Source organism: Dendronephthya gigantea, unplaced genomic scaffold (assembly GCF_004324835.1).
Source record: "Dendronephthya gigantea isolate DGI-Jeju-01 unplaced genomic scaffold, DenGig_1.0 000012F, whole genome shotgun sequence".
Taxonomy (NCBI): domain Eukaryota; kingdom Metazoa; phylum Cnidaria; class Anthozoa; order Malacalcyonacea; family Nephtheidae; genus Dendronephthya; species Dendronephthya gigantea.
In genome coordinates, this window is record NW_021163022.1 from 933,274 (window position 1) to 1,000,393 (window position 67,120).

General features: G+C 36.3%; 4 protein-coding genes across 4 annotated transcripts; 2 read left to right on the forward strand and 2 right to left on the reverse strand.

The window, feature by feature from the left end:
* Positions 1-780: 780 nt before the first annotated feature.
* Positions 781-21,014, forward strand: LOC114518878 (complement C3-like). The gene is made up of 42 exons (XM_028538910.1): positions 781-961; positions 2,399-2,574; positions 2,944-2,969; positions 4,254-4,431; positions 4,583-4,635; positions 4,780-4,797; positions 4,920-4,971; positions 5,158-5,237; positions 5,353-5,395; positions 6,038-6,122; positions 6,747-6,846; positions 6,940-7,176; positions 7,628-7,828; positions 8,154-8,273; positions 8,990-9,058; positions 9,229-9,417; positions 9,550-9,702; positions 9,781-9,855; positions 9,937-9,994; positions 10,256-10,303; positions 10,933-11,100; positions 11,515-11,671; positions 12,556-12,784; positions 13,168-13,326; positions 13,713-13,772; positions 13,883-13,934; positions 14,359-14,433; positions 14,936-15,025; positions 15,170-15,364; positions 15,646-15,721; positions 15,889-16,051; positions 16,797-16,871; positions 17,035-17,203; positions 17,343-17,515; positions 17,991-18,143; positions 18,270-18,335; positions 18,439-18,800; positions 18,895-18,985; positions 19,551-19,731; positions 19,906-19,995; positions 20,159-20,233; positions 20,520-21,014. Exons 1-42 carry the CDS (start codon positions 903-905, stop codon positions 20,840-20,842), a joined length of 5,202 nt encoding a protein of 1,733 aa, XP_028394711.1. The 5' UTR covers positions 781-902; the 3' UTR covers positions 20,843-21,014.
* Positions 2,985-4,246, reverse strand: LOC114518879. Its single transcript, XM_028538911.1, has one exon. The coding sequence runs from the start codon at positions 4,146-4,148 to the stop codon at positions 2,994-2,996; it is 1,155 nt and encodes a 384-aa protein (XP_028394712.1). The 5' UTR covers positions 4,149-4,246; the 3' UTR covers positions 2,985-2,993.
* A 524-nt stretch (positions 21,015-21,538) lies between the features above and the next one.
* On the forward strand, positions 21,539-32,142 carry LOC114518901 (phosphatidylinositol 4-kinase beta-like). The gene is made up of 20 exons (XM_028538933.1): positions 21,539-21,738; positions 22,302-22,792; positions 23,186-23,229; positions 23,429-23,519; positions 23,724-23,833; positions 24,071-24,191; positions 24,867-25,019; positions 25,520-25,610; positions 25,714-25,856; positions 27,049-27,149; positions 27,272-27,329; positions 27,823-27,903; positions 28,692-28,794; positions 28,911-28,991; positions 29,254-29,333; positions 30,294-30,452; positions 30,563-30,669; positions 30,941-31,076; positions 31,178-31,298; positions 31,600-32,142. The coding sequence occupies exons 2-20, from the start codon at positions 22,406-22,408 to the stop codon at positions 31,782-31,784; spliced, it is 2,352 nt and encodes a 783-aa protein (XP_028394734.1). The 5' UTR covers positions 21,539-21,738; positions 22,302-22,405; the 3' UTR covers positions 31,785-32,142.
* A 20,736-nt stretch (positions 32,143-52,878) lies between these two features.
* Positions 52,879-55,474, reverse strand: LOC114519132. Its single transcript, XM_028539207.1, has one exon. The coding sequence runs from the start codon at positions 55,402-55,404 to the stop codon at positions 53,770-53,772; it is 1,635 nt and encodes a 544-aa protein (XP_028395008.1). The 5' UTR covers positions 55,405-55,474; the 3' UTR covers positions 52,879-53,769.
* Between the last annotated feature and the right edge of the window lie 11,646 nt (positions 55,475-67,120).

A 67,120-nucleotide genomic window follows, 5' to 3' on the forward strand; every position in this document is an offset into this window, starting at 1 on the left:
AATTGGGTTTAGTGTTGTTTAATAACCCGATTGATCGAGAATTTAGTAGATTTTTGTCCTTTGATTGAGTTGCGCCTGTCGCATGCTTTCAGCCCAGATTAGGTCATCAGGATAACTTTTATTACGTGATTGAATTGGCTTTTGAGTGGTTGGCTTCAAACAGGACTAAACGGGACATCTATTTTTTCAGTAACAATGTGGTAAGCCAACGGCTAACTACAAAAACGAGAGTTTATGCTATAGCAAAGAATTAGATAGTTGTTTGCGGATCCACCAAGTCGTTAGGAAGAAATCTATCTTCTTTCTAGAATAAAACCAATTATTTTGTGGTCTCTTGACAATTCAGGAAATTGAATAAAACGAGGTCGAATACTCGCGACGTGATTGTTGACATGCCCATGCAAGAAGGCAAGAAGCAACAAGAAAACCTTTTTATAAGTGAATTCGTATGAATGAACTCAATCGGCGATTAATATAGCAATCCTAGACCAACCAGATCAAATTGCAATCATACGAGTCATACGAACTATTCGTTATACTGTATATTATAAGACATAAATATTGGACGTGATGTACAACAAAATCAAGTTTCAGTTTTCCCTTGGATCTGAAAATATATCATCACTATTCCTTGCAACAATCAGTAAATTGCCAATTTTTTTGGATTTTCAGACCTTGCTTTTTGAAAATAGATCGGATATGTATTGCTATTCAAATTCACTCATCACCATACTTAATTGGAAGTTCCTTGACCTTGAATTACGTCAACGTTTCAGCAATACACTCTTCCTGTATGACCAGAGCTATCAATTCTTCAAGGTCCGAACTTTATGCAATCAAGGTTACCAATTGTGTTGCTAAAGACCTCTTACATATAGAAGCTCGTAAAGAAAGGCATAAAGATGATAAAAGCCTTAGTTGGCTTCACGCTGCTGTTCTGTTGGAAGCAATGTATATATGCGTAAGTGTTTTGATGTACACTTCTGTCTGATCAATGTCAGCATGCTCATATTAAAATAATGTGCGCACAAGGACTTGCCTCTGGCACGGACTCGCCTCTGTGCAATAGCTTTTATTTCGCTATGTTTTTTGGAGTTAATATGTCCATATTCTCATTCTTAAAGCCTGCAATTATTAAGTTTAAGATTTCTCTGTTCCAAAAGTATTTTAACAGGTAATGCGCAGCTAAACGAATACAAATAATCATAAGTTGCTTGGAATTATAAACATTGTTTGCGCAAAACATACACTCAACGCGCGCAGGTGTCCTAGCAAAATCAATTGACCGCTAATATATCACTATAATAGTCGAGACAATGAACGACTTGGACATGTTTAGAATAGTTGGTTTTATTAATAAACAAGTCGTGACAGAGCTTTTCAACTTGTATTACATATACCAAAACATGAGGTCATATTCATGTAATGTCGATATCGGTTTGAAATCGTGACTAGACTCTAGAAAGATCAGCTCTTTAATATGCATCTCGTGATCTCGAACAGGCAGTTACCAACTTACCACTGGTGTGTTAGTGGGGAAGAGGTCTATAGAAATGACATAAACTAGCTGCTTGAAAAACATCACTTAACTTAGTGATTAGCAGTAACTTAGCTGCTTGAAAAATATCACGTTTCTACAATTAGCTTTCAGACGAAGGACCTGCTGTGCTCGGAAAGTTGATGTTTTGTATTTTTTGATAGTCAATATCTAATCACATTATCACAATTCGCTAATGAATCCTCTTGTCAGCCAAGAAAGTCTATTAACCCAAAGCCATTGGTATTAGCTGTATTCGTACGCTAAATTTGGTTTGATGTCCTGCATGTCCACATCTTTACCCTCGTCTTCACCTATTGTAATACATATTATATATGCGTTCAGATTTCACCATTTTACTAATAATGCACTTCTTTGGCTTTGCGCATGCAATCAGTTAAAAAAGAAACAATTGCCAATTAAATGGAGAAAATCTCACCAACCAATCGACCACTTCAAATGTGTCAACATGAACGTGGGGCATGCACAGTGCATTTTCGAGTAACATAATGGATTTGAAAGAGTTAGAACTTGAAATTGCAAAAACGTGAACGGATTTTATGTAAAATTTTATCTGCCTACTTGTTTGTATTAAAACTGGTGTGTGTAGTATATTGATCAACATTAATCTTGCGTGCCTTCACAACGTTTGATTTAGAAAGTTAACGATTTTTTGACGATGGATTTCCTTTTTCGACATCAATCTATTTCTTCCCATCACCATAGCATTAAGTTGCAGCCTCATCTTAACTTTCAACATGTCTATAATATTTCTGTATTGAATTTCGATATCCCTTCCTCATCAAAGCCGGAGACGGAGACCGTGCAACCACAGACCCTTTTCTGATTTTTTTTTCATAGGCAAGTCAGCCCGAAGTATTTCATAGCAGCACCGAATCTTCTTCGAGTTGGAATCGAAGAAACAGTGTCTGTGTCTGTGTTTGATGTGAACGGTGATGTCGACATACAATTATCCCTTCAAGATTTCCCGAACAGGAGAAAAACATTCTCCCGTGTCTCAGGAAGATTCAGAGCACGTATGTTGACTAAAGTGGAATTAGTATAATTGTAGTTCAGTAATTCAACCAAGTATAATAAGCATGTAGTAATCAATTATTTGACTTTTATTTGACTTATTCGCGCGACGCTGATTGGTTTGCGAAAAAGTGGGATCGCTTCCTACTTTTATAAGTTCGCGGGAATGAATTCGCCTAGGGGAGAACGGGCAGATTAGACAAAATCAGCCGGAAAAGTTTCTTTTGTCTGTAAAAATAAAACAAAGTCTTTCCCTTTACAAGGAGATAAATCATTTTATAATTTTATTAGATAAATACAGACTTAGTTATCCCTGTGTTCGCTAACTGTTACTGTCTGACTTATAACTGTCTGTTACTATTTTTTAACAGAGCAACCTGGTCTACTGAAAATAAAAGTGAGTCGAAAAAGAATTTGCCACTTAGTCAAAAATCTTTCCCAGGTGTTTGGTATAAAGGGAGGGACAATGGGAAGAATGATGTTGTTGGTATAGAGAGAGGGGGGATGAGGTGGTTGGTATAGAGAGATAAAGAATGAGGTGGTTGGTATAGAAAGATGAAGAATGAGGTGGTTGGTATAGAGAGATGAAGAATGAGGTGGTTGGTATAGAGAGATGAAGAATGACGTGGTTGGTATAGAGAGATGAAGAATGAGGTGGTTGGTATAGAGAGATGAAGAATGAGGTGGTTAGTATAGAGGGATGAAGAATGAGGTGGTTGGTATAGAGTGATAAAGAATGAGGTGATTGGTATAGAGAGATGAAGAATGAGGTGGTTGATATAGAGAGATGAAGAATGAGGTGGTTGATATAGAGAGATGAAGAATGACGTGGTTGGTATAGAGAGATGAAGAATGACGTGGTTGGTATAGAGAGATGAAGAATGAGGTGGTTGGTATAGAGAGATGAAGATGAGGTGGTTGGTATAAAGAGATGAAGAATGAGGTGGTTGGTATAGAGAGATGAAGAATGAGGTGGTTGGTATAGAGAGATGAAGAACGAGGTGGTTGGTATAGAGAGATGAAGAATGAGGTGGTTGGTATAGAGAGATGAAGAATGAGGTGGTTGGTATAGAGAGATGTAGAATGAGCTGGTTGGTATAGAGAGATGAAGAATGAGGTGGTTGGCATAGAGAGGTGAAGAATGAGGTGGTTGGTATAGAAAGATGAAGAATGAGGTGGTTGGTATAGAGAGATGAAGAATGAGGTGGTTGGTATAGAAAGATGAAAAATGAGGTGGTTGGTATAGAAAGATGAAGAATGAGGTGGTTGGTATTGAAAGATAAAGAATGAGGTGGTTGGTATAGAGAGATGAAGAATGAGGTGGTTGGTATAGAGAGATGAAGAATGAGATGGTTGGTAGAGAGAGATGAAGAATGAGGTGGTTGGTATAGAGAGATGAAGAATGAGGTGGTTGGTATAGAGAGATGAAGAATGAGGTGGTTGGTATAGAGAGATGAAGAATGAGGTGGTTGGTATAGAGAGATGAAGAATGAGGTGGTTGGTATAGAGAGATGAAGAATGAGATGGTTGGTAGAGAGAGATGAAGAATGAGGTGGTTTAGAGACATCAAATACATTTCATTAACTAACTACAGACTGAGTTATTCGATAAAAATAGAACTTTAGATTGGCCTCACTTTAGTATTGGTTCGATTAAGCTGGTTTTGATTCGACTTTTGTAGGTAAACGCGAATGACTTACATGACCTGAGATCACTAGACAAACAATATGTCTACCTTAAAGCGAGTTCTAACACTCCTGGTATTGTATTCAATGATGAGATTAAAATTCTTGTCAGTTACCGAAATACCATGGTCTTTATTCGAACTGACAAACCCATATATAACCCCGGACAGACAGGTAAGCTAACATTTCTGTACGGAGTTTATATTTTAGTTATCGTTTAATAGTTGATCACTCCTGCATGCATAAATGGCCTAAAATAGTGTACAACACATGGTTGTTTCAAGTTTCAACGAAGGTTTTTAAGGAACAAAATCCTCTCATTTAGTCAACCTTCGAGTTATACCTCTCGGTCTGGATTTAACAGCATCAAAAAACAACGTGGGTACTTTATAGCTTTATCTTTCATCTGTTACGTTTATTAAAACTAGCGTCATTACTCCTAGTCTGCTCTATTCTCGCTTTAACATGTTCAGTATGTAGTTTCCCGCCAACATTGAATATTTTATTTGTTTCTTGATGTAGGTCACAATTGAGATTCTGGTAAGGAAGAAATATTAAATGTTCAAGTCGATGTTTATGTCGATGTCAGTTACTTGCTTTAATTCAAACAATCCAAGCTCTAAAACTAAGCTGGAAATCAAGTGACGATTTCTTTCTTTCAGAATCCTCAAGGTATTCGTGTGGCGAGATGGAAAGATCTTAACACCAACGAAGGTCTGTCATTTTCTTCTTCGATTTTTTTTTATCAATCTTACCGTATTATGCTGTTGAAGGAAAAACCGCTAATAATGAAGAAACTCGTACTATAAAATTCACAATAATTACGTTATCCTGCATGCAGCCCGACGTATTATCACGCGTCATATTTAGTGAAAATATTATTTATCAATTCGTCCCCAGGTTTCTTCTCGCGTCGTTATGAATTATCCGAGAATGTGCTTCTTGGAGTGTGGAAGATTAATGCCTTATATGGACACGGGGTGAGCACATTCATTCTTTTCACAGTCATCCAAAATACTTTTGAAGATGATTACGACTATGTTGAAGACCCTTCATATCTTTCATTTAATTTTTTCGCTTGTACATTTCTTTTAGCGTGTGCAGAATGCCTCAATCAAATTCGAAGTCAAAGAGTACAGTAAGTCAAGCATGCGCAGCTTTATACTCATGCGTATTTTTCCAGGCGGTCATTATGTCAGCGGATATTATAGGGAACCACAAAATCAACATCATTGGACCTACTCGAAAAAGAGAAAGAGGCCTGTTTCGAGTTATGCGAAAACAAGGCTAGGCAGATATTCTTTACTGAATTTAAAGTCATTTGTTTATTATCTTTCTTTATCGCTGAACCTGTTTCAAGCTACACACAAACAAAGTTTTTCCAGTCAAAATCTAGTCATTTTCCAGTCAAATTCCAGCAGAAAACCTGACTAGCCTCGTTCTCGCGTAACTCGTAACAGGCCTCTTGCTCTTTTTGGAATAGGTCTATTGGACCTCTAGAATAATCTGACAATATATAATTGGCCCATATCAGCGGATTTAGGACCGGTTTTATGCTTTAAAGATTTTCTGCATGCTGTGTAACAGGAATTTTCATGGATAATTTCTACATTTGAAAGAAATATATAATAGTTAATAACCCTGAGCTATCGAACCTTACTCACACTCTCCTTGTCTGCGACAAATATATTGCATTTCTGCTTATCGATAAGGGTTTTGTGTGGCAAGATTTTGAATGAAAGAAACCTTAACAACTGCATGTTTTTTTATTTCTTTTCAGTTCTGCCCAAGTTTTCTGTGAATATTGAGGGTCCGTCATACATATTGGAGAACGATTCATCAATTTCAATAAAAATCAAATCGGAGTATGATCTATTTTTAATCGATGATATTTTATTGCTAAACTTGCACGAATAGTGGAAAAGTGCGAATCAACTGCACTTGTGACGTCAACTATGAAAAGTTTTGAATATCATTTTCATGATAACACACTCTTGCATTCGAGAGCTGAATTATTTGAGGCTTTGAGAGGCCTGCCGCTTGAGAGTTCTAGACGGCTAGCTTTAAATTCTGCAGCCGGACTTTCAGTGAAAAGCTTCAGAGTTAATAAAATAAAGCAACTATGATATAAATAATCCTGTTTTAGCTCAACATATACATGCTCAGTTAGAAGTTTCTTCACTCACCGTACAGTCCAGGGACGTCGAGAGGGAAAGGGAAATATTTCGGTCCAAATATTACTGTACCATAGTTGGCGGCGCCAAGAGAGGCCTTTTTTACAATTAAAGCCTTTAGATCGTTAGGAATCGATCGTCTGTTGAAAGGTTTTATATCTACCTATCTCATTGAGTTGATCATGAAAACGTTGTTGTAACAACAATGACACAATATCATTTTAAACTTTAATTGAAACGTGTTCGAAGCATTGTTAGTTTGATATTACTTGTCCACGCATCTAATCCAAGGTTATTTCGTTTCCTTTACTCTAGATATACTTATGGCGAAGGGGTTCAAGGAGCAGTTCGGGTGAATCTTGCTGTTCTTGACGATAGTGGAAAAGCTGAACGATTTAGCACCTCTTTACACTTGGTAAACGTGAAATTCTCGCTTTATTTCATGCCATATCTATACTATGCTATATTCTATCATACTAATATGCCATTGGTTGCCTTTCCTTTATAGCTACAGGGCGGAAAAGCAACCGTTAACGTTCAAACCAACCTAATCAAGGACCATCCGAAAATACTCTGGTTTCCTGATGGCAAACGACTATTGATCGAAGCTAAAGTAACTGAACAAGCAACAGGAACTGAAGAAAAAGCAATGGATAATAAAATATACTTCACCAATTCTCCCTTAAAGATTAGCTTTAAAAGATCTCCAAAATTCTTCAAACCAGGAGTACCTTTCCTTATTAAGGTGTTGTGAAATTATAGTTATTGGTAAAATTTTCTACATCATTTACTTTTATTTCGCTATTGGTACACTTTTTTATTATGAATGACATCAAGTTCAGATCTAATAATTCATCATGCATTAATACGTTTTTTTTTCTGTTTTCTCGTCCACGGTCAGACTAGTTGGTAGTTTGAATCGGGGACGCCGGAAGGATCACGTTGTTAGTGGGGGGAAAGACTCGAGGGCCACTTAAAGAGTGAAAATTATTCAGAAAAAGTAAAATCAGGGGGAGAAGAGAGCGAATGTCCCCCCTTTTCTCTGGCGTCCCTGGTTCAAATTGATACCCAATAAACGTTAAATAGCCACAAAATGATAACATTTTCCATACGATTTACCCGATTACAATTCTTTTCTGGTGCATCGGTTGCATCAAAAGTGATGTATTTATGCGCTAAACAAGCTTATTGTATAGGTTGACGTAACCTACGTGAATGGTAAGCCAGCAGAGAATATTGACATTGAAATTGATGCGAAGACTGACGGCGGAGTGGCAGTCTTAGAGCGTGCTGTTGATGGCGTTCAAGCCAGTGGAGACAAAACAAACCAACTCGGTCATGGCGCTTTTGTTATTGATATTCCTAGGTTATTTACCATCAATCGTCTGGATATTAAGGTACGTTGCAACTCTTTTGAGCATACTACATTTTCGTTCATTCCTAGAATGATTCTTAGAATAAAGAGTTTTGAATCTGAATCATAAAATAAGGCAAGGAAATGCTAGAGGTTTAAATAAGGCATTAAACAGTTTATTTCTTGAAATGTACTTTAATCATGCAATACTTGTAATTTACTAAAAGGTACCTAAAGAACGTACGCTCCTGAAAAATGGCCACCACATACGGCCTTGTGGTTACCATATTTCTTGTTCACGAAAGATGTACCGACATCGACTTTATTAAATATATTTATCACTATTTACCAGCTTTTTTCTATCTTAGGTCAGTGCTAAAACCAATCAAGGGGGAGTGGATATCATTTCAGAAGCGATGTTTCAACCAACTATGTACAGTTCCAGCGGAAATAACTACTTGTTCGTTCGATTCCTTACGAAGGCTAAAGTAAGCAAAACTCTTCCTTTCCATAATTTCATATATATGGGTGTATATTCATATATTATTCGTCTTATGCCCAACTGATTTCTTTTGTTAGCTATTCTACGGTCGTACGAACATTATTATATGAACAGATCTAGACCTATCCCCTTTTAGCTTTCAAGCGCGCAACGCGTGACGGTAGTTGATTATATCGCTTTGTTTAGAAGTGATTTTGCTTGCTTCTTTGTTAAACTAAATCGCTCCTGTACATGGCGAAATCACAACTCAAATTGACCTTGATAATCAATTACTGTCACGCATTGCGCGCTTGAAAGCTAAAGGGGAAAGGACTATGTACAACCCCCAATTAAGCTTCTACAATCCTGGCCAAAACCATCGACTACACTCTGAATGATTTGTACTTTTTTACGCAAAACATTAATATTTCTGTTTCGTTTCCCCCCCTCGCCCCCCCTAATCAATGTTGAATCTATGCTAAATGCTTGAATGAGTTATGACACATCACTCAACGTTGATTTGTGGGGGAAAGGGGGAGAATTTTGAAATAAACCCCGCGACTGCTGACTGTAGTGTCAATTAACACAGAGTGTCGTCATTACTAGAATACTTTTGTTGTTACTACTGCTGGGAAACACGGACCTAGCAAGAGTTTTCTTGTTTCACATTGCATATTTGGCTGAAAGTAGAGTTAAGTGTTGTGTTTTAATCACCCAATATAGGTTGGTGAATCAGTTGTGAGCGAAGCATTTGTTTTATCCAATCAAAACCCAAGTTCTTTAACTTATTTGGTGAGATTATAGTTCACGCTCTTTTAGATATTTACCTGAAAGCTAATTGAAGTCTAACGTGTTGAGAACATAGACGTTGGCGTTTGCCCATTCAGACGTATTGTCAGATGTTACCAGTTGTCAATCACTAATCTGTAACAAATATCTTTTTCACTTTTCTATAATTTTAGGTAATTGCTAATGGTCGGGTTGTTACCCAAGGATCAATCGACAGAAACCTGGGTGTGGTAACGTCAATTAGACTTCTAGTAACTCCAGAGATGTCACCACAAGCACGATTTATAGCTTATTATCATGCAAACAATGAGCTGGTTGTTGACAGCGCTATCATGGAGGTCGAGGAAGAGTTGCCTAATAAGGTTAACATTTAACGAATTGTGTATGTTTCATCGCATATCTGTACCGTCTATGACGTGCAAATGACTAATTCCCCCATGGTCATAAAGTATATTAACTAGATCTAACTTATCTTATCTTCTTCATATTCTCAGGTTACCTTCCTTGGTAATCAACATCCCCAGAAATTACCAGGCCAACCTCACAAGATCGAAATTCAAAGTAGCCCGCATTCCCATGTTGGCGTTCTGGCTGTTGATCAGAGTGTTTATCTCTTAAGAGATGATAAGCATCTTACTAGTGACGAGGTAATAACGATCAGTTCACACTGTTTCAATAAGTAAAGGCACGATCTTTTACCTTTAATCTTTTCACCAAAATTTTAGGTATTTAAAAGAATGAAATCACATGATCTTGGATGCGGAGCAGGAGCAGGGATGGACAACAAAGACGTACTAAGAGTAAGTCTTGACAATCTAAACACTTTATAATTATTATGAGTTATGTTGTAGTTTTTAAGTTACTGACATTTTCCGATTTAGCGGGGAGGTCTTGCTGTGATGACAAGCATCAACAATCTTAAAACCGATACCAGGGAAGGTTAGTTCCAGTGTGTGTAAAAAATGTGACAGTGCAATGTGATTACTTGTAACGGCCTCTGTCAGGAGAGTTAGTATGAGATAAGAGGAAAGTTAGTCTGAGAATTAGTACGAGAGTTGTACTGATGAGAGGAGAGGCGAGTTATTATGTTGTTAGTTATGCCACATTTAATGCGAGGTTGTTTGAAAACGCTGCAACGGTTCTCCCTGTTTATTTTAAGTTTCCACAATTGCCGTATGTTGTTTTGTGTTTGCTTTCTAGATTTTAATCCTTGTGCTCCTGATGCGCGAAGAAGACGCAGAAGTGCAGGTATTGGGGAATAACATAAACGCAAGGTTATACGGCCTTTCGCCTGGACTTTTTTAGAGCGTTGTTTCTATTTTCAAGGCTAACATCTTCGTCCACCTTACTTACCCGATTGGATGGTTAGGTGTTAGCTCTGTCGATCGCGGGAGGGGTGGCTTGGGACGAGTTATGTTTCTTGGAGGCAGGTTGAGATCCCTCCAGGTTGAGAATTTCGTTTTAGACTATTCAGCAAGTTTGTTTACATTTTCGGTTACACAATCAGAATGCATAAGTTTTGGCTACTTCCGGTAAAAAGGTACATTATTTACCATTTTACATGAAGTATTTAAAATTTAGGCATTCTGATTGGCTTTGCCAAAAAAAGTTAAACTAATATGTCGATTAGTTTAAAACGAAATGCCCTCTGCACCGCGATTTGCCACTAGCCTATCCTCTTCAGTCACGTGGTTTGCCGGACGTCACGACCCGACGTCACTAAACCGGTTTCCTCGCTGTTAACCTTGTATATTGCATAACCCCATGAAAACATCAACGCGTAACGTGTTAAAATCATTTATTGGTAACACAAGGACATATGTCTCCTGATTATTAGGTATGTTGACTTTATAGTAAAATTTAATCTGTGTATTTAGATGATGTTGTGGACCAAGCATGTTGTCTACTTGGTCAGCTATCGGACCCAGCCACTTGTAAAGCTCGGGCGATGAGCTTCTCCAATTCAAATCTGTCCTCGTCATTTCATCCACGTGATGCCTGCGTGATACAGTTCTATACATGTTGCTACAAAGCATTTGAGATGGGTAAGAACGAAAGCCGGTTTTCTACCAAGCAGAATTTTTCGACCGAATGAAATTTTTTGATATTCTTTTCAATTGTGAGAATTCGACCGTAGCTTCACCAGTCATAATTGAAAAGAAAATCGAGCGAAAAATTTCTTTCGATCGAAAAATTTTGCCTAGTAGAAAGCCGCCTTGAGACGACTGTATCCACCAGTTCCCAGACGACTGTATCCCAGTTCACTGCTGTATCCACCTAAAAAGCTAGCTATATTTGACAAGAACGCACTGCGGTGACACAAATAAATGACTGAAGAAAACTGAAAAATTCAGGGCACTAGAATATTTAACAAAGCAAAAAAGTGTAGTCTTTTTATTGTTTTTCTTTTACTGTATACTTTTCACATCATTGGCTCGAATTATTTCATTTCAATTTAGATCACCGAGGAAGATCTGGCGACGTCGACATACCAAATGACCTGTTAAATAACCTTCCATTCGATGGTGATAAATTATTCATGGAGTTAGCTTTAGAGCAAGCTCAAATGAGAACAAATTTTCCAGAAAAGTGGTTGTTCGAGGATGCAAAAGCCGGGTGAGTTCACTGATAACTTCAAGATTTCAAGCAATAACCTTCGTCATCTATTCAAGATGAAACAATTTCACTGCACATATCTGCTCTGTTTTAACTGCATTCATTACAGATTTTAAGACGACACAACGAACACCTGATACTGACGGAGGACGGTCTACGGTTACTTCTCGTTTAGGGCTTTGTTAAATTTTTGAAATTCGACATTTTTACTTTACGTGTATACTGATGAAAACGTTACAATGTCAAAAACTAAACAGTAATGAATGTTCCTGCGAGGGTTAAAAATCGTTCGTTTGCCGACAACTAGTTTTCAGGGGGTGTCGTACCTAGCACCCCCCCCCCCCAAAGCGACGGCCCTTGATATACTTAACAGTAAACACTAGCAACCTTTGACTACGACATGATTTGTTATGTATTACACGTTATTCTGTCGTATCAGCAGAATAAAGAACGTAGTAACGAAACTGACTACGCGACGACGTTACTTGTGGAGAATGGTTTTGTTAATGAACGAAAATGTAGTATATGCTCATAAGAGTTAGATGAATGCAATTCAACATACCTTAATATCCAGACGATTGATGGTAAATAACTTAGGAATATCTATAACAAAAGTGCCATGACGGGACTGCAAAGGTTTGAAAGTTACACGAGGCTTCCGCGTGTAAAATCATTTGAGATTAAATTTGATATGACAAATATTTAGTATTTGTAATTAGTGGAAAAATAAATTCAACCGTAGTCGGCAGTTCGTTGTCAACATCTTAAAAATTTTATTCGCCCTTTGCATTGTCCTGCCTGAACACTAATAAAACTGGGCACGGGTACCAATAAATTGGGTGTAGTGTAAATCAACAGTCTCATATTGTGTATCTTGTTTTCAGTAAGAATGGTCGTGTCATGTTCCCTGTTACAGTACCAGACACGATAACATCGTGGGTACTGCAAGCGATTGCCGTTTCAAACACCACTGGCTTTGGTGTAACTCCATCATTCAGCTTGAAAGTTTTCAAACCTCTCTTCCTGTCTCTGAAGCTGCCGTATTCAGCACAACGTGGCGAACAAATATCTGTTATAACTACTGTGTTCAATTACAAGGCCACGGATGAAAAGGTATGAACGATAAATCAATTTTGATTTTTGGCACTTCACTCGACATTGGTAAACTCCAGAGGTTGAAAGAGTCTTAATTTCGAGTGGAAATTATACACACTTCAAATTCAAGCGAGGACTGAACAGTTAATTGAAAAATGAGTCAACTACCGATCCTCCGGCATCGCAAAAGCGTATAGGTTCGATTCCTGCCGAAAGACCGATAGTTGACTCATTTTTCAATCAACTGTTCCTGGCTTGAAATTGAGTGTATAATTCCACCCGAAATCAAGACCCTTTTAACCTCCGGTAAGTACGATATATTTACTACAGCTAGCCTCCTCATGTAATAAAACCACCAAGATCAGAAGATGAATTATTAAAATGCTTTTCGTACATTCAAGGTTTATATATTTCTCGAGAAACAACGTGGCGATCATTATTGTACGTATTCAGAATCCGGAAGAGGAGGTGCAACGTATACAGTCCAAGTTAAAGGTCATGGAGCAACGTCTGTATCGTTCCCTATTGTCCCCACTGAAATTGGAGAAATGTCTATTGGGGTAAAAATATACACTCGATCTACCTTAACAATGCGTGCTAACACAGTTCACTGTGCTAACATGACTGGAAACAAGCCCAGTCCGCTGAAAACAAATCAAGCCCACCCGGCCGACACAAACGCATCGCCAGTTAATTATACTTACTTGCAAGAGATTCCGGGACCCCTCGGAATATCAAGCCCGGGTATTTTACTTCCCCATACTCTCCACTTCCCCTTCTCTCAGCCATGCGGCCCTAAGACTAGCTGTTGACTACAAATAATGATTTTCATGTGACCACATATAGCTTCTTCACGTTTTAAAAGTAAGAAAGTGAGGACATAAGATAGAATTGATAGAAAGGATAGCGATTTTTGCTAATGTACATAAACGTCTTGTAAATTTAGGTCAAAATTATCTCGGGAAACGGCGAGGGCGATGGTGTACGACGAACATTTAAAGTATTGGTAAGTATAACAGTTAACTTGTGAATTCTCCTAAACCTAATTTAGTCCCATGATCAATACCGTTGTTCATTTACTTTCGAAAGTTTTGTTCAATTACTTTTTGCTTTTAGCCCGAGGGGATGGAAAGACGACAGACATATTCAGTAGTTCTCGATCCATTAGGTAACACAATGTTCGTTGTGTACCTCTGTAAATTAAACTAAAAAAACTTCTTCACCATATGAAAGAAAATATTGCATGAGAGTGTTTTGGGGAGTGTAATATTAGAAGCTGACTGGCCAAGTGAAAGTAGCTCTTCTCTAAAAACTAAATAAGGCTATAGGTCAGTTCACACGATCCAATTCACTTCTGATGGATGGTTATAGTCTGCTGACTTGCAATGTATATGGGTAGCAATTCCACCAAAACTGCCGCACTGAACGGGATTTAATATAGAGCAACTCCATTGCGTCTTGAGAATTTTCTTCCCCTGACTCTAGATCTACCACAGTACTGTTCAGTTTTAAATTTCTCCTCGTAGAGGATATTAAGGGAATTATCTCAATAAAGCACCCTTGCCTAAAAAATCTTCTTTTTTTTTCACCAGATGTCTTGCGTGATCCAGCAGAAGCCCAGCCTACTACTGCACCAACCACGCCATCCAAAATACAGACTTCAAAACGTAAGTTTCAGTTTGAGAATAATGATTGAGAATATCAGCAAAAACCAACACAATAATTGGCTAGGTCACAATAATGAACCTAGAGTGTGACACAGTGGTTTACAATATTTTCTATTATTTCAGAAGTATGGTAAAGGTTCCAGGGTTGGTTAGCAATCGATATAGAAATCTTTTAACTCTAAACAGGCGACCTCCATTAGTTACGCTATATTTCAAGACGTTATAGGCCAACTAGACTGATACTTGAAGACGAGACTATCAACACTTCTCAATCGTTTCCCCCCTCTTCCCTAAGCCTAGAACTGGGGCCTAATTCTCGTTTTTGTCCTCACCCTAGGCCTCTCAAAAAGGTCCGAGTCTAATCGTCCCTAACAAATAAAATACTATAATATTAGAAAATAAAAAAATATAATAAAATAAAATACTCCTTTATATCAGTTAAACTGCTATGTTTTCATTGCATGTGATTCCTTCATTTTTAGTCCAATCATTTTGTTTTTAGAGGGAAATGGTGAACAGAAGAACCGACTAAGTATTACGTTGCCAAATTCAACTATTCCTGAATCAGAGTATGCCTTACTTACAGTTATTGGTATGTATAACAATAATCGGTTCTTTTTCGAAATGCACGCTTAAGAGGGCTTAAAATGTCCTGCACATCCCCTCAAAATTAAAATCGACGGTATTGCGAGAAACGATCTAAAGATATTCTATGAATGTTCAATATGAATTCTAGGCAACCTGATTGGGCCAGCTGTATCGAATATCATCGAAGGTCGCGGATTGGATTCTATCATTAAACTTCCCACAGGCTGTGGTGAACAAACTATGTTAAAACTTGCGCCTAATGTGTTTGTTCTAAACTATCTGCGAAGTACCAAACAGGTCACCAGACATATTGAAGAAACTGCGTTCAACTATATTCGATCAGGTAAACTATAAATCACGGCAATCATATAGCAATATATATCTATAATAAAGATCCATGCAAGTTTGCAAAAATAGCAACATCAACTAAAATGAAATATTTTATGGGCTGTCCTTAAATTCTTTGTGAGCCTTGTTCTTCTTTAAAAACTATTAACGACGACACGTCGACGGCCGACATACAAATTAAAACCAGGCCTAGGAATGTTATCTCTTTACCTCCTTTTTATTGGGTGAGGCAAAATCATTTAGGTTATATACGCTAACTAATGTGTTTTATTTCAGGCTATCAGCATGAATTGAATTACCGTAAAACTGATCACTCATTCAGTGCGTTTCAAAATCGGCCTGGTAGTACATGGTATGTTTCTGCAGCATGCAACAATATATCGCTCTTTCAAAACTTCCCTAGCAAGAGTGTCTGTGATATTCATCCATAAATCAGATAAGACCGTATATAACATATTTTGACTTCCAACATTTCATAGGTATAATCTATATTATAAACTTCTTTCATGCATTCTATAGGCTGACGGCTTTTGTAATGAAGACATTCTGTGCAATTCAGAAACTTGATGGAATTGATATTGATCAAAATGTTATCGACACGGGAATACATTGGTTGACGTCAAGACAGCGGGCTGATGGTGCCATACCAGAGAATCACCCTGTTATTCATCAAGAAATGGATGTAAGTTTGGGGGATGGGGGTTTGTCGTCCGTATATATCCGGTGCAAATGCGGTATATGATGTGGTGCGGTGATATATGGCATGCTTGAGACGAACGACGATTAATATCTGCGCTGTGCAGGCCGCACAAGAGCTGCAGAGTCGAAACCAGATGTGAGAGCGCGCAGGGGTGCCTGGGGAGGACGTTCTCCCGTCGCTTCCTCCCCAAGCACACCTGCGCGCTCGCACATCTTAGCCACAGATCTCTATATTACGCTGAATGCAGCCGTTATGTTTTCCAATAAAGCGCCCGGGTACGAGGCTGGGTCGAAAAAAGAACGATATTTGGGTGGGGTGTTTATTCATATATTCAGTTCTGCCTGATGGATTTCTTTTGCAAGGGTGATAGCTCACAACCTCGCAACCCCCCCCCCCAATTATTGTTCTAGCTTCGACCCTGCTGAGCGGTGTGAGCCAGCCAGGGGGAAAAGATTTTGAGATTTATATAGACTCCCAGAAATGTGATTTGCTGCATGCGGCTAAGATTTTATCCAGGAAGTTGGTTTGTTCAACGACTCTCGAACACTGACTATCCGATTTCTCGGCTGATTTTGCCAAATCTGGGGGAGCGCAGCCCTCTCCCCACCACTGCCCAGCCCTCTCCCCACCCCTGCCCAGCCCTCTCCCCACCCTGCCTCATACGCTATAAATACTATTTTTGCAATCCGTTAAACTATTGATGAAATATGGATTTTTTCGTTTCTAGGGTGACATTAACAGCGACATAACAATGACTGCATATGTTGTAACAGCTTTCATTGAGTGTAACAGTTTTACACCGGTAAACAAAGCTAAGATTTTTATATTAGATAGCTCCACATGCTCGGTTAAGCATTTCTAAACACAGTTAGATAAAGATCACACACCTATATATTATATGATGTTCATTAACCACCATCTTTTACGCACCAATCTTGTCAAAAATATATTTGGTCTCAATTTAGAACTCGGTTCAAACAGTGAGAAACGCTGTTGCATATTTGGAGAACGCACGACCCAATGTAGGACGCGTGTATGTGAAAGCTGTGATTGCGTACGCCTTGGCATTAGCAGACAGCCCTCAGAAACTCAACGCGAACCAAGATTTGATAAACAGTGCTATTTACGATGGAGGTACGAAAAACTAATTTAAAGAAAGAAATTGAGCATAATGATGCTCCTAATTCCACCTAGACTAGACTAGACGCTCTGGTCCTGTATGTCAAATAGCCTATAGCCTAGTGTTATTTTATGAACATACTGATGTTTATAGGGAAGAACACGCGTTATTGGCATGATGGTCAAGGAGGTAATGCTATTGATGTTGAAACAACATCTTACGCATTGCTTACTCAAATGGTCCTCAAAAGGCGAGGTTATGCAGGACCCATCGTGGTCTGGTTGACAGAACAAAGAAAAGGCGGTGGCGGCTTCATCTCCACCCAGGTAGGTTATGTCAAGTTGTTATAGGTACGAGGGTAGCCTATATTATATAATTCGAGTGTTCGTGGGCCAAGGGCAAGATATAGAAAGAGAGGTGTGCGTAAGTGTGGTATGTTTTTGGGGTAAAGTTGCGTTAAAATGAGGACAAGCAAATAGCACATCTCGTATGTAAAAGATCACAACGCACAATGTGTGTTAATTTGAGGACAAAAAGTTTGTGTCACTACATGGGTGAATTATATTCACTTCGATTGCTGCGATTTTTCATGCAATTTTTTTTACATGTGAATGAGTACATAAGTTATATACGAATGTTCAAATAGAAGCACTTATATATAGGTCAGATTATTCATAACCATTCGCTCGTTTTCATCTACCATCTACGAAAATCGCAAGTATAAACTTTACGCATGCAGAATTTCGGATGTGGCAATAAACTAGCTCACTTAGTATCATTCTTTCACTCTTCGCCTTTCAGGACACATGCGTAGCTCTACAAGCTCTGGCTGCTTACAGTGAGGAAACTGGTGGAGATCAAATGAATCTTCGTATTGAAATCACTACAGACAGAGAATACAAAAAAACATTAACGATTAATCAGAACAATGCTCTGGTACAACAACAATTAGATGTAAGTTTTTAGAAATAAATTGCAATCAATATCAATCCTGTTAAATACGTGGTTAAGGAAGCAACAATTCGATCACTTAACTCGTCCACCAATAGTATTTTGTAATTGGAATCTCTGTGCATTTAGATTACCAATCTCATTGGAGATGAATTGTTTATTGAGACAAAAGGTTCAGGTGTAGCTCAGCTACAGGTAAATATAAGCAAAATAATTACGCGGTTCCATCAAGAGTCTGAACTTTTTGTTCATCAGTTGAACAATCCCCTTTTCAATTTTCACTTCTTTTAATGACCAGATTGAATCCAGATACAATACACCGCTGTCTGAAATCGAGGTGTGTCAATTTGACCTGGTGGTGACGACCGTAGAACGAGAAGGACGGTTTTATGATCCACCTATTCTTGTAAAACCAAAACCGACAAAATCGCCAAATAGAAGCAATCGCAAAGGTAACAATAAAAAATGCAGAAAAAACAAGGGGAAGAAATGTACTAGAAGGAGAAGATGCAAAGGAAAACGACGACGAAGATGTAAAAATAAGGGAAGTGGTAGACGCAGAGCTCCTAAACCTACAACCCCTGCTCGGCCCATTACCACGCGGCCTCCACAGAATGATGCGCCTGCGCCGAACACAGTCTCAATCAAGATTTGTACTAAGTAGGTTTTGTACAAATATCCTTCGGTACCTTTTTTAAATGGTGATCCTGGCGCATTTACATTTCTGAATACGCCTAATTTCTATCATCCCCAGGTTCAAAAAAGCTGGGGAAAATGCGGGAATGTCCATCATCGACGTTGGTATCTTGACTGGATTCAGCGTTAAACAAGAAACCTTAGTTGAGGTGAATATTTCGAAAACGTTGGAATTAATATTTAATAGCACCACCTGGCAACTTTACAGCCATAATCTTAGTGTTAACCTTAGTTCTATAACCATATCTTGCGACTTGCGTACAATGAGCTCAGTTAAGATTATTAAATAGATGTTGAATTCCAGCCATAAACATGCAAACATGTGATAGAATTTTGGAATCATAGTTTATCCTGCTGTACAAGAACTCATCTCATTTGATAATATTATTCATGGCTTCTTTACGACTTGATAGGATACTTTACCCATTTTGCTAGCAGGATTTTTCAAAATCCATCCATATTTTCTGGTTCAAACTGGAAATCCTTTTCTTTTGAAAAAGTATTTCCAAACTGTCAAACAAATCAATATAGCTCATGCAGTCGGTGTAGGCGAAAAGATGAAATAGCATTTATTGATAATCTTGTAGACACAATCATATTTGATGGGGAAAGCCCGCAATATTTTTATGTCATGCAGACACATGTGATCTCTAGATTTTGATTTCCTTCATTTCTCCATTTATTTCAGTCATAAGACATTCGATATTTTTTTAGCTACGTGACAAAGTGAAACCTGGTATAGCGAAATTTGAGATCTCAGACCGTCATGCTGTTCTTTACGTTGATAAAATCCCAAGTTCGCATCACTTGTGTTTCAACTTGGAACTACAGAGAGAATTTGAAGTTGGCATAGTCCAGCCAGTACCCGTCACCGTATATGATTATTATGATCCAGGTCAGTTTAATACGCAAGTTAGTTTTAAAAGGAAAACTCAGAACGGTAAAATTTTTCAGACAAATTTTTCAGCGTGAAGTAGAGTGTTTGTTTATGCATATGTTTATGTTTGTAGCATATAAATAGAACCTGTTAGTTTTGTTTAAAAGTTCGTGGTATTTTAATGTTTTATAGACAACAGGTGTACCAAGTACTATGGTCCTGAAACAGGCAGTAGGTTAAACCTCGCCACGTGTGAACACGACAGCTGCAAATGTGCAATAGGTAGCTACTAATAAATTACTGTATATTGATGAAATTCTACGCTCGGTCGCGAAAGCGAGCGTGTGGGTTTAAAGAGTCGACTTGTAGCAAGTCTAGTATAAACACTGAAGTTAAATTTCCCAATTGCATACTGGACATTGTAAAATATTTACTTTATTTACAGATAAATGTGCCTCATGCAAACCATCCAATGACGCTAATAATGTTGTCGACGAGTTATGTAAAAAATACGACTATGGTAAGACATCAATATAATACCACACCTTGTCCTTACCCTGTCACCTTAAATCTGACTTCAATGATACTAGTCAAATATTGAGTGCATTCCCCCCCCCTGGCCTTGGACCGTGTGGACAAGGCGACAAGGCGTCAAAGAGATAAACTAGATAAAAACAATTTTGAAAACGCTCGAAAACGACGTACGTGTGCACATAACCTTACCTCCTTTTATGTAGTCTTGCCTCGCCGACCGCGACGTACTCTTTATTAATCTTCCCTTGTCTCCCATCTTTGTATTTTCTTAGGTTTCAAAGGAAAACTAAGAAATATTGACGAAAAAGGCAAATGGCTTCGTTTGACATTCGACATAGAAGATGTCTATAGAGAAAGCGCAACGAAAAAGATTACAAAAAGGACGCGGCGCATCGTGTATTCTAAAAGCACCGAATGCGACTGCCCCAGATTTGCAAGAAAAATCGACAGTGATTTCCTCATAATGGGTACAGACCATGGCCTCCTGGGTTCAAACCAGGTAAAAATGGGTGCAAGTGTGTTTGTCAAAGAATTGCCACGGAACAGCGCCGACTTTTTCAGGGAGTTTTTGAGAACTCTTAAAAAGGGTTGTTGAAGAACGGTTTAAAGTGACTGATAAAATATAAGATTACAGTATAATAACTAAGCAAAGTTTAAGAACAGTGATTTTCTGACATAATTTAGATTCCTAAACAGTAAAATAACTAAAATTGTCAAGAAGAAAAGTAAAAGTAAAATATGCTTCACGTTTCCATTGTGATATGAATTCATGACGCCACGACTTCTAGAGTTCTCAATTTAATGGATAGTATCGTCTCATTGTTTTACCTTTAACTTCAAACTACCCTCTCCTCCCTCCGATCTTTTTTACCACACATTAGCGAGGTTGAAGACAGGTCCCACCAGTTCCATATGCTCTCCGGTGTTACATTAGAGGGCTTTAGAGGCCAAAGCCCGAGCACGCACTTTTTCGTTGAATGAGTTTGTAGTGCATTATGATCATACCTATTGCTGATATCAGTATGAATTTCGTGAGGCCTTCATACTTAAGAACGTTTTGAAAATAGGTTTCTGGAACTTTTATTTTATTGGCGTAAAGCAAGTAATTTATTCTGGAGACTTGCTTCAAGAATAAACAGAGCATTGCTCTACTTCACTTTGCATATATTGCAAATAGGTAATAAAAGAATATATGATTTGATGATACATTAGACGATTAGATTCGTGTTATACTTACTTCGTTCCAGGCTACTTCCTCCAGCACGCGGTCAAATTCAAAAAGAGGGACTTTGGCACATAACTAGCACAACATCGTTGCATGCATAACAAAGAAATTTTGTGGCTAAAACCGCAAAATGCTTGTTGCTGAACCTTTTCTAGTGGAAAGGTTACTTTCATAACGCTTTCACATGATCGCCCTGCGAGAGAAAGTCTTCAAAAAATCTCCCTGCGTTTGAATTTGGAGGTTAGCAGTTCACGTTTGCTTTTGGAGTGAGTATTTATTACTTCTGTATAGTGTATACTGCTGTAGTTTTCAATATTTTCTCGTTTAAGTAGACTTTATTAACAGTAATAAAGTATATCAAGATGAGTAAGCATTAAATATAGCTTTTTCTTTTCAATTTTTATGAGCATATCAAAATCGGTTATTAAAAGATAAGAAATTTAGGCCATGACACGACAACATCTGTTTTAACTTGTAATACTCCTCAACTGAACACAAATTATGATTTGTCCATTCATGTTTTAGCTGAAATCTTTTGTAAACATTTATCGGTTCAATAAATCACGTCGGTAACAGTATTATGCGACTGAACTCTTTTAAGAGATGTTTTGAGTGTGCGCTAATTTTTTTCCCTCGCTTGTGTATTATGTCGTGGGCTTGCCATAAAAAAGAAACTGTCATATTGTCCTAAATATGAAGGTCAGATATTGGTAATAAACTATCTTAATGTTGGGAAATAAACGTTGCATAACCTAAATTCATACAGGGATGTTATTTGATATTTGTACGTTGAACTGTGACCCATATAAGTTTATTGTCTTTACTGAAGGAAATGAGTTTACGACGCTCGCTTTGGTGTGTGTAAACTTGGGATTTGCAAGTGGCTAAAAAGCTACGTATAATATATCGCTGAAGAATGATAACTGACTGAATATGGAGGATGCAGTTGAATCACTGATTGTGGAGGAAGAAAGCAAGAAATTGATCAAAAGCAAGTCTATATTTCAACGTTTTCGAAATAAGAGCGTAACTGAGAATAATAACCCTACAGACAGCAAGCTTTCAACACTCAAGAGTGACAGCATGAACCCTAATGAAGATCATGTAGACAGCGAGAATTCATCACCTCACACTAATGGAGTAAAGGAAAGTATACTGAATGGAATAAAAGAGAAGGATGGTTCTCCACCACAGAAAAATAGCTCATGCCTCTTGCTACGACTTTTTGAATCTAAGTTGTTTGAAATGTCAATAGCAATGTCATATCTCTTCAAGTCAAAAGAGTCAGGTGTACAAGCCTACTTGGGGAATAAGCTCTTTGTAAGTGTTTATTATTTAAAAAGTTTAGGGAAATAAGTTGACCTGTCAAAAATGGCAATGTATGTATGTATATATGTATGTATTTAACTAGAGTAGGCTGAATTACATTATGTGGTTTGCAGCACTTTTGAACATGAAACAAGAGCTTGACTTATTTTCATTTTAAAACTGTTAATTTTACTATTATCATATGATGCAGATTTGTGAGTAATTATTATTTCACTAGCAAAAGCTTTTTCGATCTTTTATATCTGTTATTCTATGATAATAATATTTTTGTTGTAGATTAAGTAATGAAGACATTCAAAACAGTTCATTTCTTCAGGATGTACAGTTGACAATTAAAACAATTATAGCAGTCTCATTAACAGAAAATTTTCTTCATATTCCTAGAGTCTTGATCGCTCTGATGTGGATAAATACTTGCCTCAACTTGTGTAAGTAGCTTTTGATTCTTCTATTCCCAATTATTATTAAAAATTATTTAGAATATAAGTCATATGTACTTTACAATTTACCCCAATGTTCCTGAACATTGAATATATTAGTTATTTTGTATTGTTATATTGAATACAATAAATACAAAAATATCCCCAAATGTGCATTATTTATCATATTTTTAAAATAAAAATGTAGAAATATGTACATACACATGGAGGATGTTGCCTTTGCAATCTATCATTATTTCACGGAGCGTGCAAAGACTGATGTGGAATTCGCTGTCCAGGTATGTATTGACATGTAAGATGTAACACTTGCCAATTTACTTATTACATGATTATATTCATAGGCCACATGATCTGTTCATTTTTGGCTCTGACAGGTTTTAACATGTAATAAGCAAATTGGTAATACAGTCTAAATTGTAGTAAATATTAGTACAAATAGAAGAGACAAACTAGAGACAACACATTTTTTAAAATTGTTCCAGCTTTCCTGGTTACTTGAAGCCCATTGTGCTGATGGCTGGCTGCCCAGTCGTGAACATCAAAGAGGACTGAAACTTGTTAAGAAAATTCTAGAGGAAAGCACCAAACAAAAGTAAATATTTTGTATTTTTTTATATATCTATTGTCTATGAAATACATGAATGCTTGGAAATACGGAATTTATTTCTTGTGTTGAAAATTCTCACTCGTTTGCTGCGCTTACTCATTCAATATTATTCTCAACACTCGAAATAAATTCCATATGCCAATTCCTTTTTATGCCTGCAGTAACTTCTAGTCAAATTATTGCATGACCTGCTGGGCACTACATTTGTTTCATTATTCTTAGAATGTCAACAGCACACACAGTAAATGGCCATCAGCCAACATCCAGTCATAAGAAAATCAGCCATCAAAGATCAAGATCAGATGCAACTGCTGCAATTGTTACCTCTAATGTTTTTCAAGGGGTAAGACACCATTTTAACTTGAAATATTGAAGAAATTTTAACATCTCTTAACATGTCAGTAGTGGTGATCTAAGTAATCACATATTTCCTCTTCCTGATCCTTCCAATATGCAATTGTTTTACAATATTTCAGGCTCGTTGCCAAAATGTTGTAAGATCCCTTTTATTCCCACTTTTGCTTTTTTCTGTCTCTAATCTTTTTTCGTATTCGGTATTGACATTGACAGTCTTCACCATAGTCTATTACTGTATTAGTATCACTTACTATCATAACCTGTAATGTTGATAATATTGTGAATTTTAATTATCATTGTAGTGTGTACACACAAAAAATAGCCTTAGGTTATGTAAAAGATTTATATAAAGGTTTATTGTTGCAAGTATAGCTACATATATATTTAATTCCCAAATAAAGTTTTCATTTTAATTATTTAAGGTATACATTGTATATAGTTCTAAATCTTCTATAGTTTTAAATGAATGTGAGCTGAAGTTTATTTTCATAAAAATAAGAAACATGCTAAATTTCAGTAATTTTTAATAAAAAAGCCCACCCACTGTTTTGAGTGGAGCCAATCTGCAGATACATTTTCTATGATAATTATTATAATCATTATATTATATGATTTTTAATTATAGCATACTACCTTTAATGGCATTTTATTTTGTTAACAGACAACACCATTCAACAGTTCATCAGGAGATCTAAGATATGGTCATGCCTTTGATAGCTACTGCAGTAAACACACACATTTTGTACCATCAAACTCAGCTTCAACAACTGTCTTAGAACAACTTGCCAGAATGCACTCAGAATGTGACTGTCAGGTATGATAATAGTAGCAGAGGAACTTAACCTTTACATAGAATCAACTTGAGTACTCAGAATCTCTCGAATTTTGTTTTCCTTAGAAGATTCTGAAAAATATCTGGTACACAAGTTTGTACCTTCTGTAAACTGCTCCATATATATTGTATGTTTCTGCATGTATATAAAATACATATAAAGACAAACAATATAGATTATCTCTATGAACAAGGTCCAGAAGATTAAAATATTACAATTAGTCACCAAAGGCAAGGTGATTACAAGCCTATATTCACTGAGCCAAAAAAATTTGAGGTGTTTACAAATATTAATCAACACAATTTCATAAAAAATTCAAATTTCTTATTTAAAAAAAAGCATCAAAAAGCTATGATACCAGTGACTACGTACCACTTCAGAGACAGTGAATTTCGACCAATCAGAATGCAGGAAAATCGATAGTCACCTCAAAATTTATACTAATGATTTGATATCCAAATATTCCATCTCTGGTCTATAGGGTCCAAGGTTGGTGGCACAAAGGGAATTTGTTCATGCACTTGTAGCTACTGGAGAGAAACTCAGAGGACTGGCAACAAAAGATCTAAAAGGTACTGTTAGTATATAACATACAGTTTGTATACTTTTTGTAATATATGATCCTGTATATTGTTTTTCTGATTTGTAAACTATTTCAACTTGTATTTTTTCTAGTATCGGCGTTATATGCTGAACTGTCTCTTCTTAACCTAAACCTACCAGCCAGAGTATTTCTACCAATATTTCCAATTCCATTTAAACATCATGTTGTTAGAATACCCCATACTGTTGCTGCCGTTCTGAACTCCAAAGACAAGGTCAGTAAAGATACTCTGTAAATTTCTTATTGCATACAACAAAAATACTTCTTCTTAATTGTTGTGGTTGTTTATGTTGTTTAAGCATGAACAAACAAGGCTTCTAGTTGTTGAGTCTAGTATGGTATAATATTTAATCAACAACGCCTAGTTATTGTACAAGCTTATATAGTCATGCATCTAATAATATTAATATGCTAATTATTCCCAATCCTACTGTTATGTTAATACTTTAGTGTTAGTGAATGTCTAATAGTTACTACATCTCCCCCTTTTCAGATAATAGTCCTACGTTTTTTTTATAGTTCTGAATCATTTATAAATTAACTAAAGTTTCTATGTTTTCTCTCATATACTATAATATTTCTATTCTATACTTATATACAGAAGTCCTTCAAGCTTCTCTCAAATACTGAAATCTTCCTCCGTTTTGATCTGCGCAGTCCCTGTACTTCATCTTCTTCTCCGTTCTGGTTTCGTCTTTGTTGGATGTTACATTGTTCAGATTGTCCTGGCTGATCTGGTTGCTGATCAGATTGTCCTGGCTGTTCTGGTTGCTGATCAGATTGTCCTGGCTGTTCTCTCGTGGGTGGATATGGGCCATCTGATGCTGGTGGGACTCGTAATGGGTTTTGGTCATCCCTCTTGGAAACTTCGGGTTCTTTCAGTCGCTTAAATCTCGATATATCTCGACATTTGACTTTCCCATCTTTCATCCTTTCTGCAACGACTCTTGATCCTTTAATTCCAGTCACTCTATATATGTGCGGTTCAAATGGAGTGTCTCCTTTCTTCTTCTTCTCCCTTTTCACGATAACAGCATCACCGACTTTCAATTGATATGTTGTTACTCGATGTCGTTTATCGTGATTTATCTTTGCTTTCTCTTTATAAACTTTGTCCTTGTATCCCATCCTCGTCGTCAAATGTTGAGTCTAGTATGGTATAATATTTAATCAACAACGCCTAGTTATTGTACAAGCTTATATAGTCATGCATCTAATAATATTAATATGCTAATTATTCCCAATCCTACTGTTATGTTAATACTTTAGTGTTAGTGAATGTCTAATAGTTACTACACTAGTCATCAGCTTTTGCCGAAATATACTTCTCCTTATACTACAGAAATACATTTTCAGTTTTTGCTTCTACAAAACCTTAAAATAATTGTCGTTCCTGATCTCTGCAGGCGCCATATTTGATCTATGTTGAAGTCTTAGAATCTCATACTCCTGATTCATCACCAAATCCAGCAAAGAGATTAGACAATACGTCTCTTCGTCAAACACGGTACCTATGTGCTTTACTCTGGGATGTAACTAACTTATTTGTATGATTACTTTTTAAACTCGATTATTGCGCAGCGTAACGTTACAGTAGCGCCATTAAAACCCGTTCTTTCGAATTTCCAGTTCTGAAGAAGCGCTTCCAACATTTTGTCGTTCGCGGTCGTCGTCGGTGAAATTTACTGTAAGTTTGTTTTTCTTCTCCGAATGTGCTAATAGCTTCACATTATCGATAGGAATAAACCTGGAACCAAAGGAATTCAGAATGTCGAGATTGCGGCAACTCCCTCATAATTTCACCTCCGAAAATACTAAGATCAGTCAAAAAACAGGCATCCAGGTTTATTCATATCAAACCTCGTGGGATCCTACATAGGATCTTGTTTGTGTAGATCCTATTGTAGGATTTTACTGGATCCCACGCAGTAGGATCTTGCATGAAATTCTAACCTTTAATAGCTACATTAGACGTGAGTGAAAACGTTGGACATGAGGCTCCTGTAGTATTCCACAAGAATCCTATTAGATTATTTTACCAAGGCTCTGATAAAAACCAGTTATGTAGATATCGATTCCTCTGCGAATTTTGCAATATTCCATCAGTATCTCTTAGTGAGTGTACAGTAGATGCACGAGAGTCATGCTTATTTTTCCTACGTACATACATATATCAACAGGTGAATGGTGACTCGGATGACGATGTTTGGTCAGGTGTGGTTGAGGAGCAGAAAGAAAATGGACCAAAATGCGATGAAACGGTGAGAAAAATAAAATGACCTAAAATCTTTAATCTGAATAATACAAGAGTCTTCCTACTGTTTAAATGGGATTGACGACGGTTGACGCTGTTTGGGACTAACATTGCTTAACACTCTCTGAGGGACGACTCTAGACTGATGCGAATGAATAACTCAAAAATTTCAACGGAATTACCAACGAAATTGGTAAAAAATAAGACTACAGTAGCTTCCAAGACACACTTGGTATAAAAAGACACATGCACTGACACGATAATAAAGTAGAGAAGGTCAAATTCGAAATTAGTAAGGTCGAATATACTGAAATATGGACCCCCATACACCTGGAAGTGATGCAGTATACTTCAAAATATCTAATCAATCAGCCGAACTGATGGATTCAGCCCCAGGTTTAACGATAGTGCACAATTTTCAAATAAAATTTGATTTTGTCAAGTTCGATCCAACAACGTCAACCATTACCACCAATACGCCCCGTTTGAACGACGCTCTTTACTCCTCTTATACATTACGTTCATGGTAGCGATATTTGATCAAACTTATTGTCCACAGCTGTCCAGTTTGAGTCTATCACATAGGGTGAAACCAGAACTTACTAATCCTACTGACTGAGTTGCTGTTTAGGGCTAATAATACAGTATCTTTCTCTGAGTGCTCTAGTGTAACAGTACTATAATATCAATTTTACATACAAATGCTTTAGCATTCATGTTACATGTACGTGCAAAAATTTGAGAGAGTATATGAGCATTGAAAGTCAGCAATGACAACAATTTCCTAATGTTTAGGACTCCGTGTATATTGCTGCTGGTGACGTTCGTAAGAGACTAAGTCAACAGCTCACAGCACCAAGGAAGACAAGATTTAATAAGGATCCAGATGATCCATCAGGTACACTGATTTACTTTTATGTATCTTCACAACGAATTTTAAAGTTCGATGTCGTTCTTAACTCTTTTTTGGTTATCGAGACCAATTTTTGTGTAAACTTTGTTTCATCCCTTTAGCATCAGTTTTAAAAGAACCGTTTGCAGAGAAAGAATCTAGAATCAGAGCCAATTCTCCATACGGACATCTTCCTAATTGGAATATCCTTTCAAAATATACAACATACACCAGATGCCGGTTGTATAAGAAGGCTGGACAGCACTATCATTGAGTATCATTGAGATAGTGAATTTTACTGTGGAGCGATTAAAAAAAACACTATCCGGTGGATAGCGCTATCCAGCTTTCGTACAACCGGCCCCAGAATATCAGATTTGATAAAACAAGAGTAGATTAGACAATATCTTCAAGCTTGCAGATATGATCTATCATTGAGTATGTTAATTCCTTGACGTTTTCCACGATTATTATCAGTAATTGTTAAAGTTGGGGATGATCTACGACAGGAATTACTCGCTTATCAACTTCTCCGACAGTTTCAGGTAAGAAATATACGTAATAAAAGATCCCTATATAGCTGATGACAATTTAGGGTGGCGTTGCCGTGGTTTCTGCGCATCACTTCTGCTGATGAATCCATAATGTGAATTGTCAACGAATTTTTCTGAAAATAAAACCATATCGTATTAATTCCCGAGCCGGAGCGCTGTGCCAGGGTACTAATCCCATTGGGAGATTTTTTGCGCCCGGGTATTTTTACCGAACATAGCCGCATCCAAAGTTGTCCAAATTCTATGTCACGGACGGTCGACCTTGGATAGTTTTGTTAGTCATGCGCATGCGCAAAATTTTGAGCGAGTGAAGACTGATAATCAGCAAATTTCTGATTGACTAAGATACAAAGTTTGTATTTCAATGAGAACGTCAACATTTTAACTTTCATCACACAAAAAAAAATTATTGTTTTATTTTGTTTTATTTCGCTATATAGAAATACATGCATGCAGCAACCCCTTGCCATTTCAAACAAAGCAAATAATTTCCTAAGCTTGCAAGACATAATCTTATATTATGAAATGACTCAATTGAGTCGCTGATATAAAACTAAAAGAAAAATGAAGTAAACATCTTCTGTTTTCCAGCAGCATTTAGAAGGCAGTTGATGGACTCTAATAACTTTAGTAACGGTTAAAAATTAAAGTTCAAAACATCAAAATAGTAGCTACAAATCCTCATGTACTATAAAACGCCGAATATTTTTCTTCGAATATTTATGCAGTGATCGGTGGAGTCGATACTTGTCCTATGAAAATTCAAAATTACACTTTCAAAAACTCTTTTTAAATAGTCGGTTGTGTCTAGGCAAAAACGTCATACACAAATAAACTGCATCCTGACAGCAAATACGGAATAAACAAAATACACACCTATACCTGTTTAAATGTTGTTAACCTGTTTTTATGGTTGTATTTCCATGAGTTTATAACTCATTTTCCATTTAGGCCCTATGGAAAGAAGAGAAAGTACCGTTATGGCTGAAACCTTATGCTGTCGTTGTTACGTCGAACGAAAGTGGTTTTATTGAACCAATCGTTGACGCTGTGTCTTTACATCAGATCAAGAAGCACAGTCAGATGTCTTTGCTCAACTATTTTATCAAGGTTCAGTGCATGTTTATGAAGAATATTTTCACTTGTTTGCGTGTATTTCTGGGGAACTGGGCAATAATCGTCATACTATACAAATATACTTACTTTCCTTGTATTGTTAGGAACATGGTGATGTGAATTCAGAAGAGTTTCTTTCAGCACAAGAAAACTTTGTTCAAAGTTGTGCTGCCTATTGTCTTATTTGCTATATACTTCAAGTCAAAGACAGGTAGGAATAAGTAGAAATATAGAGTAAACGTTTGGCAGGAAGAGCTCCTGTGCTTACAGGGAAAACTGTTGTGTTGGTGGGAGGGTTCATTGACTGGGCAGGGAAGCTAGTGCACTGATTGTGCAAGCCTTCGCAGGCTGGAGGAGCTGCCTCCTGGGCGATAGAGACTGCTTCACAGGCTGTAGGAGCTGCCTTCTGGGCGGTAGAGAGTAGGTGTCATGGAACAAGCTACGTACAATGATAAATAACTGTTCGTTTCATTCTATTCCAGACACAATGGCAACATCTTACTGGATGCCGAAGGTCACATCATTCATATCGACTTTGGTTTTATTTTATCTTCGTCTCCTGGGAGTAACTTTGGATTTGAAAGTTCACCTTTTAAACTCACCCACGAATTTGTGGAGGTAAACTTCAGGAAATTTGAACCCTCAGGAAATTTGAAACCTCAAGAAATTTGAACGTTACCATGGATGAGCAACAGTTAGTTCAGTTTTATTGTCTTTAGGTCATGGGCGGTGTTGACAGTGATATGTACAACTTTTTTAAAATTCTTATGCTTCGCGGATTCTTGGCCGCCCGAAAGAACATGGAGAAATGTCTGGAGCTTGTGGAAATCATGCAGACAGGTAGGTGAAATTGTGTGTGGAAATTGGTGAAGAAAAATTAGCCAAATTTTGAGGTTCAACGATTTTCTGGAGGATTTTGTTGGATCAAATTAGATTACCATTTATTGACTGTGTGTGCCCATGTGAATTTTTGTCTGTCGAGGCTAAACAGTGCCTTCAGAGATAGTGTATGCTGTTAAATTTGTTTGCAGTTTTTTTAAGAGCACTCTTGCTGACTTCAACCGACGTCAACAACGTCTGGCTTTTTAAAATTTAGCAAACATTCACATTTAACTGGGAACGTATGTGTTTATTCCGTTAGGCTCCCAACTGCCGTGTTTTGTTCGTGGTTCGTCCACAGTACGCGCCATGCGAGAACGTTTTCACTTAAACTTAACCGAAGAACAACTCAGTGAACTCATTGATAGGATGGTTGAGACTAGCATGAATTCTATAACCACTAAAATATACGATGGTTATCAATACATAACTAACGGCATATTATGACGTCATCACAACTGATTTCATACCATGAATGAGTGGGTGTGTCTTGCTGGAATGGTTGAGTAAGAATGGCGATTGTCGTAACTCGTAAGAATCAATCATCGCATGGGACACTATGCCGCAATTTGGGTTATATACACCAATGAAGGTCTGGTCGTATGTCTGAATCCTTTTAAATCTAGAAAAGGGAAAGTTGTGAAAAGTTCTAACCGTAATAAGTTCTAGTTTTATTGGTGGTTAGCTGAAGTGGTTAACAATTAATATGATGATGGTGATCATAAAGATAGTAATAATGAAGGCCGTTGATTAAACACGACTTTTCGAAGTATTCGCAAATATCAAGTAATATTTCATGTCGTAACATGGTGTCGTCTTTGATAGAGAAAAAAAATTAACAAATGTTAACTTAACAAAACTTATAACAGAATGAAAAACAGGTGATGGGATATCTTAAAACGGATTACAGACAATATCAAATCCTTGACCGAAAATGGAATAAGAAGGGACAGGGGTTATTTTAAGACCGTTAATCCGCTGCACACATAAAACGCGGTGAAACACACCATACTTATTCCAAAGATCCTAAATATTTGTTACTGGTCACTATACTTAAAATAGCCCCTGTATGAGAGGACTATAATATTGTCCTGTTTGGTTTACAGGATAATATTTGGTGTCCTTTAAGAGGTTATTTTCTAAAGGATGTGTCATATACGCGGGTCCTGAAATGTTAAAAAAGCAGACAATTTTGTATATATATATATGAGAAGAAAAATATTTTTTGGTACATGTATATACCTGTTTCATAGTAGCTCGAATATTTTAATCGTCTGCAATTATAAATGGTTTGAGCAGTCTGGTCCTACCGCGCTTATATAGAAATATGAAATTGTAAATATAATATGAATCTTGCAAAATATTAGATATAATATGGACATTTTTAACTTTTGTGGTCGTTTTGTTTGAGTTTGTGCGATAATTCCTACCACATCCTTAAACCCATCCTATATAAAAGCCCCTATAATGCATGTAGTTCTAAACTGATAGCACTGAATTTAAGCCATCTCGTAGCAATAAATGGGATGATCCAAGATTACGCGGTGTTTTTTTAATAGAATAATAAATAATACAGCAGCTGAAAAGGGCATCTTCAATTTAAAATAGCAGATTCAATGGTTTCTATACATAAAATACAGTGACATTATATAAACTCGAATTATTTAGCATCCGAGACCTGCTTGTTCACGGCCGTCGTAAAAATGGTGTAGCGTTTGTTAGAAAAGTGCATTTTATGTAGAGTTTCGATGTATTGCTATACTCGTTTATATATATGATAAGTTGTGCATTAGATTTCTTGGGTTAGTATGATATGCTTTTAAAACGGTACTCGCGCTTACCGGATACCCCGGATATCCAACTGATGTGTCACCTGCTAATAATTATACCCAACACTATGAATGTCGCATGATAAGTTCATCGGGAAGTTCATCCCCTCCCTCCTTGAAAATTGAAGCGAGTCTCATGACTTCGTGTTGGTATCAAACAGTTTAAAAATAGAGCTCCTAAATATGGATAAATATTTCTGGAAGAATCATTGTCCGTTGGCATTCCTCGCGGTGTATAAAGAATCAGTCACTTTATATGCATGATCGATGATTTCATTTCGCTTGCATTATGTCTGCTCAGGAAGTATAATATATGGCACTCGAAACTAACGCGGCAAGTTTGCAGGTCAATAATAATAGGTTTGGTTATTAATAACCTGCACAAGAGCATCCCAATCTTTCATTGTTGCGAATACCGACACGGTCACCTTAAACTCCATAACGCATTGATTACAACATCAACCCTTATAAATGGGTAACATTCTGAAAATGATATGGTATATCATAGGTCTTGAGAATGATATACTATACGTTCAAAATTGAGATCCGCGACATCACGTCTTACATGAGAATTTTCTAGTGGTCTCACATGAAAAATAATTGTATAGGCGCTGGCTAAATTGCTGTAAACAAAAAATCACATGACGTTTAACACCAAAAAGTGTTACCCGTTATTTTAACAGGACAACATGCACATGTGAGTAAATTCTTGCTTCCGTGTTGATGCAAGTCTGATTAATTAATTGCAAATCTGACCAGTAGACCTCTTCTGTGATTTCGGTCTGACCCGTTATATTCTTTTCTCCTATTTCCCTCGTATAATTAAATATCTTGAATGGCTATATAGTATTGGCAAAGCTATAGGGTTAGTGACGCTCGAATATTAGTAGAACCGACAAATAATTATGTGTGAAATCACCTAATATAGCCAAGAAAAGGAATGATCTCAAATAACCGAAAATACAAACCAAACTCCCCGTGAAATTCCTATGATTTCAATAACATCATTTTTCACACAAAGCAAGGTCTTTATATATAACTAAAGGAAACTGCTACACCAAAAACTGCGTGTATTCGGCAACGTTAATGTTCTTTCATTTTCTTTAATGTTCCAAATTTTTCCTGATAATTTGCATAAATATGAAAGATAGACAAGTACCCGATTGACAAACGTCTTGAACGCTCCTTGACCATAGTTTGAGATACTTTCAAAGTTATGACATGTGCTTCCTGTAGACGGTGGGAATCTGAAAATCGTGCCAAAAGCACACAGCAAATTTCATTTTGAAATGCTGCTTTGAGTGCTTTGTGCATGTGCCTTTCACTTTTGTGATCGAATTTGATTCCTTCATTATATATATCTAGTTACCTTGTAAACCCTTTATTTTATTGTGGAAAATGTTTCCATGCAGTTCATGCAGACCCTTCACTACAGGTTTTTCCCGGTACTCCTGTTTTCACTTGAGGTAATATTCTGTGCCAATATTCTGAAGAACATATAGTTCAACATCTCACAAGATCGACTGAAAGAAGTTGGTTTATAATTATAGTATATATGCATATATATAAATATATATATAGTCTATCTATATATATATATGAATATGTGCTGATTAAATGAAGTTGTAACATTGATATATGTTTAGTTTTTTAATAAAGTATATACTTTCCGTAAATCTACAGTTAACCTAAATTTCGTGGTAGCTTCACAGAGAACATTGTAAAAGTTTACTCTGGGATATTTCACAATACCAATCAACGCTAATCGATATTAAGTTCTTATCCAGAACAAATGTCGTTATAGCGAAGAAGTCAATATCGAATCTCTCGTCTCAAACTCCTCCGCAGCCACGGTATGTTATTGAACGCTGAGCTCTCGATTAAGTACTGACAATTATCTCTTTAACGTTGATATTGGTGTGTGCTAACTTCACAAAGAAATACGCTTGTACGAATGAATTGCAGATTTTAGATCGTCTTATATGATATAAATTGTTGCATGTGATATATACTGAGGGTTTTATAACCGTGATTTTGTAACTAGGACTAAAGCACGAGCATTGTAAGTTGATTTGACATGCAATAGCGATAGAAAATACTGGTTATAGCGACCATGCGGTCAAAATTTTATATTTTTCACTATACGAAGTTTATCATATATAGGTGCTGAATTCTGTTCTAAATCTTTCCATAGCTTATAAGTATGACAGTTTCACATGAAACTTTTACGCTGTCCATGCAGCTCTATTTTCTGACTATATAACTGAAATAGTTGTTATTATGTAATTAAATATGTGTTTATGTATGCTATCAACAATATAAAGTTCCTGGTGGTTGATTACATGAAGCATAGGGTGCACTAGCTGATATTACTGCCCCGATTTGCCATAAAATCCTAATAAAAAACATTGCGTGATTATATGAGAAACGTCAGTGCTGGAATTATGGAAATTTCCGCCATCTTAGAGCACTTGATGGGGCAACTCGCTGGTAATTTGTCCTTCTATTTCATTTTTACAATGCATACATGCATGGCTGGAGTTATTCAAAGGAATATCAACGATTTTCGTGAATAGTTTCCTACCTTTAACAATCCCGATCAACGAGACTAAATCAACCTCATGCAGCCATGCGTGTATACCCCCCCCCTGTATAATTTCCCCATGACAGTATTTAGAATAGAGCTTGAATCTTGGTGATGCGTTGGATAAATATGACACGTCGCATTTTGAATGAAAAATCTTGAAAGCAATATTCTCGTTGGGAAATTCCCTCCAAAACATGTTTAAATATACTAGAAATATTTTGCTATACGTGTCTCAAACATCAAGACATGCATGCAAGATAAACACTTGCGCAATCTCTCAGCAACACTTGGAATTTCCGCTGAGAAGAGGAAGTAAGCTGGTTGATTTTTTCGTGTGGTCTGTTAGGGATTCTTTCAATGTCTATTTTCTGTTCTAATTTATATTGTCATCGTCTGCAAGTCTGATCTGCATGTCTCTTTTGTGACCTCGGTAAATCCTAAATAGAAAGTTCTTTGAAGTGGTATGAATAAAAATAACTTCTTTTTTTTAAGAATCTCTTTCATGAAGATTTGATAAATGTCATGCAACGTGTTTAACCGTTACCATGCAAAGAAGCGCTATCATGTCTTATTTAAGGTTCAACCTGCACCACATGCGGTTCCTGGATTAAGAAGTATGTACGCATGCATTGAAAATTGTATGTGCCAAAAAGGTGGCGATAATTTGAACTAATTTTAATCCTTGTAAACGTCATTGCTCATATTCATCGTCGAAATTGTATGCATAGACTGTCTTAGACACGCTTATTTGTGAAATAATTCGTAAAATGCCAAAGCGGCCCATGTTGATGTTACACATATGTACATGCTGTGATTATTGCAGCTGGAAAAGGAACCCCAACCCCGTTTATAGAGACGAAATCGTTAGATATATAAAAATGACAACATCTAATGGATGTTGCATACACTGATTCAAATTGAAATCTTCGGTACTCCATATTTTGAATATGCTCTTACTAAATCTGTAATCTACAAGTTGATTTTAACATAAGGGGAAATATAACGTTTATTTTGTTTTTTGTGAAAAGAATGATGCTTTTAATTACAAAAATATAGTATTCCTAAATATAGTGCCAACACCTTGTACATGCATGCATCGATTTACTTTTGGATATGACGTTATTCTCCAAATGATTTACAATAAAGGTCTTTATCAGCATTATTTTCCTGTTTATTTCAATTTTGTTATGTTAATACATTTTTGAATATCTTAAAATTCACAAGGAAGTAATAAATGCAATTATTTTTGTAAAGTATAAAGGATTTTGACACTTTAATGGCACAGAAATGACACAGAGATAGCTCATCAATCACTCCGTTTTACTTCCTTGAAATTCTAACCGAAGAAAGACAAACTTATATAGGGACAGAACGATTACAAGCACATTGCAATTTATCGCGCGGATACAGAAGCAGGTTCACCTACCAGTGTTTGAATTAACGTGCAGCAAAACCCAAAAAGTGGTGCCTTGTGTTTCCATAAAACAAAATAGTCGGAGTAGGTGTCAGCATCGTATATAGTCTCCCTCACAATCCTTCACAATCGATGTGATTCCTCCGAGCCTTGATCGACATAATCTCGTCCTGACCCTAACCTCGTCAGCAACCACCCCCACTTACACCTTAACCCCGCCTCTAAAACTGTAAAAGAGCATTTACGAGGGGGTTATATTTATGCCAAACATTTTCGTACTTAAATAGACATGATCGTGTTTATTTCCAATAGCAAATTTGTGTAGAAAAACAGGAGAATATTCTCTTTTTATGGCCTCGTATACTGAATTAAACTGACATGGAAGCGAGGCTATTGAGCATGAAAAAATTGCTGCTGTTGCCACTGAGTCTTTTATCTAGTTATGTCAATGATATTAATTGTTCAAAAAAGTGTATATTTGAATTATGCACTATATACAGTATAACGGTTTAATCCAGCATGCAAGAACTAGTTTACATAGCTGAAATTTAGACTATATCAATTGATATCACGTAAGTATTTCACTAATTCTTACATAAGATGAAAATTAGGAGATGCTGCTCATCATGGATTTTAACCTTCGTGTTTTCAATTTCCTTCGGCGGAAAATATTTATATGAAAAAACAGATCGTGTATGACTTTGCACGATACATTAATACAGACCCACACTGCTTTGATGATGTATATACACTGGATGGCGTTATGTAATCTCCAAGATTCTTGCATTTCAGAATCTATATTAAATTTTTACTTCTATCTGTATGTACTCACTCCACTTGAGTTGTTTTGCAAACGAATGCCTGAGCTACCAACGTGAGCAAAATGTGATGGGCGACTGTTTTACTCAGCCTGATGCATGAAGAATGAAAAACGTTTAACCCTTGATCTGGTTGTATAAAACAGCAATTCCTAAAATTGAGGTGAATATATTTAATAGTCATTAGCAAAAAAACAGTACTTTTTTCACCTTGAAAGTAAACCTAATTTATTACCGACATTATACCCTGAATTCATAAATTAAGAATTATTTTATTTTATTTTAGCGTTCTGTACATATACAATGTATTATTTTTACCAATGAAATTCCCAGCTGTAGCTTCGACTAAGCAGCTGAAAATGCTATGGAGTAAATGCCACATTATATGATATGTTAATGAAATAGTGCTTTTACACAGCTATAACGAGCTATTATCAAGCATTCATGTCGTTTTGACCTTTCCTTCTAGCGTACCTTTTGATAAAGAAACCAATCAAATTATGTACGAATATCATTTTGCCTTATTTTCTTCTGTCTTGCGGTGCAAATCTATAATGTGCAAATCTATAATAAATATATTTAACGTGGGTTTCATAATGCATCGCACAACAGACAGGGTCAACTCCTACAGTGATAACTTCCCTCACTGGACTAAGAATCGTGACAAAAGGTGATGACCTCATTGGACTTGTTAGAATATTATCAACATTTATTTTGGAAACTAAAGTCCTGTATATTAGCTTTATTCTTCGAGAAAACCATAGGACAATTATCACACACCAACTTCGTGCACATGCAGGGCCATTTCTATAAAATTCGAGGTCAACAATTAGATAAGTACTGCATATGAACGCGAAATAAACGTATAATTTTGCTAATTTGACGTTTTGGACAATTGTGTTGCTGCTGACCACTGAAATTGCAGAAGATGCCAGCTGCTGCCAGAGTCTTTGAGCTGAAAAAACCTTGCAAACACATAGTTATTAACTTGTGCGTTTTCAACAAATAAACCTTTTTTCTTTTCAGTTTTTCTAAATCTATTCCCTGCTTTTCAGTCTTCACTCTTCGTCTTCAACACTAAATTATACACCTTTTTTTGTAAAAGAGTTATTCACAGGTTTAATGAAGCAATTGCATGATAGGAATTATATTTTTGCTGCATGGTTTTACGTTTAGTTATAACGTTTTTCGTTCGCAAAACCTCGCTGATGATTTTTGAGCCTGCGCTATCTTGTTTTCAATAATATTGAATGTAATAATATTATGGCAGAAAGGTGAACCATTATACTTTACTGAGAGACAGTCTGAGAGCCAATGAGATGCAAAGTCTAGTTTGTATCCGGTGCCAGTGGTTGTGTAAACGTATTAAATTGAGATGTCCCCACAGGTCGTTGCTTCACGGGATGCAATACCAATTGTATAGGCCATGCATGCATTATATTGCCATTTGAGATTTTCAATTTCAATACGAATGAGTGGCTGTAACTATAACTGAATATTGAAACAATTCTTCTCCATTTACTCTGAGTCATAAGCAAGACTATATTAGTGCCTTATATTACGAAATCTCTAACGACTTCAACTGATTTCAGTTTCGAAGTTTCCTTTCATATACTTGCTAGGTTCGTTCTGCTATATAACTGAACTATCTGCATGACAGTAGAGAATGAAAGCCCTTCTGACAAGACAGTTTTTAAAGAAAAACATTTTCAGAATGGCATGAATAAATTTATTTATTATAGAATAGTATACAGCCAAACGTATAGGGGGCATTCAGCGTTGTAGTCCTGTAAAGAAGCATTCTGCGAAGATCATTGTATAAACTAAATACTTATAAAATGTATTTAGAGAGGGAAAGGTCTTAAAATGACATTTGCATGCGATATTTTTAACCTTGGCCGTGGTGTGTGTAAGGCGGTGAATCAAAAAGATCTGTTAAGTAGAATGTCATGAAGCTTGTCAAGTATAACAGACGAATAGTCGGGCTTTGTCGCCAAGAATGAAGAACATCGCATTTTATATGACCGCAAAACCAAAAAGATTCTACATAGAATACGTGCATGAAAACTCTCAGAAATGCTCATTCATTATACAATAAGTTAAGTCAAAAGGTTATATATGCTATAGCATGTATTATATAGAGTAGAAAATAGATGTATTAATAAATAACACGCTGCATTTAATTACTATAAAGGTTGTTAGCACATAACATGTACTTTATCGTACAGTATTCTTTTTTGGTAGCTAGCTTTTATCATTAATATAATGATTATTCGTTCATTTCTCGTTTCTATAATTATGGGCGGAACTCTGATATTGCTCTTGTAGTATAACATTCTCTGTGTGAGAGCATTCTCTTTCTTTCAGTCCGTTACATTCGTTTTATTTTTAGTAATATAACTTCGTGTTTGACAATTGTCTAGAACTATCCTTCCTTTTAATTGTTCTTTCGTCTTTCGGTTTATGTATATTTCATACCAAATCCATTCCCATATTTGTGGCAAAATTTCACTTGCTATTCTCCTATATAAATATATATATATATTTATACATGTAATACTAATAAGCATCGAAGATTATATCATTTCTTAGAAGGGGGCATATACATTCTGCCCATTTATAATTTCGATATTTGTGTTAAAATTTCGTTTTTAATAACAGCGACTCGGGTGTGTTTAAAATGTGAAGCAGAATTTCACAATGACAATGTACTTACACATGATAAGAGCCTTCCATTGCATGCATGGCTTTGCATGATGATGATAAGAAAGAATTTAGGTAAAAACGTTCGGATTTTTCAAGTCTTTTAAAAGTCTGCATTGACACACTTTTCGGTTCATATTCAAAAACACAAAAATGTTTTTTAGATGTTTTCTTTATGAATCATATCAAGCTATTATAAATTCCTTTTAACACTTGATATCATCCAATGCCATATTTATATGTTTTTAGTAAATGTGCACTTATTTATGGGGCATTCGCTTTGTGTAACGCTGCCGCCTTGTTGAATTTTGAATTTAAATTAGTCTCACTCTTATATATCCCTCAAGCTTGCACCTGCCTACAAAACCTTGAACCAGAAAAACAAGCATTTACATTATACATAAAAAACATTGTTATAATGTGTTTTATTATAACTCCTCTTCAACATTTCCTATCATTCGTGTTTGGAGCAATAAAAACCGGAAAATTAACGTTCGAAATGAATGGCCTGACGTGACAGAACTAAGTGAAGAAAAGTTTTTTTGTTCTCTTTACATTTTCATTGACAAGACAACATGGTTTCTTTGTTTCGAATTCACACACTGCATTGATGCATATTCATACTTACTAACGACAACGAGGGTGGCTCACATTAAGAAGTATTATGCTGCCGGCATTTTGACCGCATGTGTGTCCAAGAGCGTTGTACATGTTTTAAGGGCGTTTTTATAAACGTCTTTGTCGCTATCTTTTATCGTTTTTAGACGCCTTGTTCATAGGCTCCAAAGAAGCCGATAAAATGTCTACAACATATTGTATAAGTTTTAAGATAATGTTTGCGTCGGTTTTTGCGTCAAAAGACACGAATAATAACGTACATTCTTTCGTGCACGTCCTAGTTTATATAGGTTTAAAGCCTACATTTCTCTAATTGCAAATTATAGCACGCACATGTTCTCAAAACGAATCTTTAGCCTTAGCTGTCTCTCTTTGGCTGAGGTCTGTGGGTATTTGATTGGATTGGTATAGAACAAATCCAAAGTATAGATTCTGACAACGCATTTTGAGAAATCTTATAATTCTTGTAAACGCATTTTCAGTCCACTCAAATTACTCACATTCCATGCAACACCTAAAGCAACTCGTTGCTCTTATTTAATATGTACGACATATAGGATATAATATTTGTTCTGTATAAACATAATTCTGTCTCAGCATGTTGCCCATTTTCTCTTTGATTCAAGTTTTTCGTTGATTCAAGTTTCTCTTTAGGGCTTCGTTCATTTTGTTTTTACCTTTAAGGTCAATTATTACAGCTAGTCTCTTCAGCGCTAAAAATGCATCAAAGATGTTGAATCTAGAAGTCACAGAGTTCTGTGAAACAGTACACTATTAATGCGATCGGTGTTTGTCTTTATTGTGCGGAATCGTTTGGTGGTACTTTTCGGTCCACTCCGGTTGCGTGAGAGGTGCCAAATGTTTTCCTACATTAGGTCGCAGATAATTTGGTAACATTCATGCCGGCGAATTAATTACTCCTCATTTTTCGCTATCACTCAGAGGCGGCTAGATCTATCGAAAGGCCAACTGGCCAACGGTACGTTGAAAAACCTTAATTACTGGATGCATTCATTTTTTTAAACAAGATATTGATTATCAAACCTTTTTCATTGAAATTTTATGTTATAACCGATACTATATATGAAACATTTGTTTTTCGCGTTTCTTATGAAGGTACATGCACAGGCGTGGCGGGGGGTGTCAGAGTATCAAGTGACGAGGGGGAGACTACGGTCTCCCCCCCAAAAAATGACTCTAAAAATTGATAGCACGTTTCTATAGGGAATTCGATTTAGAAAAAGAGGTTTTTTAGGGTTTCTGAACTTCGTGCTGATGGAGATGTTAATAAATTGTCAATGAAATGCAAAACATTGTTTCAAAAAAAATCATGGAGCTTATATTTTTTAACAAAATTTAACATATTTTTAGTGAGGCAAACTAAGGCTCACATGTAACCGATTGAAACCCATTTGGTATAGCTTGAGGGTAAATCAATTAAGATTTTGTGGCACTTTCCTCGATGTAGAGTAATTTCTAAAGGCCCCAAATTCAAGTCAGAAAAGTTGACAAAAAATATGTTGAGCCACGTCTTTGCGATGCTGGTGTCCTGCTGTACAATGCACTTTGAGATATTAACGACTCCGGTAAAATAAATAAATTGAAAACATTTCCTGCCTTAAAGTCCGTCTTTTTAAGTTGTTTTGACAGACCATTTATGCATAATTAAAGATTTTAATCACATCAATGCTTCATGATTTATTTAATATAATAAATATAGGTTAATCCGTATCTACATGCCTGAAGAAAAGTAATGAGCTATCTCATAAATACAAATTAAGTGCATGTTGGAAAGCTTTTAGTTCTACCCTAATGCAGGAACTGTGTAAGGTTTTTTGAGTTTCCGCATAAATCTGTTGTGAAAGCAATTCATTTACCTTTTCTCTACACAAAAAATAAATTAATAATATATTATTTACCAACTTTAGCTATTTTACCTTAATTTTTCTCAATCAACCCAGGCCGTAAAACCCTTAAAATCAACAGCTATGTCTGATTTTAACAAAGCTGTTTTGCATGTAAGCAGTGTTTACCATTGAGTCATACATTGTAACCACAAGATCTAGCGTCCTTCCTTGTGGCGTGCGAATAATGTGGTTTTGTTCGAAGTTGGTGCACAAAACCTTTTTCAGTAATAAAAAATATTGTATTTTTGCATTAAAACCTCTCAAACTGAAAGAGCTTTCACTTTAATTGTGGTCAATAAGGATATAGAGTAACACTTCATAGCTTGCCTTTTTAATTTGCTTGGCATTAAACCCAATATCGTACCGTTGTAATACATTCTTAAACACATTATCAAAGCCACATTTCGGAACTGTTTCGAATTTAAACAATTCTTGCATGAATTTTTCCATAAAAGGGCCACCATATCTTGTCAATTTTGACACGCTGTGACTGAATACTTGTTTCTGTAATTAATAAACTAGTGTGTACCATGTGTCCATATACCATGTTTGCGTTGCCAATTAAATGCATGGTTCTATATATTAATATTTCTTTTGTATAATTCAATTAAATTATTAAGATGTTTATTTGTTTTTGGGGTGCTCAGAGGTCCAGATTGGCTTTGTGAATTTAAACGTGCGTCTTCACATCGAGGGGCCAAGATCGTGGGAATATTTGCACTGGGTGTATATGATGTAAGATCCATACACTTAAAGTAGCGTTGCATCGATCTCATTAGAATTAAGTATCGCGCTGTGATGAATTTTATTAGACTGGTATACCAGTCTCATTCTGGAGACACCATCACTGTCAGTTTGTTAATCCTCTTGGAGTCCAAAGTTCTGGCTATAAGGAAATTGCAATCCTTTCAACCCATCTGTTTCTAAGGAAATACGAAAGAATTTTCTTGAAAAATCTCCATGTGGGCGAGCTCTTTTAATCTGAAGTAATCAAGGTTCATTGTGTCGTCCTTTTAAAACATTCGCTGCCTCAGCAAAAATCTTCTAATTTATTCGTAGGAGAAAATACCTTTAATGGGATAAATAGTCTCATTTTTAACAGTCTTCTATTTCTGCTACCAACTATCAATGGATGTATTTTGTTCGAATTTTAAGTCAATGCTTGTAGATCTGACGTCACATTTCATAACGTTCACTTTATTATTAAAAAACATTGGAGGAAATCACTGATCATCAACGCCCATGCTTTACTGATGGTACTTAGAAACGATCATGCACTGGTCATATATCGTAAAGTGCTCTCGTTTCGATTTATAGACCCTTGCAATGGAAGAATATTTTTTATAAAGGACGTATGTTCGCGGTCTCTTGTCGATCGTACTACAAACTATTTGGGGTTAAGATAGGCAAAGATTTAAAGACGCTTAGCTTATATGAGTCATTCGTGTGATTTCAACTCTTTTCAACGTCGGGTATATTATATTGGTAACATTTTATACGACAGTGATAGTCAACGAAATGTGTATATATCTTTTAAGTATTTTACTACAGTTCCAGCCCTATATAATTTTCCAAGCCAGAAAAGTCTGGAAAAGCGTTACATAACAGCTTCTGTCCGAATATCACAGTACGTTAATTAACTTCAGGAAATAGGATAGTTGTAATATTGAACTTTTAGGAAATGCCGTTGTATAGGTAATGTACAAAGTATACTATATTTTAAAAAAGAAATACGACTGCGTAATGTGTGCGTGAAGGAGAGTTTCCTGTATTGTATGTATTCATTAACCCTTCGACGGGCAAACGACGACTGGAGGCGGGTTTATCTTGTTGTGGTGAAGTGTTTTCATCCCTTCAGACATTCACACCCAAATGGGGGCGAATCACGAGCTAGTCCTAAAGCAAACCCACCATATCGCCCACATTATACTTCCCCATTTGTCATATATTCTCATTTAGTGATTGTCTCGGGATATATAGTAATGTATAAATAAGAACATGCCTGCATATACCTGTGCTTTATTCATATCATGATAACTTTGAGTTGTTATTTGAGGGTAATCCAGCCGGAAGCTTTAATTTCCCCTGTGGAGCGGCACGCTGGAGCTTGCCGCGTCTTTCTGGTTTGAAAAATGAGCTAGTTACCGTTATCTGTTGTTCATTGATGCAGAAAATAAAGCGAGTTGAACGTTCAATTGCTTGGCAGTAAGACACCGCCATCATCAACTGACTGTAATTGTACAGGACAACATTTCATTCTTAGGTTTCCTTGAGCCTCGAAATCGCAACATTATCCATCATGTATCCCGTAAAAGAAGTATTTCGTACATCGTAATAATATATTAAACATGTTGCCATGCAGTTGTTTCCTTTTTCAATGATCTACTTCCGACTTCGTAATTATTACAGTAGATGCAACCATACAAGCTTCGTCCAGATCTCCCACTTTACTGTTAACGTGTGGTCTCTAAATGATAGCGCGAATCTACGTTAGTTGATCAAGGATGAGACGTTACTCGTTGAGGTGGCAAGAATATGTTTTCGTGTGAATACTGATTAAATCGTATTTAGAGACTAGTTGATATCGTGGCCACTTGGAAATTTAGAAGACTGCAAGTATGAAAGGTTTTAATATAGATCGTACATGCAGCAACTACAAAATGCAGCTAGGGTATACAGATATACATCTTAAGTATATGACCATGCAGAATGCCCAGTTTGTGACTTAATTTAATGCTGACAAAAAAAACATCCAGTTATTTTTCAAGTTCAGAGAGCTAATTTAGTGGAGATAGTGCTCACAACATTTCATAATGTTTTAACATGCAGTATTGGTGAGATTCTGTATATTCACATGTATTCACACATCTCGACATAATGGTATTCACACAGCACATTAAATTTAGTACACTCATTTAGTACACTCCGTTTTGTCTATAATTACATCATGCATATAGGCATAAATGTTTTTATGTGAGAAACAAAATACGAATTTTAACTCTGGAAAATGACCATAAGTTCTCTGATAGCATGATTTTTCAAAAATAACTCAGGATTGCATCATTAGGTTCGCGTCTCTACAGGAAAGCATGGTAAAGTAGTTAACGCACAATTAGATAGCAATTTGCGTGATAAGAATGTTCCAAATGTCAAAACAACCCAAATTGGGCTGGGTTGATTTGTGAATGCTTCGCTGAATTTCACGTTTCGGCATGTTAATGCGTGTATATAATCAAATAATTCCCCCTTCTGATACTGTTTTTATAGCATATATTTGTAAAAGGAAAACGTTTATAGGGTTGCAATATGTAGGAGTATGCTTAGAAATTCCTTAAATCAACGAGTTTTCAGAGACATACTTATTGGAAGAATCCTAGCTACAAGGGCCGCGGTACCTTTGACATATCACATAATTCAGACATTATAATTATTACGGCAGATATCAGCTACTTTTGACAAAATGTATATGTTTGATATATATCTGTTACTATACTAATGTCAGGCAAGGTTCATTGTAGTTCATTTTAGCGTCTTACAGCTTTTTTCAGATGCAGATGCATTCTTGTTAAGGCGGTTCTAAACAAAGACACCTGTCGAACGAATTGATTTTGTGTGCAAAAGAAAATATATACATCCGTTTGAAAAAGTCGACGTTTTTAATCTTTTATTTTTCACTATGGCTATATACGCATCAGGCTGTTCAATTGTTGTGTCCATAAAAAATAGTCATTATAAAGTCAGATCATACTTCACTTTTCAATACGGCCATTAGCCTTGTCAAAAATAACCCATTCATCTATTCAAAGGCAAATTTTAATTTTCATCTAAAGAGCGTGTAATGATTTATGAATAATACAGAAAAGCGTCAGATACAAGAGGTAAATGTTTCAGGATAGATAATAAACTTCTTGTAGTTTTTTATATGGTATTATACGTCAATATATAATTCCCCCTCGCTTTATAACTGCACTGAAATACATTCAGTGGACGCTGTCAAATTTGAATGCACTTTGCAATAACTTTAGTGCCCAGGTGCAACAGGCTCAGCTATTCAATATGTATCGCAGGTGAATTCGTTAATTGCTGTATTCGCGACGCGTCAACGCAATGCGAAGAACAATGTGTTCAAAAGTAACTATAATGTCATCAGTGTATTTTAACAAAAAACACAAAGCAGGGACTATGATAATAGCCGTTTAATGGAATAGGGTCTCATACTATATACCTTGATTTTAATAATGTGAATATTAGGCTTGGTCTATAAGAATACAATTTTCTTAAAAGTTAACTTTCTCTCAAATTGAAAAAAAAGCTGAGCTTTTTAATGATGACTTTTGAAAAAAGATTATATTAACATCTAATGCCAAGTTAAGGTTAAACAACACATGCCTAATAACCTTTTAATAAAATATTAGTCAAACACGAGCACAATCACAGACTTTACGTTCCGTATATAGGATCTCCATGAAACGTTAAACGTATTTGAAAATAAGCTATCACGCAAGTGAATCGCAGTGCAAAGAATACATGATGAAATTAAGGTTATAATGAAGTCAGTGTTTCCGTCTAGTTCGTTCGTCCTACAGTACAATTTCCCTAAAATCAATAAATAAATATGTAATAAATATACATTTCATTCTATTTTATTACCTTCTAATGCAAAAGGAATGAGATTGAGAATAAATTATTATATATATGCATGCCCATATAAGGATAGTGAAACATTAAACTTTATGAAAGAAATCACACCCATGCATCAAGAGTGTATAAGATCTCGTCATTTAAACCTGTTCAAACTAAACACATTTGAACTTGTCTATAGTGCTGTATATTATATCAGTTTGTATAACTTTAGCATGTGGTTCTATGTATAGTGTTATATTAAAGTACGTCTCGTATTGGTCCAGTATTAATTATTGCTGAGGAAATGTAAACTAAATGAACTTGAACTTTCTTTATTTATAGTGGCAGCACATGTATAGCGCTTGTTGATTCAACGTCTCACGTTGATTAAAAGATTCTGCTGGGAAATGTTTATTAATGTCGTACACTGGCTGTAAATGCTTTAAAAGCAACGTCCTGTCATCTTCATGGGATGTTAACTTTAAATTATTTTGATCATCAGATTTAGATCATGCTAAAAAGAAGCACGTATAGGTGTTTGTTCGAAATTATTTGGTCGAGAACTGAGCTATGAAATCATGTCTTGTTTTTAGCTCGTTGAAAAGGTAAAGGAAATGGTGGCAAGGGTGTTGGTACCAATATTCCTTCCGTTTTCCAAGTGCCCGGTACACGCGACTCATCGCTTCTATTTGAACCGAACATTGCCTCATGCATAGTACCTGTCGGGCGGTAATAACGCTATCATTATGCACTTGTCCCTGTTAAAGTATATTTTGTATGGTATACCTAATTTGGTACCACCTAAATTCGTGTGGGTCTTTCAAAATGGCTTATTTGTTTATAAATCATGAATACATTATATGGCTTTTGAGACTTTTCAGATTATCCTTAACTAAACCAAGTGGAAGTAACAAGAATGCAATGTACTTATATAACTTATATATCATGGCAAAATAGTGCATGGTGTCATAGTCTATCTGAAACAAAGTCGTATTTAGAATTAATATAAAGAGTTTGTGTCATTGTGTGGGCGTTCATTCATTCTACATCTCCATGCAAAGATTCTTGTATATTTAATAATTTCCTTGTTTACTGATGGGCTCCTTTCTTAATGTTTCACTAACATTTCTGGCCAAAATAAGCTTAACACGAGTTTTACGAGTGCTATATAGCTATATATAAATCGCAGGGGAGTGTAATCTCACCCGGGAACTCCTATACACACTCCTCCCTCTACATACACACACCTTGCGTTACATAACCAACTTATGACGAACTCTCGGCTTTTCACAATAAAAAATTATTCGATCATGAATTGTTCAAAGGTTGGTACAAAGCTAGGTTTCGCTGATACATTTTGTATAACTCAGCGAACTGTTTATACGATCAGAGAACTCTTATAGATCTTAAGATCTATCTAAACCATATGATTTATTCTCCATACAGTAGTTTGACTCGCGTATCCGATAAATATCTGCACTCATGTAAACTCTGAATGATATTTATAGTAACATCAGCTTCGTTATCCGTTATAGTTACAGTGGCAAGGAGTAAACTAGGGGCGTAATGTCCTTAGAAAGTTAAACCAGGAAAATCTTTAAGTCCGTCTATTTTGTGTTAATTTCCTTGTTTCATTTCCTGAGGTGCACTCAAAGAGAAGATAACACTTTTCGTTTTGCAGTTGAGTCACCTTCCAAATACACCCAGGAACTTTGAACGCCGTTTAGTATATAGCTAGTAGATACGTAGTAACTCGATGTGGCGGCCTGATTATGGATGATTTGAGAATTGGTGCTTTGTATATACTAGTTTCATTTAGTCTGACATTACAAAAATAACACTGAATACAATAACTATACCGAAATCAGTAGAATATCTAACCCGACCTCGGTAAAGATAATTCAGCTATATTTCCACAAACATCGAGAAGTCTGAGTGATTCATTCAGATGCACGTTTTCATATCCAAAACGTGAGTGGCAAATTTCAGCCTGACGCCTTCAGGCAACACTACGACTGTCAAAATTTGTCGTTAGCATGCGTCAAGCATTATCCCCAAAATCAGCCATACAAATCACAAAAGAGCTGAACGACGTACCTTATTAAAGAAATTTAGTATATAGATATAGATATAAGACATTTTTGAACACACGAGTATAGCATTTCCTTCATGGCGTGAAAGAGTTCACTCAAGTTACTACAGCATGCTTTGGATATATTTGACTGCTTCCTTGTTACAGTCTTTTCATCATTTAATGCCATCACTTTTAAAAGCAATTTTAATTGTTAAAACACTTTTAATTTTCCTTTTAAGTAAAAAACTTTTACTGGCTCTAAATATTTGCATAAATCCTAACTTTGCGACGCATTTTCTGCATGAAAGGAAAAGAAGTTGTTTCTAAGCTACTGCATTCCTTTTATCACACACATTTGAGGATTTCTTCCTTGTGTCACTTGCTCAAAACTTATTCTTACATGAAAATGATTTGCAAAAGATTACATGAAGAGGGTTTTCAAAGAATAATGAAGTTCAATGGAACTCATAATTTACGGTTTATATATAAGTCTATGAAGTAAAGTATGCTTTCAGTTTCAAGAAATATTAAGTCTGCATGCGTATTATGACAGGGAAATCATATAAACTTTATCTTCCTAAGCGGTTCCATTCCGTCAGCGAATCGAGGAAAATAAGACCAACTTGTGTATACATGAAATGATGTACATTATTGTTATGCTGCTGCATGAATCATATTATTTTTCATGATTGAAATCATATAATAATTATGAAAGTAATTTTGAATTGTACAGTAATCATTTATTTTGAGTGATTCTTCTCATTATTTTGTCTCTCTTTGGAGCCAGGAATACTGAAAATATATAATGACAACATCGACGTTTTGAAGTAAAAGCCCTTCGTCTAAACGTTCCTGGCTTTGCTCGACATATGGAAACTCTCGGTATATTTTAGTTGAGATATTTCTTGTATGTATACATTCTGATCGGTAGAACTCGTAATATAGAATCAAGTTATACACGAGAGAGGTAATATAGCTTAGGAATATACATAATCTTTGTCAGTCGAGAAGGATGCCTTTCCATAAGGAAATTCTTGAGATATATAAAACGAAATCTGCCCTATTACGAAAGTAATGTGAGATTGTATGTTTCTATGCTATATACATTCACGCAGAAACTATATAGTATTTCTAGACTGTGTATTAAGTAGAATATCTTATTCGTTATTGTTTTCATTTCAAATGCATCCTTCTGGGTTCTCAGAGGAGGGCTGGCTTGCCTTAATATTTATTAACATATACTTAGACCACCCACGGAAAAAAAACACTTCGACTTCATTTCCCCTCTGATTTCATCCACATATTCATCGCTGTTGTTCACTGGAAATAAACAGCATATATTGTTGGAAATCGATAATTTAAACGGGTCCTTAACATAATTCCTTTCTTAATATTTAACCAGTACACCAATATCGTCAATAATCCTAGCGGCAACAGCATGACAAGTCCTCTAACTGCTCGACTAAGATTTCCCACCAATTTACTTCAGTATTTACGGCCCTTGTCAGGTCCAATAGAACAAAATATTTAGTATATCGGTCAAGTTGTATGGTTCAGAAAATGTGTCACTTCATGATAAATGAAATTCCTCCAAGGTTCATGATTATTCCGCCTGCAATTTGCTGAATAACATTTCGGAGATTTTTTTCAGCAAAAAGCAGTTTTCTCTAAAACTCCAGAGTTAGTATATATTCATATATATTCTAAATGCCTTATATATATGATCGCGTATCAGGACGGAATGATAACTATAGAGGGAAAGTTATATACCTTATCACATGTAGATTAAACTGCATATGCAAATTTTTATCATAAGTAGAATTGGCAAGCCCTTGCCATCCCATGTTGCTACTGTTAAACATTATTTTCGATTTGAACTCAAACAAAGTCCATTAGAAAGTGAATACACGTAGCCATATACACAAGTTTAAAAATCTATGAAAATTTTACGATATCGTATTTGAATATATTATAACGACGTGCGTACAACATTGAAACAAAAGTCAAAATTCTTATATTTTATATAGTTATAGTCATGTCGTTAGTCTTAAGTGTGGTCGGTTCGTTTAAAGGACAAATTCTTATAAAGAAAAAATACCTTTTGCTTTTTAAGGCATTCTAGCACAGTTTAATCTTACTCAAAGTGTTCCGTGTATATACAGAAAAGGAGAATGTCCATGCATGCAGATGATTCCAGAGTATATAGCAATGACTTTTGGGAAAGAACTAGGTTGATCTAGCTATAGTTCTTTATATGTTATGCATGCATGTTTTCTGTTTCTCTTGATGCAATTCTTTTACAGCATAATCATAGTTTAGATCATTGTTGTTATATATACGCCGTGAAACGACATTCGTTGTATATATACCGGCGATACATTATATGATTGTATAGGCTATAACGCAAATTCTAGCAAATTTCATTTTGGTCTAAAAACCGTTTATACATGTTCATATATATATATACATTCACACACGCGGCCGGAAAATAAAAGACGCGCTATACTATATAGTTCTTCTTTATAATAGGCGGATGAATTGTCCGTCTATTTAGTGAAAGCCATGCATTATATATAGTCAGACGAGAATTAGTGGTCTGTGGGGATGAGTAGTGAAATGCATGCAAATGTTTTGATGAAGAATTATTCACAGCGCACAGATTCTAGCAAACAAACAGAGTTCTTTTTTAGTGATAGTTAAATAGGGTGCTGAAACCACTTAGCATGGAATTTTCATGTTCATACTATTTTTTGTTATATAGATAGAGCCATAGCTAACCGTGCGTAGTATTAATTTAACATAACACAGACTGTCGGAAATAAGGAAGGAACTTCGCGGTTATGTGAATAAAGAGTTTTTATACCCGTCATATGACAATACGCGGCTTTGATCTTTGTGCATGACATAATAACTCGTAAACATTACTCAGACTTCATACTGTAAAAGCTATTAAATACTTCAAGCTTTTATTAATAATATCTTCGTTCCTTTGTTCTATTTACAATTATTTCGCCTAGCTTTTGTCTAAATATATAATACAACAATAGATGGAATTACACTGATGCCAATGTTCATATATCTATATATTTTATGTACATATAATATATAATATATATATATATAGTCCCTCATATGTAATCGTGTGTTTATAGTTTGTATTGCAAACCCTACATTACTGAGATATATGAACAATTCTTGGCTTTTGTACATGTGTAAAGCATCCAGTACAAAAAAGCGAGTTCCTTTTTATATGTGAATTTAGTCTTTGAGATTTCCCAAACTATCCAAAACAAGTGTCGTTGCATTAAATGCAATTTCGTATATGGAAATATCTCGTTTAAAATTAACTTTTACTTATGCTTTTTCTCGGTTATGTACGTGAGACATATTGGATGTTCTACTTTACTTCTCTGTTCAATCCTTATCGGGTGGTGTTAACAAAAGACTCTCGCGTTTTTGTACATTCGGCACAAGAGATAAAATCTACCGTTTTTATAAAGACATGTCCCATTAGCGACTGCACGTTTCATTAGCTTCAAAATTAAGCTATGCTATAACATATATATGAATCTATTACCCCAAGTAGCTATAAAATATGTGATTACCACAATTATACATAAGAAAATAATGATCGCGAACCTTGTAGCTGAGATGTTTAGCCTTCGTATTATCTAGATATATGAGTTCGACTCGATTTTTTCAAAGAGTTCGTCTCCTTTACGAATAAATATATACCATCTATTTAACTCTTTTCAGAACTATACCTAAAGAGTTTTATACAGCTTTCAGCCAAAGAGCCGATAGAACTGAGTATTTCTTTGTCTGTTTAATAACTGAATGTTTTTCATATGCCGCTTGCTCAATTTATACCAGCAACAGCCTTTATTTCGCGCATTATTCTACCGATACTATTTTTTCCCATCGGAACCTTGTTGAACCAAATATCTCCTTTTGGTTTATGCTTTGGAGTGAGGTAGAAAGATGAAATTCCTGGCGGACGATGCTTGAGGTAAACTTCAAAAGCTCGCACGGGATCACGCTCGGTTCCGTCTGTCGCGATCATTCGAGCCTTGCATTTTCGCTTGTTCCGCGTGTAGTCGTTATCATTTTCGACTGAAAGCTTTCGTTTTGCTGTGTTTTTGATATGCTCAATACACAGTTTTCCTTCCATAGAGCGCGAGATTTGAAAGTCCTCTATATTAAGATCATGATGTGCCATTCTACCTCGTATTCCGTGGTGTATCGTGTTCAACCACCATTGCAAACGCAATAAAGCTCGCGGACTGTGTGTCCCGATAGCTCCTGAAGCCCACATTTTCTCGAGTTGTTCTTCTGTGATGCTTTCTACGACGTTAGGATGATTTCCTTTGCCGTTTCGTTTCAGTTCGTTTCTCTTCGTGATCAAATGATAGTTCACTATGTCAAATTCCTTGTCTGCCAGGTCGAAGTTGTCCGGCGCTGGGGGGACTTTTCTCTCTAAGAAATATCGACGTAGCCCGTTTCGATAAGTTGTTAAAGTCACCGGTTCGTATTCATTACCTTCTTTGCCTGGTCGCGTATCGCGTATCTCGAGAAAAAAGTCTTTCAGTAACGAAATTGCCATGCTTCTGTCAACACGGTTCATGTCAAGATTCTTTCCGAACTTGTCTTTATACCATTTTCGAAATCGTCGGACTGAGGTTTTCGTTCCTTCGACTGTGTTTTTACACCGACACGAATCGTCGACCCCTTCTACGTCTACCGCATCGGCTGAGGTTAAACATTGCCTTGATTTGGACTCGTGTCCGGGCGGACCAACTCCGCTAAGTCGACGTGTCGAAGGTGAACTTGGAAATACATCACCGACAGGGAAATGATAATCGTGCATAGGGTCGCAAATTACATTTGAAAATGGACGATTCGCTGTAGGGTATAACTGGCTGTACGATGACTGATACGTGGTCTCTTTAATTCGGGGAGGAGTTGGTTGGAAGTAAACAAATGGATTCTGTGTGTACGGTGGATGTTCCGTGAATGAGTATGCATCGCTTTGATCGCCTGGGAAGCGAGGTCGAGGGAATTGGGTTGCTCCAAGTTGGTGGTTTGGGAAGGCAATGTTAGGATCCAATGCTGCAGGGGAGAGATCGTTTTTCTCGCTGTCGTGCCGTGTTGAATCCCGGCTGTATAGTACACTTGTTGAATCGGCGGACAGTGGATGAGGAACTGTTTGTGACTGCGGTGAGAACAGCCGGTGGTCCAAACCTGGAGCACATGTGTAAATATTTCCCGTCGACCCAAAGCCCGTGCTATGCGAGGAAACATCATCCAATGCCTGACTACTACTTTGAGCGAAATTGTTCTGATCTAGGTACAGTGGTTGTAGATTATTTAGCGGTGACTCACCGTTGTGTGGTTTGAAGGCCATGTCGGGGACATACGATGCTTTGTATGGGTCACGAACATTCGCTAAAGGTTCCATAAACGAAGAGGACATCGGGAGATCAAATGGCTCCATTTTGAGGTGAACTAAGAGATTAAGATTCGTCCTACTCGGACGAGAACAAACTTTCAACTGGTGCGCAAAACACGGAACTATGTGTTTAAATATGCACTCAAGTGGACTCGTCATTTGCATACATAGGATGTAACATAATTATAATAGCAACAAGTCAATATGACATGCTCTTGTCAACTTGATTGCCTCGGTTTCCTGTGCTCAACGGTGATAAGGCCAACCCCAATTACAGGCAATGATGCCATTATGGCATTTAGCACCTAATTTGGTCCCTCGTAACACTACCACTAATTATTCGTGGGGCTTTGGAACATTGAGAACAATGACACAACACACATTAAGGAGACAGAATAGGTGGGAAAGCCATTCAGCTATTGTAATGTTAAACAAACTACATATCCACATTAGCCTAAGTTTTACTCGTCTTATACATTTGTCTTTCAGTCTTGTATAAAATATTTGTAGCTGAATTTGCTATGGCTAACTCAAACTAAGGACGTGCTTCCCAAGAAAATTGGGAAAAAAATTAGGGAGTCTATTTGTATGAGATAAGGTCTAACCAGGTTGCATTCAGTATATATCCGTGATAAGCTATATACATGTTCATGGATATAAAATTTATTCAAGTAATTGAGGAAAATTATACATCTATAGTAAGGCATGCATTGTCATGAATCAAGTTATCCCAATTTTTTAACTTGAAACAAGAGAAAAATATTATTTTTGAAAATCTCTAATATAATAGGCAAATAGATGCTTTCGTCACTAAAACATGTGTGCACTTCAACAAGATTTTGTGATATCACGAGGGAATTTATATTCATGTATACACGAAGGGCCTTTGAACCACGTCTCTCTTTCTCAAAGGCTTTGCTTGAAAAACAGAAAAGTTCTAGGGTTTGAACTTGACTTCGTGAAAGGTTTCTTTTATAGAAATGTGACGAAGAATGTATAGTAGTGTTTAGAGGCGTTTACTTGTCATAAGGATAAGTGGTTGAAACTTGGAGTTTTTCAAAGACCTGTGACAGCTGGATGTGATAAGCGTCATGGGAACAGGCTAATCGAAAGAGTCATTCGAGGCAAAATAAAACACTAACTCATGTTCTTTGGCATTGTTTTTATACTGTGAAATCATCCCCTGTACTTTGACGGGAAACAGTGTGGTTTGCGAAATCGATTATTTCAAAATATTTCTCCCTACGGCAACCGACCGAAGTTGACAGTCGTTAAGACGGCAGCACAATTAGCCAGAGAAGAATGGAGGGGTGGGACAATGTATCAAAAGCAATTAATGCGTTCGTACAAGAGGTCAACACAACAACTCATCAGAAAGACATATAAAAACCATAACTAATTTCAACTTTTTTTTAATGCCTGTCTCGTGTCTTTAATTTATATATATATGTATTTTATATAACCTTATACCCACCCGGTTTATCAACATTTAATTAAAAGTCAATATTAGCATAACATCTTATACACCGACTTGTTAAACAATACTTTTCAACGATAAGAGTGTCCTCTACATCATACTTGTATTATGGCAATACAGACCATTTTTATGCCGTCGTAACCAGGCAGTTAACCAGGTCGGTAAAAACGAGTTATATTCTTTGAAGCTCAAATTGTTAGGACTTACACAGGTTGTGAAATATATTTAGGGATACGTTTAAGGAGCATTTGGTCCTTATTCGAAATATATGAATGATAAATAAGGTTTTAAAGGTATTACTGCTTTATTTAACCTAGATATTCTATTTGCTTTCATTTACCAAATGTTCTTCAGTAACTTGAGGATAAAAATGTACAAGCATAATTGTTAGATGATTGGAATATAACGAAATATATGTATTATTTGATTTTCAGAAAGCATCTACATGGGTTGTGAGAGTCTATATCATATTTTCTGTACGTTTAAGGAGTGTTCTACTCTTGTTCGAAATATCATTGATTGCATATATGAATCCTTTTTGGAGTGAGAAGATAATTTTATATAATCCATTAGTTTATTCTCATCCTATATATAGATATGTCTACCGAACGAATTTTGCGTTCAACCTTGCAAGTTCCCCAGATATTCATACTTATTCACTGTCCAAATGTTTAGTTCTAAACACATGTCATAAAGTGTGTATTTAAATCATTTTAAGGTGTGGTTCCACTCGTTATTAATCATATTTTTTTAAATATGTATATGCATAAAAGTTAATCCTTATATTTTCGCCTTATATCGAGTTCACTAAAAGTCTTTTGTCGAATGATAAGAGAGTTAAATTCACCTTGAATTATTGGATAAAACTATCAGCAACGCACGTGCAAGATCGAATGCATCGCTTCCAAGTAGACTTAGCAAGTTCTTCTGTTGATTATTATGTTTTTCAACAAGAATTTCGTATTTTTGCCTTCTAAATTATCTTTATGCATTTATACTGTCACTTTCATCCAGTCTATATTTTAGGCTGAATGCTACACTTTGGATGCAAATTGTTATCGACTTTGTGAAGGTTCTCAAACCCGATAAAAAATGAATTATTTTAAGGCAAGACCTACCTTATTCACATGCTCCTTAAGCACGTTGCCGTAAATTCTGGTTTGCTCTTTGAGATGCCGAATTTTTGTCTTGATTCTTACCTATATTGCTCCATAAAGTAATGTTTAATTCTCATTTTGGGCTGTTGCCAACTTAAAAGCTAAGGACATACCGTTTAAACAAGCTGACACATCTTGATTCTCTTCCATCATGCAACATGCAACAAGTATATTATGTCACTATAGTCTGTACGTACATTGCATTTATTGTATTTGTAACTTTTTCCTAACCCTATATCAAGCGAAGTTGTTAGGCTCGAATATCGTTCGTTGCATTTGGTTTAATACTTTCTTATAAATCACCATATGTATAATGTTTTATGCCTACGCTATTAACGAAAACGAAGTTCTACTTGAAGTGCTATTAATATTCTATAGAATCTCTCCGCTCCCTCTGTTTGATATACCTTGCAACAACCGTACTGTACAAACTTGTCTCGGTCTTGCTGTCGTTATCATTGCCGAGTCACTATAATAATATAGGCCAGTTACTGACTTTGTTGCAATATTAACCTTATAACTCCAATATTCTTGAACATAAACCCATTTTCTTTACAAAATGTCTACTATAGTTATATTTATATAAACACCATAATCGAGCATGAAGACCATGCAGTCATTTACATCGTCCGTCGGGAAGAAAACGTATGATTGGTTTGGTCGACGGATCTTGATGCTGTTTTGGAAATACAATGTTGTTATTATACTTTTATTTTATGAATCTCACTTGCATTCGACATCGTGTACTAAGGGCACTCCCGAGTATAACGTTTTCAAGATGGCAACTTTCAGTCCTATAGCCTGTAGGATTTTGTGTGCAATAATAAAGATGTGACACTGATATATATATATGCAGTAGAAAGGGTATAGTTGAATGCTTTATGACTGCTAAGAAATATAACCAAATCTTAAACCATTTCACTGTTTGGTATTGATATTAGAAGGCGTATCCATTAAATAGAATCATGATTATAACGTATATACAATTCATATTTTGCCATTTCAAGTATAAACAACGATTGTAGAATAACAATATTCATTATATTGAAATGTCACAACAGGCAGAAGTTTCATTCTAGTTTACCTGCATGAAACATGTGATAAATTGTATCTTATGTTTTGTGTAACAACGCAAGTCTCTTTAAGATGTTTCATGCAATCATTCACTATATAGCTATACTGCAACATATTGATCACTGCATGTTATATAGGATATAAGCTCTACTTCACTTTGTTTTTAACATGGCTCTAATAAACCTGACCATGAGTCAGTTTGACTAAACAAAATTGTTGAAGTACCAACTTGTCATGAGAAATACATCTTCTATATTATTATGGAAATACGGTCCATATTACACAATTGCTTCGGCAAGCCAAAATGTCTAGACTTGCTGCGGGGACCTGTGTGAAACGTAGACAGAAAAAACATTTATATTGAAGCAGTTCACTTCGTAGATCATGCGAGCAACTTTGTGCCGAAGAAATGCAAATTGTGTAAACATCACATACAGCTTCAGGGCTTGGGTGTGTTAACGTGAATCTTCCTTGAGGTGCATGCAGTCCAACAAGTGCCATATTTGGCCTCACTTCATGTTCACATGAGAAAAGTCAGTGCCCTTAAAAGTTATCACTTCCAAGCTGTCTCGCTCCAATAAACAACAATAGCGAAGTTAAAGCGTTTTTGTGCCATATTTTTTTTTCAAGAGCTTCCCAAGTTTGGCCTTCCTAAATTGCTAACCTTGCCCGCCAGTGTCAGTTGGGGTTTTTGTCTCGCGATCACATGGGAAATTTCCCTGCAGTTTTTACCATGAGGTTCACAACTAAAAGCTCAATTCATATTTTTGAACGATGATTAGAAGAGCTTATGTATTAAAACAGGGCACTAACTCTCACATATATAGGAATGGAAATAGATAAACTAGAAATATATCTGTGAGCCAAATCCAGTTATACGGAGAATGCCATCTATAGAACATGTCAACAATTAACGCCCGATGAACTTTCGTCATCTCAAACCTATCTCATCATATACTCTCAGGAAGTCAAGAAAGTTGTCATGAATTTCTTGATGCCTAGAAAATTAGCTCATTCGTTTCTATAGGGATCGTTACAGGAGACAAATTCCGTGACTAAAACGTAACGACAGGCTATTAACGATCGCTTAATCCAGAAGCTCAAAGGCTTCCATCCTGTCATGGTCAAGTGGTCCTCTCCCGGTATATATGGTAATCACTTGCTGCGCTCCTTGAAATATTCGTCCGTCCATTATTATATTCCCACAATTATCTCGATAATTCAAGTTTCCCAATCCTGTCAAAGGCATTCTTCTATTCCATCTCTTCGGAATCGTAATGCTACGTCCGGATAAGATTGTCTAAGGGAGATTTTGACGACCAATAGAGGGCACTGACGATCCCTGACAATCTATCTCAGAGAGTTTGGCCTATCCGTGTTTACATTTGTAGTTATTCCGCTTTCGCGGTAATAACAATTCGACATCGTTCTGTAGCTAAACAATTTTAGAAAATTCTATTGATTGCCAAAAACCTTTGTACTCACTGAGCAGAACCGTCCAGAGTTTAAAATTTTATTGTACAAAAATAACAGTTTACTTCTGGGTAGCGCATGTACAGTTGGCACGATTTCGCATATATTCTACAAAAAGCACTAGATCCATCCCTTCTCGTGTACGTTTTTAATAAAGATGAGTTAAATAGAGAAGGAAGAACATTGAAACGCGTTGCTGCTTAATGAGTCAGTTGATCAGTCAGTCTGCGACTGTAAATGGATTGATCCAACGATCTTTCTTTCATAATTTTTGTAGTTCTGTTTCCACGATGAATAAATTTTATTCGTGGTTTGAAAATATGTAAAAATCTTAAAGCATTTGACGGAAAACATTCTATGACGCATACAACTGCCAAGTTTTGACCCTCGTGAGATCTTTACTCACGCACGGAAAACGAAGCAATATCGCGCGTCGTTATATAGCTTTCTTCAAACACAAAACCGAATCGGATTCAATCAATTGTACAATTGAGAGCATTGAGAAGATTTTGAAAATCGGAAATGGTGAATTATGCCTCAGACGAAGCCTTGAAATCGCGAACAATGTTCATGAGTGTCGCAATATCAGGCCTTTTAAGACAAAGTATTGCTTCAGCCACAAGTATGCACATCCGTGGAGCATTTTCTACTGTGAAAATCAGCATGTTATGCTTGGTATGTGGTAATAATTATCACGAAAGATGATTTCAAATGTTTTGAAGCGAATTTCTACACGATTACATTTGTATGAAAATGAGTCTAAAAAATGACAAGACACTGATTTCCGAAACATGTTGTTATAAAGTTCTACAATTAGTATACAATCATTATACGTTTTAATACAAAACGTTCTGTTGTATCATGATAAGGTCGTTTGGTCTTATTTCGCTGCTGTCAGTACCAGTCTAGTGACTGAAATAGTGGTTGTTGCTTGTTCATACTTCCACTTAATTGTACACCCTCTTCAAAATTCTTTCTTCGCCCAGAAGTCATATAACGCCCTTGTTTCCTAAACACTTTGCAATATATGTACACACAAATAATGATCATTCCAAGAGTACTTTATTTAACTCTTAGGTTGTTCCAAAACCGCACTTGCATTTCTTCTTACTGTTACTAAAACAATGACCTCTGCGTGATGTATACTGTAGTGTATTTCGTCTATCTAAAAATTTCTTTCTAAATTTCATGATAACGTTTCTTTTAATTAAGCATTCATTGCCTATAACGACTACTCCTTGTATTTTCACTTTTTTTCTCTAAAAACAAGACTCTCGTTTATTTGGACGGACCATTTCGGCTCCTTAAGTTACATTTTATTATACTAGCATACTATCCCCAAAATTTCTTCACTATAGCGTTGCTACAGATCCCAACCAGGACCAACCGCCCCTATCACTAAACATGTACACTATTCTCCTATCAACCTCTTCTTTTGCATAGATTCGTTCAGCCGATATTTATCACTCATTCATTGCAAAGGGTTTCGTGAATATTTCGAAATCTTTACTCAGCTATCCACCCTGAACAATTAGATACAATAAATTTGCTTGTTTGGACTATCGGCCTCTTGAAGTAATGATCTGTGGCTACGCGTCTACGTATTTACCAAAATCAGCGTAGTCAAGAGAACATACTTATTGTCAATATCATGGTGCTTTTGTCGGTGTGAATTCCAGAGGCTTGCCGATGGCGGCATACAGTCTGTATGATACGATACAGTTTTGCAATTTGTGCTTGAAACTGTCGGCAACTACGAAGGTCTGTCGTAATGTGTCAGTTTTTCGGTTTCAGTAAATTATTAACTAATTTTGGATAGTTAGGGATGGTGAATTCAGGTTTTCACGCTTAGAGTCACACAATTAATACATATACCTTCATATAAAAGAAAGTAAATTCATATTCACTTTCAACCGTACTCGAATTGCAAAAATTTAAAGAATATGCAGAACTGAGTACAGGAAGAACTATGTATAAAATTCCGCATGAAATAATTTTGATTTTTCCATATGAAATGAGAGAATTTTCACGTGGGAATCGTTCCTGTTCCCCCAAAATATTGACGTGGGAACGGTTGAGTTCCATATAAGGAAGGCTGATTAGAAAAACCAGATAACAAAAGCAGGCTGACCTGCAGGCCATTTCGAAAATTTACTGGTAAAAATTTACCATTTAGAATATACTAAAGTAGGTAAAACCAATATATAAAAAAGCTGCATGTATGTATTTATAATAAATATGCGATTCGATAAAATGGTGTGTTGTAATAGAAAGCCTCCAATTTTTTGTGGTGATGTAACAAATTAAATTGTATAGTTATGTACGCAAATATTGTTTGGCTTCAAACTATTTTGGACAACCCATACCACAAGCACCCCATTTGGAATATTCATGCATTGTCGCGCCATCTTCATTACAAAGCAGTTTGGATTTTAGTTGAAATACGTATGTTGCGTGACTCCGGGCTCGCACGCGTCTTACCTAAACACTATGATACACTATGGTTAATTTCATATTCAAGCTAAGATTAAATGGTGCCAAATTCGTGCATGCATGCTTGAAATTTGAAATTTCCTCAATTAAAGCTCGTGCGTGAATGCACTAAAACAAGAAGTTTCGCAATTATTTTCCGTGTTACTCTCCCGTGTCATTGCAACACAAGTAATTGTTTCATTCGTGTGCCCACTTTCCGGACCATTAAAACAATATTGGTCACGCCGGATTACCGAGAACCCATCAAATTTGCACGAAATAAAGTTGTCCTTTTTTGTTGATATTGAACTCACAGTTGCACTCAGAAAACATTTAATGCGAAAACCTAAGTGACACGAAGTTTGTTGTGCAAGAATTAATTCAATTTTACCAAGCATATAGATTATAGCATGTCTGGAGGTTTTAAGATTTATATTGGCAACTCTTCGGGTAAACAGCATGAGCTATCTGAACACGCGCTCCACATTACACGCAAACGGTTAAAATTTCGAAATGATTGTACTTTTCTTGTCGCCTATACCAAATACACCTAGTAAGACCCACAGTAAACCAGTCTCCTCGCTTAGAAACAAAAAGTCCGCTATCAACAGGAGTTGAGAGAAGCGCTATATATAAAAATAGGACCTAATTTTTATGCTATTCGTTTTATTAAAAAAAATATCACCAATATTGGAATAAAAATCTCGATTCTCAATAATTTACCTTCAAATATTATAGCATGTATCTATGTAAGAGTTTGTTGTCATTATATTCGATAAGCAAGGTTGTCACCAGTGACCTATATACTGGATAGTATAGGTCAGTGGTTGTCATTAATAGCTATAAAACCGGTTTGATATAGGCAGTGCGTACATATCAATATTTTAAAGAACATTTGTGAGAGATACGTCTATTTTAGAGTTTCTGGAGGTTGAAATCATCAAGCATTCAATAGTCAGTCCTCTTGTTCCCGTATTCGTATCCCAGCATGCTCTGCTGGTCTCTCTTCCGCTGATATGCATGAGAGAAGAACTGGGTACGAAATTGTGATAATTTACAGATGTACATTCATCGATCAGTTTTCATGCTGTATAAATCACAATATTTTTAACTCGGTGCATGTTTCCTAAATTGGCCGCGGTCAATTCACATGTAGCTCGTAATGGTTATAATTCTTGTTTTGTTCCTGATTTCCCCCGGTTCACAAAAGCTGGTCGCCCGGTCGAACTTTTCACTTCTATTTGCAATAAGCTCCTCCACGCTTTTCGTGTAATTTTTATCTCCACATGCTGACGATTTATAATGAAATCTGCTGTTTAATGCCTGTGGCTCGCTCTGTGTTTTCAAACCTTTATTTTCGAGCTGCTCATTTTAAAAAATAAATCGCAATCCGATGTAAAGTTCAGAGATTCAGGTGAGTTAATCTTGGATAAATCGTTTAAGACGACGTGAATCCCGATTTCCTAAATGCTTGCATCAATATAGGTCATTTTGGCGCATGACAGTCTCAATTTCCACGGTCGATTCTGGATTGAAAGCAAGATTAAAGATAAAGTATCATGCAAAGCTCATTTCCCCAATCAGCTCTTCAGTAAAAAATTCCATGAGGTGTACGTTTTCTTTACTAATGTCAGCTTTATTATTATCTGAAAAATAAGTCGTTTTTTTGCACACGCTGGCGTCTACGCAAAATATTTCGTTAGAAAAGCTGTAATTTTTTAATATATAAAGACACGATATACGACCAAAAAAGAGTTTTGAAAAACGTGGAGAGCGCATCAATGTCGTGCAAATTTGAAGCTATACGGATATTTGGAGTATAGTAAACCGGGTAGCATTGTAGCTCTCCCTGGCGATTTTCGTTGAGAGGAAGAACATAAACGGAAGGAGCGTCCAAGTTATACAACTACAAGTCATCGCAATCACGCCCAAACTGAGCGCGAGCTTAGTAATTGATAAAAATAGTTCGTCAAACTCTCTCTCGAAATGCAAAAAATGGCTAGCCGTTAACTGATTTCAAAATTTTCCATGCAAAGGCATGAAGACCTATACTGACCCAGACCTATACTGAACTTATGCCATCCAGGACGCTCACAAACTGATGCCGGGGGGGGGGGAGAGAGGGTGATCACCAACTGGGCTGACAAACACAGCACATCATACCACCGGTACGAAAATGAAAACAAATACAGTTTTGTTCACCAAAACGTAGCCTGTATTGAACTGGATTGGGCTTGAAAGCTAGATTTGCTGCTATCATGAAACTCAAATCTTTTATTTCCCGCAACAATAACTAGATTTGTAATTTCGTCGCCGCCAACATAATGTGCGAACAACAGATCGTATCTTCGGCAATCTGCCTCATTGCTGGACAAACTGTATGCTCTCCGGTTCCTATCGTGCGGCATCGCTTTCTGCATGAGACAAACTATTATGTAGAAATTACAGATCGTATCTTGCGTTACTTTTTACGTCATCAGAACACTTTGTCGTCGTATTAATAGGACATGTCATTTTAATAGTACAAAACAGCCAATCCAAAGACGTCATTTTCAGTTAGGAAAACCACACTTCACATACATACAGTTTTTTTTCATACGTCTTTTTTATTAGAGAATGAGTATTCACAAGTCGTATTTTCCATCGTTTTAATAAGACAAGTTATGATTATGTGAAACTTGTAGCTATGTCATATCTAACGTCATATAGGACAAACTATATGAAAAAACTGTAGGCTCTATCTCGCTATATGGATGTATACAAATTACAGATCGTATCTTGCTTTTATTCTCATCCGATTAACACATTACCGGTCGTATCTCGCACCATTTTCATATATAGGACAAACTATGACCGACAATTAACAAAACTAAAAAGCCGGGTTTTTTACTAGCTATTCGTTTTCGCGAAGCCATGTTATTCCTTTTACTTTCGTCCCTGGATCTCGTTTCGGCCTTACCCACAAGATAACAAGACTTCTTTGTGGGAAACTAGTTCATGAATCTGTACTGTATAGTATTGCTGCAATGTGCCGAGAATTGGAAGCGCCCCAAAGCGGTCCTCATGCACATGGTATAAGATACAAGAGGTGTTTCACTGGATGTAAGCTGAAGCCCACAAAAAGTGTATCGTGGAGTGGATGAAACTGTTATCGAAGTAGTACGACCGAAAAGATATCATGAGCTAACCAATGACAGAACATAACCATGTAGTTTTCCTATTGAGATTTCTCATAACCGTCTGCTATAGTGCAGGGATCTTTTTGAACTCTTCTTTGGTCAATGAGAACAAATCTGTATATAGCATGTTATTGAACAGCAATATCACAACTTGCGCATGTTATAAATAAATTTAATCTAAATAGATCGTATATAGTCGTTCAATATATTTAATCGCATAATCAGACTTTGTGGAAGCCCGATTAGAACTTCTAGTAAAATTGCATTCGTCAAATCGTAAAAACTTGAACATTTAATCAGTTTGAAATACACATGGCACTTTGTGTTCGAAGAGAATCACGCGATCCATTTGCAGACATGTGAAAATTCCCCTTTTGCGAAAGGATAGAAATGAGTAAAGGTGAAACTGAACTTATTTAAGTGGAGACACACATGACTGTTTATAGCTGTCTATGATGAAAAAACTTAACGTGTTGACTTGAACGTGATCAGTGACTGATCTTCACGTGATTTAAGCCGTTTGATTTGCCGCTTACACGGTCAGTGAAAATAATATTATGACCGTTATACATGCCTATTACGCCCAATATACTACATAATCTGTCTGCCTTAGCTCTAATCTATTTGCGCTCTATTTTGTCGTTAAAAAGTTGCCGTTTACTCTAGCCTAGGTTAACATAATTTAAAGCCTTATATGAAATAAAGAGTTTAAAATATATAGGTTTATAAATACCTGAGAAAATATAAATCTTGCTAGAATCTTAAATTCCTGTCAATTTTTCTTTTCTGAACAACTAGCCCAATGATTAATTTGTAAATAAATACGATGCCCCGTGCCGTTTGAAGTGATCTTAATGACAGTGCCCTGTTTTCTTTTTCAACTCTTAAAAAGCTGAAATCCATCTAATCGTACAAATTTCAGATCTGCG

Excerpts from the sequence above, each read along its gene's own strand:
- LOC114518878 (XM_028538910.1), top strand. The coding sequence starts at position 903 with ATGATAAAAGCCTTAGTTGGCTTCACGCTGCTGTTCTGTTGGAAGCAA. Across the intron at positions 2,575-2,943 it reads CTCAGGAAGATTCAGAGCAC|AGCAACCTGGTCTACTGAAA; the intron begins GTATGTTGACTA and ends ATTTTTTAACAG. Across the intron at positions 10,304-10,932 it reads AAGAAGACGCAGAAGTGCAG|ATGATGTTGTGGACCAAGCA; the intron begins GTATTGGGGAAT and ends CTGTGTATTTAG.
- LOC114518879 (XM_028538911.1), bottom strand. The coding sequence starts at position 4,148 with ATGTATTTGATGTCTCTAAACCACCTCATTCTTCATCTCTCTCTACCA.
- LOC114518901 (XM_028538933.1), top strand. The coding sequence starts at position 22,406 with ATGGAGGATGCAGTTGAATCACTGATTGTGGAGGAAGAAAGCAAGAAA. Across the intron at positions 25,857-27,048 it reads TTCTGAACTCCAAAGACAAG|GCGCCATATTTGATCTATGT; the intron begins GTCAGTAAAGAT and ends TGATCTCTGCAG. Across the intron at positions 27,150-27,271 it reads ACGTCTCTTCGTCAAACACG|TTCTGAAGAAGCGCTTCCAA; the intron begins GTACCTATGTGC and ends TCGAATTTCCAG.
- LOC114519132 (XM_028539207.1), bottom strand. The coding sequence starts at position 55,404 with ATGGAGCCATTTGATCTCCCGATGTCCTCTTCGTTTATGGAACCTTTA.